This window comes from Juglans microcarpa x Juglans regia, chromosome 7S, assembly GCF_004785595.1.
Source record: "Juglans microcarpa x Juglans regia isolate MS1-56 chromosome 7S, Jm3101_v1.0, whole genome shotgun sequence".
Classification (NCBI taxonomy): Eukaryota; Viridiplantae; Streptophyta; class Magnoliopsida; order Fagales; family Juglandaceae; genus Juglans; species Juglans microcarpa x Juglans regia.
Window position 1 is genome coordinate 6184232 of NC_054607.1, and position 71879 is coordinate 6256110.

Here is a 71879-nt window from a genome sequence, read left to right on the forward strand (position 1 = left end):
ATATTGGAAGAATAAGAAGCTAGGTTAATAATAAAACACTTGTTATTATATTATATGAGTTGTTGAACTGCTAGAGATAAGTTCTTCATATATCCAACAACCTAGACTTGAACTGCAATAGCCTTGACACTTGGGTAACCACCATGGTAGTTGCAATACATTGCACTTCCCCTTCTTTTTTTTTTTTTTTTTTTTTTAATGAACTTTAGGTTTTCTGGGTGAGGAGTGTTGAGAAAGACGTTTTTGTGGACTTGTTCGAACTGATAAATGGGGTCTTCCTTATATTAGACGCTAGCTTTTGTATTTGTGGCATTCCCCCGCCTGAGTGGGGTTCTTTTTAATAAAAATGGGGCTATTGCCTCTTTCATTAAAAAATAAAAATAAAAAATAAAAATAAAAATTCAAGGGACAAAAGAACTAGTTTAGAATTATTTATGCCAATATAAGTGATCTATTAAATTATAACTAAATGCCTCCACTAAGAAAAGTGTAACTAACTACTATTTCCCTAATGTAAATGGTAAAAATGACAGCCTTCTATTAACAGAACATGGTTATATTTATGAGTTTTTTTATGTATAAACAAGTTTGCGTATCAATCTGCGTATTAATATTGTTACTTTTATATTCTGAATTTAAATTAGCATTTCAATAAAATCTACTTTCTAACCAATCATATTGAATGAGTGCGCATATTAGTACGCAGAATCGCTTACAATTAGATTTTTCCTTTATTTATTAGATGAACTTTTGCAAATTGCAACTTTTCTTCCTAGTATTCACTATCCAAAGAAGATTCAGGTGTCTTTTTTTTTTTTTTTTTTTTTTTTTTGGTGTAAATGTAAAGAGGTTTACTGATCAATGTAACCATGAGATAAACTGGTTCCAGATAATAGGCTCTGATTTTCAGTAGAAAACTATAGACCATGATCAATTTAATGTTAACTAAGCTAATTTATACTAAAAAAGTTGAGGTAACACTGCATGATGTACTAGTACAGTTTTAGCAGTGGGGTGCCTGCTGAGAGACTAAAGTTAAGGGGTAAATTAGGAAATTAATCTATCAAACTGGTGCTAGCTGCTGACATACAGTACACAAAGTAGGTGCTCAGTACATATACACAGCAGAAAGTTGGGGACTTCAGTTTTGCATGAGATCAGTTCCTCTCGCCTGCTCTGGTGCTGAGGAAAGTTTGAAGCTTTTCATCTCCACATTCTCGACAGCTACTTGGTATAAGGAGACAGATTTCCACCATAGTAGAAAAGGTTCAAAGTCTTGAACCCAGTGAAGGTAAAAAATATTATATTCCTGCTGGTAGGAAAAGGTTGGTTGGTGCAACTATCGTGCTACCTTCCACAATTATTTTTTTTTTTTATTTATTTAATTTTTTTTTTTTTGAGATACATGCAGCAATTTCTCCTACTGGTCTGGGAGAAAGTTGCCTTTTCTTTTTTAAAGTTCAGTTTCCTGGGATGTATTCGGGACTTGCATGTGGAAATTATATAGGCTACCTAGGCTGTGGGAAAAACATATTGGAGTAGAGAGTGATATGCTTGAGTAAAATAAAAACTCTGTAAAGCCAGGGCAGGTTTGTTTTTCAAGATTGCAAAGCACTGCACCCACTACACTTAGGAAAGTATAGGATCAGTTACCCTTGCGCTGCAACAAAAGCCCAGCCTTTGTAAAACAGATTTGAGTTACATTTTTGTATATTTCAGAGTAAAATATGCTTATCCCACCGTGATATTAGCAAATGACAGGTATCATCTTTATTGTTGCTGGGAGTATTATAATATCGATGCCTTATCCCAGCGAAATTTGATGAATGACAATTATTGGGCAGGTGATTCTATGCCCAGTAACCTGCCAAAGAGTCATAGGAGACAGTCAAATTGCCTATCACTTGGATTACCAACGGCAGTGGGGTGTCAAAGCAGCAGCATTACACTGCATGGTAGGTCATGATTTCTTGTGCCACCAAAATTACAGTGAGGAAATGCACATGTTGGGCTTGATGCATCGTGAAATGGGTCATTATTCTATGTACATGCTGTAAATTAATATGCATGGAAGCTGCAATTATGTTTAGTTTTCAAATAATAGTCACTTATATATAAACGAAGAAGGTTAAGGACAATGGTGGAATACGTGGTATAACATTAAAGGCTGTTGGTGAAGAGACCCCTGTTAACTAATTATAGTAATTCAGGGCAAACATGGTTAGGAATGGGCAACTATTAATTTCGGATTCTAGATATGTGAGTAGAAGAATATGTAAGGGGTGATCCATCTGTTTTAGTTGTACATGTTCTGTGTAGGAGGAAGAGAAAAACATGATTAGCAATGCTGTCCAGATTTTGTACCGTTGAAGTTTTCAGTGTCGTTTAAATTCGAAGATGAGTTGTGATGAGTTGTGAATAGTAGTGAGATAGGCTGTGAATAGTAGTGAGATTTGTGAATTAAAGTTAATGAATAGTAGTGAGATGAGTTGAGATGAGTTGCGAATACAAACCTCTCAACCAGTTAATATATTATACTAGTAAGTTTTTACCTTGTGCTGTGTGATATTGCAGAAAACTAAAAATAAATACTGGAGAGTTATGTCTAATAGAATCAGTTATGCTTCAAGCGTTCTAATGTAATACGGCTGTTTCCAGTAAATCATTTACCGACTTGTTTGTCAACTAATGTGGAGATAAAGTCGAGTAACCAAAACAACAGCACAATAAAGTGTTATGAAGTATCAGGGAAGCCAACAATAGCACAATGAAGTGTTATGGCCCCTTCCGAACTAGAAGCCCTATTAACATCAGCACGACCAGTTACAAGTATGTACTTTAACATGTTAGGTTGCATGTGGAGCCTAATTTTTTAGCAGAAAAGGCACGGACAGAAAGTTCGCTCAACTGTTGCTCGAGTGAAACTCAATCTATAAGTTCGCTTAAGGTACACTCGACAATGGACTGGAGTGAAGGAAAAACAAAGAGATTGTCGCTCAACTTTGGCTCGAGTGAAGCTTAACCCGTGAGTTCGCTTGAAGTGCGTTCGAAAGTGGGCTCGAGTGAAGCACTAATCCTAGTATTCACTTGCTTGACAAACCGCTCGAGCCAATATTCAATTGGCTGTTCACTTGAGGCGTGTTCGACACCCGCTCGAGCAAATAACCCAGCTTTGCCATTTAGTATTTCCAGCGTCGTTTTCGCTATATATATGTAATACTTGTTCTCTTGTGTGTACAATTCAGTAAATCAGAGTAAACAGAGAGAGCCAAAAGTGTGAGAGCATATTGAGAGAGAAAAAGCCCTAGAGAGAGACCCCTGCAGCTCTGTGGATGTAGCTACGTTGCCAAATCACGTTAAATTTTGTTTTGTGTGTGTGCTTAATTCCTGTATTTATGCATTTATTTCACTATTCATCTCGATATTGCTGTGTGTGGATGTGGTGACTTTGGTGTTTATACCACAACATGACACACTGTGGCTTCCAAACATGGCAGCAATCATGAGGGGTGTTCTCTCCTCAATTGTACTCTAACACACTCAAGGGATTTTTTATAGTGTTATCAGATGATGCCATTTAAGTAGTTAAATTCTTGAAAGAGCACAAAACCAGAGTAGGTGTAGATATAGACAATTGATCGAAGACTCCAAATATGGGAATGTAAAACGTTTTTAAAAGGAGATAAAGATAATGGAGCTGCACATATTCTAACTACTGAAGCTATACGATGTCACGATGTTTCTCGAACAATAGGATTTGAATGACTGATTGAAAAAAAAAAAAAACAGATAATATCGTCAAAAAAATTTTATAAGGACAATATTAAATAGTACAAGGCTCGTGTCGTGTCTAACCCTTTATCTATTTAGAAATTTTAAAAAAATAAATTTATAAAATAATATATTAGATCTAATTTACAATAAAAATATTTTATAATATAACATATCACATCAAACAACATCATTTATAGATTTATTAAATTTGGAAAAGAGAGAAAAGTTGAACCGACTTGAAGCGATATCATATGGGCCGGCCGAAAGAACCAAGTTGGTTTGATAATTATCATTTTCAAAAGAAAAGAATGATGGACCAAAGGGATTGTTTGGAGAACAGGTAGAAAATTATACATTATATTTGCTGATAGCATACATGACGCTTTACAACACAATGGTTGCCCAAAAAAATTACTAGGATTTTAGCTGTAGCCAAACAAAGCTTTACAGAAGCCGGAAGATATATGCTAAGAGCTACAGTATACATATACTTACAAGAAGCATGGTGAGCAAAAAATCACTTCAAATTAATTCTTGCAGGAAGGCACATTGCAGGAGGCTTCCCTTCCACAAAACAGCCTTCACAAGTGACTAGTTTCATAACAGACCGAGCAGAGAGGTTGTACTTCTGCCGGGCCTCAGCAAAGCTCCGGCAGAGAACCTGCTCAACCCATTCCTCCACTGCTTTATTCCTGTCTGATAACCAAGCAGCTGCAAGTAATTGTACCATGACTTCATAATCAATCTCCAGCATAGCATCGGATCGAAACATTCTCTGAAATTGTAGGCTTATATCCTTCACTATTTTCCCAGCATGTGCATCAAAATTAAACGGTTTGAAGACCACCTTTTCAGTTACTTGTTCAAGGAACTCCTCTAACCAAGCTTCCGAGTTTTCAGGGATAGAGTCACTGTCAGAGTCTCCATTATCAACGTCCTCCCCCAGATCATCTACAGGCAGATTCAAATCCAAATAGGATCTGGAGATGTGCACCCGTTTCTGCATCTCAAAGGTTTCTTCCTGATTCACAGAGTCACAGGTCTCAGTGAGCTTCCTTTTATTATTTACAGACGAGGGACTTGACATTCCTTTTTGTGCGGTTACTCTTACATTCATGCCATTGCTTCTACTGGCATCCCCGGCAGCATATTCAGTCAAAATTTGCATTTGATATCTCTTGGCTTTGAGTATTCTTTCCTCTGGAAATTCCACAGGTTCCTTACTTGAAAGGGAAGTTCTATTGTGCTTTGTTAACATTGAGGTTACCACAAAGATCATATTGTTGATGCTGATTTCTCTCCCATAGGAGTCTGTAAATTTACCTATCCTGATTGCCTGAGACAAGCTCCTTTGCACCAAATTATTAGCCTTATCTACATTTTGAAGGAAGACAACCGAGTGAGGTTTCTTTCTTAACTCCCCAGCAATGTAATCAACAACAGTCTTTCCTCTAAACTCCATATCAGAACGCTCTAGTTCTTGCTGTTCAAATACTGAGTTTGATTTGTGAACCGACTCTTGGAAACCCAAATCCACAGAGATTAGGCTTTCCCTGGTGCCAAATGCTATCTCAGCTAGTGCTGAAGCAATTCTCTTCTTTCCAACTTTGTCCGGTCCAAGGAAAGTAAGCCAAATGTCTCCTCTGAGACTTGAGCTACAATGCCTTCCATTACCAGATCTGCAGCGGGATATAGCTTTACTAATAGAGCATATGGCATCATCTTGCCAGCAAACCTTTTCTGCAAGAAACCTCCAAAGCAACTTAAAATCTCTTAGATCAGACTGCCCTCCCATATTAGGACAAGAGTAGGAAGAGGAATAGGCAATCTGATGCAAAGTACTTTCCCTCACTGCATCAACCCTGGTAGAAATGGAACCCGAAATGTGCTGAAGACATTCTTTGTGAGCTGATAACTCTGGACTGTCTGGCTCAGAACTTGTTGATGCATAAAGTGTTCCCAGCCCCAAGTCTGTGGTCACAGAAGTGACTGATGAAGATGATGTGCAGTTGAGGGGCAGATTTATATTGGGTATAGAGTACGTAGAAAACTGAAAATTACAATTTTCAGCATCAGAAGCCACAGGTAATTGAATGTTCTGTTCTAATGGAAAAACTTTTTGCAATTCTGTTGGCATACAGGGGCTTGGGCTTGCATATTGGTTTTCACTTGTAGAAGAATCTTTACTGCTTCCTTCCTTCCTATTTGCAGCATAATGGAAGCCCTGAGTAGATGGGACTTGGGTGCTGGCATGGGAAATATCCAATTTAGGTTGTCCTTGATGGAGACGCTGACAGATATCATTCCATTTCTTTTGCAGCCCTAAAATATTGGCATTCAATGTTGCTGGATCATCTTTGGTCTGCACTGAATGAACATACTCTAATATAAACATTGTCTTAATTTAATTGATGAAATACAGCCATCCAAGAATTTTTAAACCAGTAGCAACACAAGCATTAAACTGTCCATGTGGTTGTGAGAGCACATACATGTGAATTCCTGCATCATAGAAATCAAACTTTGAAGAGTTACACACCTTTGTCACATCCACTCCCTTTCCTGTGTCAAGTTCAGCCATTCTCAACCAAGGAACACTTTCTGAGCACTGATCAACAACAGAAATAGTCGATCCTCCCTTCCGAGCAATGGCAGCTTCTCGCTCATAATTTTCAGTGCATAGTTTACAACGTGTAAAAGATTGATTTATGCGGCTTAATGGAAGTTGGAAATCAGATGTTGTAGAAAAGAACCCACCAAATGGAACAAAGGATCCCATCAAGCTGTAATTATATCATGGGGATAAAACTGTTAGATCCAACGGGCACAGAAAAGTCATAAGCTAGAGTACATATACTAGCTAATACATGCACAAATATTCATTTGATTTGGAATAACACAAGCCACGAATATAATAGCTAATACATGCACAAATAAACTCTCGATTATTATTGCTCTAAGCATTGCATAAGGTGACCTCACCTAGGTGCCCCATTGGCTTGGCAACTAAAGTACTAGACACTTATCTCTAGCTAGAGCAAAGAATAAGCAAACACAATAGTATTGTAACCGAACCACGTTAGCCCACACAAGATTAAAACAAGTACTCATGGAACTTTAGACAGAAACCCACCTTCTAGGGCTGAAAATGTTGAGCACAATCATCACAAGCAAGAACAAATATAAAAGTATGGCCAAGCTTTGATACTCAATCACAATCCACAGTGCAAAAATATTAGGGATAACTCCATCCAAATTAACATTATAAAGCATACCGTGCGGTCATGCTCTCTTTTCTTCTTCTTCTTCCTGTCCTTATTTTATTTTTATCTTTTATCTTTTATTTTGTTTTTCTCCTCTTTTGTTTGTTCTGAGGGAGAGGTGGTTGGTATCCCTTTCCATCAACAGATGTAATATCTTCTATCGTGTCAAGCATTGTTTTAAGTTCAGGGGGAAACCATTGTTCTAAAAAATAAAACAAAAAGAGAAAACGAAGGCTGATTATCTAAAGTATTAAAACTAGGCACGAATCTCATCATTAAAAAGTTTTGAAGTTAAAGAAATATCTATTATTTACAAAATTTATCTACAAGGAGCAAGGAAGAACAACCCCAAATGCAATTTAAAAAAAAAAAAAACAACAATCCAAAGGGTAAGGAAAGAGCAGGAACATGATGTCTTTATTTCCTTGCATGACGCATCTAATATACGTAAGAGGAAATTTCATAACACGGACATCACAGGAAAAAACTTGCCTTCAGCTGTTTCAATCGCAAGTCGTGAATCCAAAAACCGACTGCAATATTAGTCAGGTCTCTAAGTTTCCACAAAACCTATATTTTTCTAAGCAAACATCCAATTATGCATAATCAACTCATCGTCTATTATTTCCCTCCTAATAAAAATCCATCAATCCAAGTATTTTAAAACACGTGAGGAAGAAAACAGAGGAACAAAGGACTACTCACCCAGACTTTAAAGGCAACGAAGTGATGGGTAAGGGATGCAAATCCCAGTCTTTCTCTATGCTCGGAAACCGATCCAGAAGCTTAAGGTAAGTCTCGTACGTCCCCGCCGCACCCATCAACCACAATTTTTCACAGTTAAGCACCAAAAGCCTCGTCAATTGCGAAACCACAAAGCCCACAGCTTCACCCGACGCACCGTCTTCGATCAACTCCTTCAAATCGCCGAAATTCACGATGATTCCGGGCCCCGAGGATTGCTCAACAGCATTACCCAACTCCTTAAACTTCGACCCCATCTTGTCCTCGCTCACACCTCCATTGACGAAGCCGGAAATCTCCTTCTCTGCGCTGATTACACACAACCCAGCTAGTTCAGATGGCAAAGCACTCCCTTTACCTTTGTTTATGCACTCGGTAAAGCTCCGAAGCGCGTCGTTAGCACAAACTCCGACAAGTAACGGGTTTTTCCCACTCTTTTTCAGTAATACCTGGCCGATCCTTTTGGAATTCTCGTCCCCAGAAACCTCCAAGCTGAAACTACGCCTTCCCGGGTCCGAGTTGGTCCAGTTACAGAGGAAAACGGGCGGGAACCGCGTCCGGGAAAACCTGGAGACCGGCGGGTGGATAATTGCTAACTTGAGATCACAGCTCCGGAAACCCGCTTCCCCCAAAACCCGACTTACGATCGGGTCATCGAGAATGGAGAGTATAAAGTGCTTGAGTTCGACTTTCAAAAGCGACGTTGTTTGCTGCTGGCCATGAACGATTTGGTGATGCAAGTGAAAGCTCTCGGGGTGGCGCCTCTGGTTCGCCTGGGACCGCTTGATCGCGGCCATGAGGGAGTTTGAGACCGGGGGCTCGTCCAGGGCTTTCGATGAAGAGGGCAAGCGGTCCAGGGAGACCCCAACGGAAAGCTCCAGCGCTCGATACTGTAGCCGTGGAGAATACGCGCCGGTACGTGTTCGTGCGCAGGCCTCCCGGAGAGTTGAGGAGGGAAGAGCCAGCAAGGCCGAGACGGCATGGAGCGACGTCGTCTGCGCGTGGCTACGCCGACGCGCTACGGCCACCGCGTCTTCCAGAGCACGCGCGCCCTCCTCCGTTAAACATTGTCTCGCCGCGCTGACCGGCGTCGGCATCGCCGGCGAGCATATACTATGCTTTACACCCCCTTTTTATATACCCGTAGTCGCAAGGGAAAAAATTGAATGCCTATTTGAGAGATTACGATCTGTAATAAAAAATTTCCAAAGAAGGGTTTACTTCAGAACCTTTTGGGTATAATTTATTGAGGTAGGCCAAGACAAATAGCAAGGCAGTTGAGTTGTTCAATAAAAAAATAGAAAGAAAAGAAAAGCACACACCCAAAAAAATACTTTAGAACTCAACTAGAAAAAGAGATATAAGAGAGAGATTGTTAATGCTGTGGCTGTTTGTGGTCGCTAATTTGATTTGTCTGTGTGTGCGTGTGGGTCCAGTCTCATTGGCAACAGAACAAACACATGGCGAGCAAGCATAGATTCTCTGATCTTCCCAGACTAATAAAGAAAGATCTCCCTGCGTATTTGGGTCTTTTTACTTTCATTGCTCCACTTGGGAACAACTCTTTTTTTCGAATATAGAAAGAGAAAGGGCGAGACAAAGAGAGAGAGGGATAGATGCCGCGCCCACTGAAGCAAAATGGGCCAAACATGCTGCTACTCGGATCAGTGTCATGCTGCGAGAAGGATGCGCTCATGTGACAAAGTCCAAGGTGTGTGTGAAATCAGGAACCCAGTAGTATCTATCGTTAAGAGAGGGCTGACGCTGCCCCCCGTGCACCCACCACCACACGTACAGCAATAGCTAGCGTTATCAGAAACTTTTTGTCATCCCTTGCTTTCTCGCGCGAGCACCATTCAACCTCCCTCCGCACTTCTAAATATCCGACCGCATCACATTATTAACCCAACATCTTCTTCTTCTCTGCACTGTTTTTGTGGCTCCTATTGCTGTCTTTTTATGTCATGTTAATAATAGTAATTGGACACGTTTCTCAATCTCAATCCATTTATTTCTAATTTTACTTCTACAGTCCTCCTTATTCGGAAAGATAATTTTATAACGTGACATACTACATTAAGATTAGTTTTGAATAGTAAATTGAGATGAAAATTAAAAATTAAATAAAATATTATTAGAATATTATTTTTTAATATTATTATTATTTTGATATTTAAAAAAGTTAGAATCATTTATTGTATTTTATATAGAAATTTATAAAAATTATAATGATGAGATAAGATGAATTGAAAGTATTTATCAATCCAAATTAAGCCTAAATTAGGTCAATTTATAAATTTACTTTTATTAAACATCTTTTTAGCTAAAGCATTTTCCTTAAATATTTGAGAGATATGCATCCACAACTTGAAAAATAGTAGTGGTGGGTTTGAAAAGACATCAACAAGTGTATATTAGTGGTGGGTTTATAATATCTAATTCTATCAAATGAAAAGTATAACTAGATTGGGATATTTAGATTTGTTATATATTAAAAGAGAAAAGATATTTGTAACCGTGAATTCTGCAACCGTCGAATAATCACTTTAAAAAAAATAAATAAAAATGAGATCCACATGAAAAAAATTAATTTTTTAATAGTAGATTCTATTATTTTTTAAAGTAATTATACAATATTTTTGCATTTCGCAGTTGTATGTAGAATTATTTATATAAATATTCAAGGTTATAAAAATCATATTCATCACCTTATTGTCTTCGCTATTTAATTTTTTTTTTTTTTTTTATAGAATACCTCAATTTGTTATTGCCTTGAAAAAGGAAAAATATAGACAGTTTAAAATAGAGTAATGATTTGTAAAGTCTTACATAGACAAATTTCGCACATTCCCTTACCGCATCATTAAAAAATGTAAAATATATATATATATATTTAATTAAACTCTCTCTTTTTTACAAAGAATCTATGTAAAGTTAATCTATTTGAAACTTGTACGTAGCACTACTCTTTCTAATATACACATGAATTCTAAAACAACAATTTGATATAAAAAAAAAAAAAAAAAAAAAAAAAACAATTTGATATTACCACGTAGTTGAAGATTGGGTTGAATCTGGATAATTCATCTTGTAATATTAGGATAACTAAGGAAATAAGCCTAACAATCCATCATTTGCCGACTCAAATGGCATTCCTATAGATTTGGCCTGCCTTTTCGTTTTGTCTCATTGTCTCTATTCCCCTCCTCCCCCAAAAAAGCCCTTTACGCTATCGTTATCTTTTGCATTATCAATCATAAAGATAGATATTGTAGAATATATTAATAATAATGATAGAATATAATGTCATTTGAAACTTGACATTAGATTTGCATATCTATAAGTTAATTAAAAGCACTATTTTTTTAAATATATCTTTTAACATTGACCCCAAATTTAAAACAAGAATATTTTGTTTCAAGTCAAGTGATAATGAAAAATAAATAATATATTGTATTCTTTAGCACTTGTCTTTGGTTGTTCCATCCTTTTAATTAAAGAAAACTTTTATTTACAAATCGGTATAGATAACACACTTAACAAAGCGCTTACATAATATGATTATTTAGTTTTGAAAATAAATTTTAAAATTTAAGTTATACAAATCAAATATTATCATATAAGTGATGTAAATAGTATATTCTACTTAACGATTTGCAAATAAAACAACTCTTTGACTTGACAAATAATGCTAAGTACAAGTTTTAGTTACATAAGTGTCGCACAAACCCTTTATAAAAATAAATAAATAAAAGTGAACCCACCAGGATAAAATGGATTTTTTTATACTTTTTCATAGTGGCCAAGGTACTTCACTTTTTTAACAAATTGTATGTGCTAGGCTTTTATATATATATATATATATACATATATATATATATATATGAGATTTGTACAAATTATTACTCTTAATTAAACTTTTTGCAAATCCAACTCTTTTGAAAGTGTTGAATCCTTGGACTTATCTTAAAATAAGGAGTAAACTTTAAAAAATTAAAATCATTAATAAGATATAACCTATTTGCATCCATGTTAAAAAGATATAAGGAAATTCTCACAAAATATATATTATAACTATCGATTTTTTATTATAATTTTTGTTGGCTTTTTTTTTTTTTTTTTTTTTGACCTTATTGGGATCATTATTTGTATTATCAATTTATTCAAATTTAATTTCATTTGTTGATGAACAAACCTTGTCAAAAAAAAAAAAAAAAAAAAAAGAGAGTAAGATGTATTAGATATATATGGTGTCAAATCTATCAATAAAAGAATATTAAAAGCAAACTAATACTCTTTTTTTTTTTTTTTCACTTGAGTGGGGGAGCTAAGGGGTAGAAGAACGTCTTTCTTATGGACTATGGTCCGGAGAAGAACTATTTCAAAGTTTAATTATCAAAGAAGCATAATCGTGGTCCTATGAGATGTTGGCTTAATTTATGCTCAAAAGCAAAATCATGATTCCCAAGCTTTATGTGAATACGATTGGAGGTGGAAAAAAAAAACAAAGCAAAAAAAGTTGACCACGTACCCCTCTCTCTCTCTCTCTCTCTCTCTCTCTCTCATAATGTCTAGTTTTGATGGCTATGGAACTTGGATCCTATCTTCCATCACTTTCATGCAAGAGTACCTTCTCAAAACCCTTAAGGGTCAAATGTAAATGCACTCTCCAAAAAGCTCTTTGCTCTTGATAGCTTCCTTTGGACTTGCATGAAGCAACTTGCAAACTAAGCACTCAATAATGGAGATATGGGTCCGAGATGTGTATCTGCCTCGTGTATGAATCTCACTTTCTATAAATAAATAAATAAAATAAAATAGCCTATATTTATATATATATATATATGTGAGATTTATTATACATCAGCCACTATTTATTTTCACACTTTATATGTATAATTTTTTTACAAAGTATAAGGATATTTTTTATAAGATGTGAGGTGTGAGGTGGTAAATAGTGACTGATCAGAAGATTTTATATATATATATATATATATATATATATATATATATTAAATTTGTCATTCATGGGAATTCTTCCAATCTAATTATAGCTCCTCCCCTGGTCTAGTATTCTTCTCCTTTAAGCTCATACCAAAGGGGTCATGCTTTGGGACAATGTTATTGCGCCTTTTCCTTTCCTCGTGGAGATCAATTTTATGATTAATTGCAAAATAGTACTTATAGTTTTTACATTTTAAAGATCAAAGCCACAATTTTTAATTTTTGCAATATTGAAACTTGAAATTTAAAAAGTTGGCAAGTAGATACATTCATCAATCTCCCATTTATAAATTAAAGCATGGCACGTGCCAGTCTTTAATCAGTTAACATATGACATCGGGATACAATGTGGCAATCCTACACAGAGATTAATAAAACATAAATTCTATGGACAACCGCATACGTTCCCGCCACGGCCCAGTGGCTGACGTGACATACGATCACGCCAGCTGCCTTATTTAAAAAAAGAAACAAAATCAAAAGCGAGAAATGAAAATAAATGCCGTCAGCTCCATCTTCGAGTTACAGAATCCCGAGATTCGTCTTCTCCTTGTCTTGGCCCGAAGATCATCTTCTCCCGAGCTTCATCGAGTTCCAGAGTTTGCTTTCTGTCATGGGTTCAATTATGTTCTGTGTGGGAGTGGGTGGGAGCGAAACAAACACTCCCTCGTCCACCTCTCTCTCCATCACATATTTTTCTCTCTAATCGCTCAACCCAAAACCCAAAAGGAAAATTCAAAACACCCATAGAGAGATTTTTTTTTTTAATGGGTGTTCGAACCCTGATTCTTCTTGGTGTAGTACTTGTTTATTTTCTCATGTTGATTCGGGTGCTTTTATTCAAACAACTTATGTCGTGAAGAAATGGTGGAGATGGATCGAAGATTACTTTCATGTTCACCAGTTCCTCAAAGTCCCCGAATTCAATGAAAGTATGCAAGAGAATCAGCTTTATCGAAGAGTTTAGCTCTACCTTAACTCCTTGTCTGGTCTCGAAGACTCCGATTTCACCAACCTTGTCACTGGCAAGAAGCCTAACGACATCGCTCTTTGCCTCGACCCCAACCAGACTGTCGAGGGCAACTTTCTCAATGTCGTATTAACATGGACCAACGCTAACAAGATGCTACGAAACGATTGCAGAAGCTTCGTGCTGAAGGTCTGAAAGGCAGACAAGCACAAAATCCTCCGACCATATCTCCAGCACATCCACTTTGTGGCTAACAACATTAAGCTAAGAAAACAACGAGACTTGAAGCTGTACATGAATATCAAGCGTGGTGAGGACGACAACGATCATCACCATCATCATCATCGCAGCAGGGGTGGTGACGAAAGGTGGAGATCCGCTCCCTTTATGCACCCTTCCACCTTTGATACCATCGCTATGGAAGACGACCTCAAAAACAAGGTGAAGTCTGATCTCGAATCCTTCGTCAAATCCAAGCAATATTATCACCTTCTTGGCCGCGTTTGGAAGCAAAGCTTTCTCTTATACGGTCCATCCAAAATTGGGAAATCAAGCTTTGGGACTGTCATGGAGAATTTTATATCCTATAATGTTTACATTATTGATCTCTCCAAGGTTTTGAATTATTCGGATCTGAATTTGCTTTTGTTACAAACAACGAGCAAGTCCATCATCATCATGGAGGACCTCAATCGGTTTTTGATGAAGAACTCGACGGGTGTGAGCTTGTTAGGAGTATTGAACTTCATGGATGAGATATTAAACTCGTGCTACGCCAAAGAGAGAGTGATGGTTTTCACAATGATAAACAGTAAAGATTGCATCGAAGGGAATTTGGGGAGAAGAATGACTCAGAAGAGGAAACAAATGGGGTTTGGAAAAAAAAAAAATATATATATATATATATATATATATATTAAATTTGTCATTCATGGGAATACTTCCAATCTAATTATAGCTCCCCCCTAGTCTACTATTCTTCTCCTTTAAGCTCATACCGAAAGGGTCATGCTTTGAGACAATGTTATTGTTCCTTTTCCTTTCCTCGCGGAGATCAATTTTATGATTAATTGCAAAATTAGTACTTCTAGTTTTTATATTTTAAAGATCAAAGCCATAATTTTTAATTTTTACAATATTGAAACTTGAAATTTAAAAAGTTGGCAAGTAGATACATTCATCAATCTCCCATTTATAAATTAAAGGCATAGCACGTGCCAGTCTTTAATTAGTATTTTTTTTCTTTAATTGACATATGACATCGGGATGCAATGTGGCAATCCTACATAGAGATTAATGAAATTATCTAATTAAGAACAATAAAATCTATAATAAATAATAGTGTTCCTCTTTATAAATTATCCTTTATAATTCATTTTATATACTTAATACTTTTTTATAATTTACTTTTTTTTTAAATTTTATTTAAATAAACTTATATAATATAATATACATATCTTAATATAATACGAACATGATTCGTTATCACGATTTTATACCAAAGTTATAAACTGCGGAGAGAGTTAGGTAGCAAGTTGGTATTTTTGTGGTGTTTGATTGGATGAGGGTGACAAAGATCTAACTTGGATTGTCATTTTGACTCGTCTTCTTCTAATACGAATTAGTGAATTGATTGGTTGATTAGAGAAAATAATAGTGATTTGATTGGTTGCAATTTGCATAGTGATGATGTTGACTCCATGAAAGAAGTGGAGGGAGGAGAATGGATGGAGATGGAGATGGAGATGGAGATAGTGATGGCCACATATTCTTCTCTCTCTTCCAAATATATATATAATACTACTATTATTATTATCTTTATTAGTACTGATAGCTACATGTTCATACGATGTTGTTACATTAAATAACAACACTTCAGTCCATTGTTTTAACTCTATTTAAATAGGGCAGTTTAGATCAAAGATTTTTCTTAGAGTTTTTTTCTCTTTTTTTTCCTAAAAGGGAAAATTTATTTATAAATCTTATTTTTTACACACTCAATACACTGTTGATGTGAAAGGTTTTTACATCAAGTAAACTAAAAAAATATTTAGTGTTTTGATTTTTTTTAAGTTATAAAGGATATAGTTATAAGTGGTGTGTTAACACACTGATTTATGTATAACAAAACTCTTTTTTAAAACTAGTTTTATTAAATATAAATATTTTAGCTATAAAACAATTATACAAAAATAAATCCACAAGCTAACGTGACTTAATATAGTATATTAGATTGTAAAGTTACTTTTATTATAAAATAGATATAACATATCATATAAAGCAATATCAGTTCATGAATTTATTTTTATAAAATCTTTTTATACTCGTAGCACTTCTCTTTATTAAGTTTTGTAAAATTGATATATGATGCATTAAAAATACATTCATATTGACAAGTATTTGAAGAGATGCTTTTATTGAGAGTTTGGAAAAGTAGTGAGACTCAATAAAAATATGAAAAATAGTGTTATATGATTATTTATTACAGAAACTTAATGGATAGAAAAAGATATATATTTAATTAATTATATTATGTTATTAAAATTTTTCTTAATAAATTAATAGGAGTGATGTAGAGTTATGATTCAAATTCAGAATTTCTATTCTAATACTATGTTAAATCACTAATCATAAAAATTTAAACCCATAAGAATAGATAAATTTAAATATGTATATTATATTATATATAAGTTTTAAATGTGTAAGTTTGTATAAGTGATTTGTTAAAATTTAAAATTCATCAAAAAAATTGATTTTTTACATTTTTATGATAGAGTTTGCTTTTTTTATTAAAGATTATCAATATAATTTTTTATGACCTTAGTTTAGGTTCCATTTAGAATTTAGAGTTCAGTTTAATTTTAATTTGAGTCTAAAATTTTAACACTCAAATCTTAAATTTTTAAATCCATCTTAACTAAAAAACTCTTTATATGCAGAATCTATAATTTTTTTTAACTCAACACTTTTTTACATATGAGATTCATAATATTTTTTAACTTTTTATAAATATATTTAAACTCATCTTAATATCTAAATATATTTAAACTCATTTTTAATAGGTTTTACAAAATTTATTATATCATTTTAATTTATTATTATTTATAAAAAAATTAATTAATCTTAAATATAATATATATATATATATATATAATAATAAAATTAAAATAATTGGACGGTAACCATTAAAGGAGAGGCAAATGTTTGTGGGTTTATTCCATCACAGGTTTAGAAACTTTATGGAACGATAAGACAGGGCAGTTGATGATGACATTGATGTGACACCATTCCACGTATAAAAAAGTGAATGGTGTGATGAAAGTGATAGAAAAGGACATAGAAATGATCAAAATGAAAAGTGGGCCGGGTCGGCCTGTAGGGGACCGATTGCCATTTAATAATTTCATTGATGTTTCAATTCCGATTTTCTAAAAGATTCTCGTTAACATATTCAACCTTCCACTCACTTTTATTTCTGAAAACTACTTTACCACTTTGCCTTTTCTAATCATTTCAATACCATCTTTCCGTTCTAACTATAAATAAATTTAAAATAATATTAGATATAATTTTAAAATATGTAAATTATTTATATTTTTTTTTTAAAAATAAGATTATTTTTGTTAAACAAAATGTGAAAAATTTACCCATTCTAAAATTATAAATATCATTTTTCATAAATTTATCAATATGCTTTGTTATGGACATAACAACCATAATATAGAAGTCCACCACTTCAATACATAACAAAATATTACTATTTTTATTTTATTTTTATAAACATAATGAGTCTTACAATAAGTGATATTTTATACAGTTAATTTTTAAGGTCTTGAGGCCCAAGAGGCCAAATTGAGCCCGGCCCAAAGCAGAAAGCTATTTACTCGGCCCACTAGGAGGCTCATCTGTACATGACATGTAGGAAGGATGAGACTCGTCGATTTAAAGACCTCTCGGGGAGTGTCCAGTGTTGCCGGATAGTCGGATATGCCGTACTTTGATTTTGATGAGATTAGGAACCATTTGCTGTTATCGGCATTACTCATTATTAGGAAGCGCATTCTCGTTTATCAATTTTAAGGTTAGAGTGACACGTTGTCGCTTCCGCTTTAATAATGAATGATATGGAGTCACGAAGTTCCCACCCGCACAACATGCATAATAAACGAGGAACCGTTGATCTACTAACAAATAAAGCATGAACGGACTAGAAGGAATGCAGACTGAAAGAAGGAGATTGGAAAACCACACCACCTCAATGGTTCTGCCACCCGGACAACACGTCACATTAATGACGTCGTCCCAGAGCCACGCTGCATTTAAAGATTCTAACAAAAAAAAAACAGTACAGAGAGTGCGAACTTCATGAAAAAAGGCACAATCTGCTCCTTAGCCTTGTAGTATAAATAGCAAATCACAGATATAAGAATATCTCTCTAATCTATAAATTCTCTTATTTATTTACTACACTCCAAAAATATTTACTAACTTTAGCATCGGAGGTTCGAAAACCTGAATTGTCGGAATTTGGTCCACATGTGTGTGAAACACAACGTTAACAGTGATGCCATCTTTGGGATCGTAATAGATCTTGAATATCTTTCTCATGCCTGAGACAACCCATTCCGAACAACTTAAGAGAAATATGAGAGACTCCATGGAAGCAAGGTTGAAAATCATGGAAGAGTGGGTGACGAAACTAATTGGCGAAGTGGAAACACTCTGCAAAGAGAACACAAAACTCAAAAAACCCCAATGGGAGCAAGATGGCAGGGCAAGATCCAGCGACACTGAGCACATGGGATCCCGAAACACACAAGCGGGACTTAAGTAGGGAGATGAGCAGAAAAACATACAGGACGAGCTCCGCATCCCCAAAGGGAAGTATGAGAAAATAATAAGGAAAGTGGGCACGTCGTCAAAGGTAGACCAGTTGCTCACAAGCACGGGTCTACCCTATACTGGAGAAGTAATGACGGTTCCTTTGCCACCAAAATTTAGAGTTCCTGCCATAGAGATGTATGATGGAGGAAGGGGCCTCCTTGAGCACTTGAAAACTTTTAGGGTTCACATGACGCTGCATGGCTTCCTCGGCAAAATAGCTTGCAGGGTGTTTCCGTTGATCCTGAAAGGGTCAATACGTGTATGATTTAGGTCACTAGCACCTAAATCGATGGACGACTTCGGCGAGCTAGCCAGACTGTTCCTAACCCAGTTCATGTCTAGTCGGAGCGGCATCAGGTTGCTTATGTCCTCACTATCAAATAAATGGAGGACGAAAGCCTGAAGTCTTACTTGGCCTGATTCAACAAAGAGCGCATGACCACCGACGACCAAGACGAGAAGATAACCTTGGAGGCTGGGGGGCATCTGGCCACGCTCCCAGTTTATGGTAGAGCTAGACAGATGGACTCCCGCGGCATTACGAGAATTCATGGACAAGGCCGACAACTTCATCAATGCGGAAGACACTCTCCAAGCGTTGACAAAGCCACGAAAGAAGGAAATAAACCGTGTGGAGAGGAAATAGAAGACCCAACCAAGGCCAAGCTCCATGGGAAATGGGAGAAGGGCTCTCAGGAGAAGCGGTGGGAGGAAGTCCCGAGAAAGGGACCCAGACCACGGTACGACTGGCCCATGTTCACCATTCAAAATGAGGACGATTGGGGAACATTGCGCCTCTACTGCACATTGAGAATGAGAGAATGAGAAGATCGAGAGAAAGAAGTCAGGACCCAAGTGACCAGCACAGACTGGCGAACAGCCCTCAAGGACTGGCAATAAGAGGGCCACCACCAGGTCGCCCTTATTCGCCACCAAGGCAGCAACCCCTTGGGAAAATTCAAACCATAGCTGGAGGGTTCGCAGGCGGGGGCATCACCTCGTCGAGCAAGAAAGCACATGCCAGGCAGGCATGATACTATGAGGTATCCTCGGTTGAGTATCATCCCACCAAACAAAGAAGGGGTGACCTTACTCCTGTAATCTCGTTCACGGAGGCCGAAAAAGAAGGGGTCCTGTACCCATACGACGACACCCTAGTGGTCACGATGCTTGTCGCCATCTTTACCATCCACAGAATCCTCATTGACAACGAGAGCTCCACGGATATCCTATTCTAGGAGGCCTTCGTCAAGATGGGTATTGAGGCCTCCCGGCTAAAGCCCACCCCTATGGCTTTAAAAGGTTTCTCCGAAAGCATTGTCTTGCCAGCGCCCTATCTGTCCTGGTGGGGAGTGTCCCCTGCACGGCCTCTGCTATGGTTGTCTTTCTGGTGGTGAAAACTCTATCAGCATACAACGTCATCATCAGGAGGACTACCCTCAACAGCTTAAAGGCCGTCACGTCGGCCTACCAACTCAAAATAAAGTTTCCAACTCCCTAGGGAGTAGGGGAAGTCTGTGGTGAGTAGGTATCGGTGAGAGAATGCTACGTCTAGGAGCTGAAGCAGAAAGATGAAGGGCCCGCCTTGAATGACAACAATAGAACAAGGTAGGCCGGACACCATTAAAGAAATTACGGTAGGCCGGACGCCATTAAAGAAACTACGGTACCCCTCCAACTACACCTCGCCCTGCCAGTTTTGTGTGGGGAAAGGATGGTGCACGGTTTTGGAGAGAATGGTGGACGACAACCTCCCCAAAGCAGGATTCTGTATCCCTTAATTTTGTAACATCTCTTCACATAGCTTGTACTTTTCTTTTTATTTAAAAAGACGTGACCTTTCAGGAATATGCAGAACACCTACTCCACGATTTCATATTACCAATAAGGCGCCAACAATAAAATAAGCGGCCAACAAAATCTGCGGCAACAAGATCATCAACAAATTACCTCCCCGCAAGGCACCATAGGCAGAGGTAGGCCTAAGGGTTGTCTTATCCCTCCCACGACGAAGTGCGAGTTAGCCTTTGGCGGCCCAAAAATGAAAATGTACCTTCTTTGCTGATGTCAACATGCGGGTGCGGGTCTAGTCACAAACTGTTCAAAAAAATTACCTCCTTGCAGAATATTATAGGGAAATGTCGGTCTAAAGGTGGCCTTATCCCTCCCGTGAAGGAGAGCAGGATCGGTCTCACGGCCCCCGAAATAAACTATCCCAACCTCCACCACAACGAAGAGTGAGATCAGCACCAGCCTGACCTAACACTTACATTTCCTGTGATATCAATGAGCGGGAACGGGTCCAGTAATAGACTGTCCGAACAACTTATCTCCCTATGGGACTCAACAGAGAAATGTCGGCCTAAAGGCGACCCTATCCCTCCAGCAGAAGAGAGCGGGTCTTACCTTCAACGTGGCCCAAAGAACTTACCCCGTCTCCTATCACTGTGAAGAGCGGTCAGCTGTCCAAACTTACCTCACTGCGAGATACCACAAGAAAATGTAGGCCTTAGGGTTGCCTTGTCTCTCCAGCGACGGAGTGCGGGTTAGTCTTCAACTACCCAAAATCAGAAAATGTACATTCCTTGTAAGTGTCAACAGGCAGGAGCGAGTACAATAACAAACTGCCCGAATAACTTACCTCCCCGAAGAATATAAGGAGAAAGGTCGGCCTAAGGGAGGCTTTATCCCCCCGCGGAGGAGAGTGAGATTGGCCCTTGCGAAAACTTGAAAACTTATCCCGACCTCCACTATGAGTGAAGAGTGGGTCTAGCACCAGTTTGGCTCAAAATGTTACATTTTCCCGTGATATCAACGAGTAGGAGCGGGTCTAGTAACAGACTCTCCGAACGACTTACCTCCCTGCAGAACTCAATAGGGAAAGACCGGTCTAAAGGCGACCTTATCACTCCCGCAGAAGAGCGAGTCCTGCCCTCAAGGTGGCCTAAAGAACTTACCCCGACTCCTATAATGGCGAAAGAGTGGATTGCCCCAATTGTAATCAAAAGAAATTACCTCCTTGGGGAACCAAAAGGGACTAGCTAATTTGAGGTAGCCTAACCTCTCCCTAATGGAGTGGGGTTTTAGTTTTATGACTACCCGAAATAAGAAAATTCTACATAAAAGAAGCAAAGTATCACAAAAAGGCTGCACAAGCATCAACAAGCAAGAAACAGATCGAGGTTATAAACTATCCAAATACCAAGACAAAAGATGCAAGCAAGAGCAACATCGGCACATAACAGAAGGAAATAAAAGCAAAAAAAAATAATAATAAAGGGAGAGAAAAAGTATGAAAAGAAATACAGCAAGTGAATGCAGAAAAAAATATAGAAAGGAAAATACGAAAACAGTACAACCGGATACACAGAACCATTTTATTAATTATGCAAGACTACAAGGAACAAATTACATCATGGAGTCGCAAAACTAGAAGGAACAAATTACATCATGAAGTCGCAAAACTACAAGAAACAAATTACAACATAAGGCCGTAGGACTACAAGGAACAAGTTACTCCATAAAAGCCAGGGAACCTAGACCGTAAAATGGCCAGGGATACTCCAAATGAGCCAGAAGACCTCACTGTTCTCAGACCCATCTGAAATGGGACAAGTAGTTCTTGAAGCAACGATGAAGATAACGCCAAGAATCTATTAATTTCGGAGTTAATTTCAACGTTAAGAACCACTTACTGGACAAAAGCCCTTCTCCATTGCAACCAAGCAGGTAGGGAGTTTGGTGTAGGCAATGAGTGAGGAGAAGAGTTTTGAAGTCAAAACCCATAAGAAAAGGGCGAGAACAAGTGAGGCACAATAAGCAAAATGGCAAGAACGAGAACAAAGGGTCTTGGACCCAAACAACAAAGGATTGGCGATTCCACCCTCAGACCCTCCAGCAGTGGCATGAGCGCCACCAAAGGACTTGTCGCCCATTAGGATGTAAAGGATCCATCAGAACCATGAAAGATAGAAGAAAATACAAAGGAACTCTGGAATGAAAGAATAGGAGAACAAAGGAATTGGGAACTCAGGCAGTAAAGCAAGAGTAACAGAACAGAAGAAAAAGACAGAAGTGAGTATAATGAAATTTCTAACGGGGAGAAGGGCCAGCGAGGACGCTTGGCCTGCTAAGGCGTCATAACACCACAAATCACCATGAGGCGCCATGCGTCCCCCCTAGAGAACCAGAATCCCTTGATTATTGCAAATGTTGCAAAGCATATCTACTGATATGATGTTCATAATTAATGACAGTAAAGAAAGAAGCCATAACATAGAAATCGAATGGACGTCATTTAATGCGGAAACATAACTGACGCTGAGTTGCCACGTACGTAAAATGCAAACGGTCATTCAACATACGACTTGGCAAGCCGGGAACTTGATATGGCATAAATGAAGGAGTTAAGAAGAATTCTTCCCGGATACATCCAGAAAGAATTAGCGGGATAATTATAAGGGATTTATTTCCATTACTCAGAACCCGTTGGGTTTTTAACCATTACCCGGCTCGAGGGTGCTGAATAGTCAACAAAATAGGTTAGCCTAACAATTCGCAGCCGCTTTCATAACCCAGAAATTTGCACAAAAATAATAGAAGTGGAAATAAAAGAGTAAGGAAGGAAGGAAAAAATCAAACAATAGCGGGAAAAAAATCAGTCGCAACAGTTAAACGCTCTATTTTGTCTTCTTAAAAACTTGTGTGAATTTTGTTTTACTAACGCAATTATTTTCTGTGGAGCGAAAATCGACTAGTTTCAATCAGCAAAGTCAACTCCACTAAACGGGAACTCCATCAACAACTTACTTCCTAGCGAGGCAAAAATGGAAAGGTAGGTCTAAAATATTGTCTTATCTCTCTCGTGAAAGAGTGCAGGTCGGCCCTTGGCCACCTGGAGATAAAATCTTCATCAGTGAAACCTCCACCAACGAAATCTTTAACAACAAAATCTCCATCTGAGGAATCTTCACCAACAGAAACTAACACTCAGACTATGCAGGAAAAATAACGGAAAGAAAAGAAAAAAGAAAAAAGAAACGAAGGAAGCTAGCGGGGTGGGCCGAGAAACTTCAAAAGCTAAGCAGCTGGTGGGGTCGAAAAGGTCAGACCAGATGCTAGCGGGGTAAGCTGGGAAAACTTCGAAGGTACGGCTAGACACGACCGCCCAAATAAAGATTAAAACGGTGGTCGTACTCCGAGAACAACTATCCATAGAGGATAAGCAAGCACAGCATGACTGACCAGCGGGGTAGGTAGGAGCTCTATGGACCCCTTTACCACAGTTCCCTAGGTCGGCCACACAAAAACAAAAGAAGAAAGGAAAAGGAGGTAAAGACGAGCCATGATGAACAAGATATGTACACTAGTCAGTGCGCATGTATATACAAATTGCTGAGCAATAAAATGCGGATACATGTATAAAAAAGAAAAAAACAAAAAGAAGGGGGTATAGCGAAACAAATAAAATCTAAGTCTCAACGCCATGAGCATCGGTCTCTGCGGCAACAAGAGTAAGGTTGGCCGACTCAGCGGTAGCGGGAACAAGGTCGGCCTATTCCACTAACACCGGCTCTACGGTAGCGGGAACGAGGTCGGCCAGCTCCACTAATGTCGGCACAGGCAAGCGGGACTAGGGAAAGCATTCGGCATCTCTTTCTTTCCCAGTTCACGGTTGGCTTCAAAGGATGCCTCATCGGTGGGAATTTTGGCAAGAGTGAGCTGTTGAATGTACTTGGTGAAAGAACTTAAACGCAGCTCTGGACTCTCCAGAAGGAATGCCCGCATTGATCTATGAGCTTCAACGATCCCACATCCTCACGCCTTGTTGCAAAACTTCGGGAACCACCTTAGCTGTCCTTGTAAGGAGAGAGAGGCACCCTGAAGACTTTGGTTCAGCTGCTCCAATTGTTCCCTCTCCTCCCGTGTTTGGGATAAGTCGCCTTGGAGACTTGGTTCAGCTGCTCCAATCAGTCCCTCTCTTCCCGTGCTCGAGATAACTCACCTTGGAGACTTTAATTGAGCCGCTCCAGTCGAGATCTCTCCTTTTCGCATTTCTGCTTGTGCTTCCTCTGGCGTCTCTCAAACTTCTTCACTCTCTTGCGCACACTCGATAGGTCGAGTCTCGTCCTCTCGAGTTCACGCTTCAACTTTTCTCTTTCCTCCAAGCTTTCCTGAAAGACTGCCTTGTGATCATCCACAATGGAGGGCGCAAGATGAGAGGTGCCTTGGCGACATAAAGAAATGGCTAAGAAAAAGGAAAAAAGAAGAAAGTAAAGGGCGAGAAAGAAGCTGTCAAACCTTGTGAAAAAAGCCAGATAAGTACTCAACAACCCGACCAATGGCTTCCTCTAGGCTTCCCTCCAGGGCAAGCTGAAACAGAAAAGGAAGGGCCTTTGCAAGGCCTGTAGACTCAGGTGGGTCACCGATCGCAACATCCAGAAGAAAGTCATCCCCCGCTGGACATTCGACCTGGGCGAGGGTTTCGTCACTTAGACCCTCACTAGCTACATCACCTACGGAACCAACACCTTCAGAGAACTCCACCTGGATGGGTAGGTCGATGACTGGGCTCCTTGAACTCCCCCTCTCAGGGAATATGGCCTGGACAGAAGAATCCACAGCAGGACTCTTCGAGATCCCAAGGATGGCAATGTTTGGGGGAGACTTACTTCCTGTATGATCTCCTGCCTCTGCGCGGTTGCTAGAAGTAACCTCTACCCCTTCATTAGCCACCTCAAGAGAATAACTCTCGACAACCGAGCAGGATGAAGAGGGAAGGGAGATCCATGAAGAAGAATGTTGTCTCTCATTAGGAGTAGTAGATTCAAAAATGCTTTGAAGGAAGGCGTCCATCCCGACCTCGCCCTCGGACGCCTCAATAGTGACCACCAGTAGCTGCACCACGGGAAAATTGCTCCCCCGCCGTAACCGGTGCTAGGACCGCCATTGTAAGGGGATCTTGTCTCCAAAGCAGCCGATCCTCGCATTAAAGGGTCCTATACCCCGGGAAGAGGCCCATCATCGGCCTGAACACTCTCCCGACGAGCTTTCTTCCCCTTATCCTGCAAAGGAAGGTCTAAGGAACACTTCTGGAGCGCGCAACTTGGGGTCGCGTAACAATCGGCCTGTCATAAGAAGGAAGGTGTCCCAAGGGAGGCAGAGAGCTCCTCAGACTCTCCTAAGAAATGAGAACCTCAGAAAAAACACTGTCGTGATGGTTTTGCACCCTTTTTCGCACAATTGCAAGACGTATCACTTCATAAGGAGTGGCTGTCGGACGCACAACCTTATATTCCGAAATTTCCCTCCAATCTATCCTTATGAGAAACTCCTAGCGATTCACCTATCCCACCAGAAACTCCCATCAGCAACCAAATACAAAGAAAAACTTGGGAGACTAGTCCTTCACCTTGTTGTATCGCAGCTCCAATGTGACTAAAGCATGAGATACCTTGAAGCTGCATACATTCCTCTTTAGGTGTAGCACCCTATGGGCATGAAGAAACTCACGGCTAATAAGCTCTACGTCGTCCGAAAAGGATTCCAACAAAGCCCATCGCCAAATAATGCTACAGCAAATCAATAATCTCCGAGCATTTGGATGAAGTTGGGAAGGGGCCAAGTTGAGGCGGTCTAGAAGATCACGAATAAGGCAGGGGAATAGCAATCTCAAGCCGCATGAAAACATGGAAGGGTATATGGCTACCTTACTGGAATGGCCCTTTGCATCGACGGCGTCCTGCTCAAAGCCAGGAACTTCGAAGGAAACGGACTCTGGTACTTGGAAGGTAAGAGCTAAGGAGGTCAGCGTTGATTTGTTGGTACTCGAGTGCCATCCGCTACCCAAAACAATGACCCAGTGTCGGCACAGCCCTCGCCGGACATGTTAGGATGAACAGATTTTTTAGAAACCATCACCACCAGAACACGAAGTAGCAAAGAAGACTGGTTGAAGAGAAGAAAAATCAAAGGAACTAGAATGGCAGGACAATCACAGCGTAGTGGACGAAAATCAGGTCTCACTCCCACTTTTTATAAAAGAAGGTGATGGTTAGACTCCCATGAATCATAGCGACGAGGACACTCGCCGTTTCGATTTTAGAGAATGTGGTTTACAAAACGACACCGACGTGAACACCTACACCTCTTCATTAATGAGGTTGAAAAGATGTTATGAAATGGTGAGTCCATCACGGAAGACAGGAACGTCACCAGAAATGCCAACCAACAAAAGCCTCTCAGACCTTAGAAAACCTAAGTAAGGTCTCGGCCTTTGTAAGAAGGCGGGATCAAATCATGATAAATTCCCACTGTACTTGTCCGGTGAGAATTAGCAGGGTAACTATAAGGAATTTTCCCCTCGAGGCCCAAGAGGCCCAATTGAACCCGGCCAGGAGTAGAAAGCCATTTACTCAGCCCACTAGGAGGCTCCTTTATACATGACTTGTAGGAAGGATGTTGCTGCAGAAGATGAGACTCGTCGATTTGAGAACCCCTCGAGGAGTGTCCAGTCCTCAAGTTGCCACCCGCACAACAGGCATAATAAACGGGGAACCGTTGATCTACTGACAAATAAGGCATGAACGAACCAAAAAGAAGGCAAACTGAAAGAAGGAGGTTGGAGAACCACACTGCATTAATGGTTCTGCCACCCAGACAACAGGTCACATTAGCAGAGCCACACCGCATTTAAAGATTCTGACAAATGGAACAATACGGGGAACGCGGACTTCATGAAAGAATGTATGGTCTACATCTCAGCCCTGTAGTATAAATAGCATATCCCAAGTACAAGAATATATCTCTGGTCCCTAGACTCTCTTATTTATTTACTACACTCCAAGAATATTTATTAAATTTGGCATCAGACGTTCCCCGGCCCCAAGGCCACCCTCTCAAGGATGCAGTATTTTCTACGTTGTGCAGGACCCGTTTTCGAAAACCTAAGTTGTCAGAATTTAGCCCAAAGGTTTGCGAAACACAACGTTAACAAGTACAACTTTATAAGTATATAACCAAAATAAAAACGTGTAATGCTGCTGACATAATAAACTGTTGAAAAACTATATATTATGTTATATAATAATATGAATATGGATAAAAGTCATAGTTTTCTTTAATTTGAAAAATAAGATACATGTTTTAACAAAAATAAGATATTTTACATTCATAGTCTCTCGTTAGACACCGACCAATATTACAGATTTGGATTTCTTATAGTTTAAACTTTAACATCTAGACTAAGATAAATATAGACATGTAAATAAGACCTACAATATTTATGACTACCCAAGTGAGTGTTATATGGCACGAGAAGTGGACCCAAAAAATTGCACTTCAATAGTTTTTTTTTTTTTAATTATTATTGGCACCAGATGTCTGAAAACAAAGTTTCGACTAATCTTAAAGCACATGTCCTTGATAAAGAATTTATCGCAAACGCATTTCGGATAATTCAACAAAAATTCCTTAATCCGATGAATCCTAAAAATTATTTGTAGCCAGATTTTCGAACCTTTAACTTGAAAGAAAGCATGTCACCAACACAAGCACTCTTACCATTTGTGTCAACCCATAGAGATTTAAAAAAATTATAAATAATATAGAGTTTCTCTCAAGTCTCATGCCTTATAATTCCAATAAAAATTCTAGAAACTTTAGTATCCTTTTTCTATTTGGGCCATATAAGACTCAATGTATAACAAGAGTAGGCCTTAAAAGAAAGGTCCAAAATATGCATTAAGCCTGACGAGCAACGTATGCACAGTGCTTCCCCCTCCCAAAACCCTAAAATTCATTTCATTTCCTAATACTATATCCAAATACTATATTTGTGACTTGAGAGCACACTTCAAAAGAGATGAAAATAGTTTTAAAAAAAAAAAAAGAAAAAAAAAAAAGAGATGAAAATCGTTCATTTCACAGTTCATTCCTGTCGAAATGGCTTGTCGTTTCGATTGCCACGACACTATATTGCTCTAACACTCTCTACAAATGCGACGTCAAGTATTTTTTATGTATTCTAATTGGAAAATTTTATACACTAGAACACTATCTCATTTTCATCTATTATATAAGATGTGTCATATTTATTACTATTAGATAATTCTTACATCTTATATTATGGGATGAGAGTATGGTATAATATTACTCATTCCAATTACTGTATCGGTATATTGCTTGCTACTGTTTCTTTTTCTTTTGGGTGTAGAATTTTATAAATTAGTGTTATGTGTTAACGAGGAAACTGGAAAGTCGTAGCTTTTCGTGATGGGTTATGGTGTTCCAAGGTGTATGATAATTGGTTCTAAGTTTTGCCGTTTCTATTAGATTGCTTTCTAGCTTTTCGTGATGAGGTTACGTTGTTACGAGGTTTACCCTTGTTGGTTATATTCTGTGGTCCTCGAGTTTTCTTGGTACAACCTTTGAGCTTCTCAGTTTGTTATTTTGGTGTCTTGGACCGTTTGAACTGGTGGTGGGATTGATTATAGTAAGCAATAAAATTCATTTGATTTGAGTCGTTGATGTAACGTACTAATAGAATGTCCTAACTACATAGTTTATATTTTAAAAAGACTAATCAATTATACAATTAGAACTCTATTGAAACATTATAAAGAGTAATAACTTCTCCCTCACAAGTAATGTAGAATCTCATACACCACCTACCCTTATCATTATTATATGGGTTATCACAATCATTAGTAATGCTCTAATAAAAGGCCTAAACTACATGGTCTATATTTCAAAAAAATTAATCATTGATACAATTGAAACCAAATTGGAATATTATGAAAAACAAAAATTTATCATTTTCAAGCAATGTGAGATCTCATACACCACCTACTCTTATCCTTATCATATGGAGTATCACAATCTATCTCCCTTAAAAATTCTTAACGTCCTAGTCGAGCCTGTCCGTTGTAAGTGGCACAGCTCAAGTGCTACATTTCTAATCGGGATAGACTTTAATAGAATTGGAAGGCCTAGTCAATGAAAGGCCAAAATCATATGGCCTATTTTTTAAAAGGACTAGTTAATGATACAATTAGAACCCAATTTGAATATTATAAAGAGCAAGAACTTATCATTCTCAAACAATGTGTGATCTCATATATCACTTATCCTTATTCTTATCATATTGTTACACGACATCGGTATATCTACAAGGATGGACTGAAATCTTTGTAGGCTTTGGTTTGGGGCAATAAAGAATTAGAGGGTTGGGCTCAATGGCTTCAATGGGCTTGTATAGCTAATGTCTTTTGCTTAGTTTTATTGGGCTAGGTTTGTGTTAGTTAAGCCCAATTGCTTATATTCTCACTTATGTTTAATTGTAGTTTGTTTGAACTTAAAGGGCCCATAGCCTTTTATTGGCTTTCTATAAGGTTTTCATGGGAGTATATATACACTCAGTTGGATAGGGTAAGAAATTAATCTAGAATGATAAAGAAATTTCTGTCTTTTTTTCATTATCTCTCATTTTTTTGGAGGAGCTCCCTCGAAGAGACTCGAGAGCAAATCAATGTTATCTTATTTTAATTATTATGGTGTGTTACACATATGGGTTATCATAGTTGATGAGTTTGAGCAATGGATTTTCAGGGACTTTTCTAGGGGCATTACTCGATTTGGATTCAAGAATCACTCCAACTCATCTTATTTTATTTTATCTCATCATTACAATTTTTCTAAATTTTTATACAAAATATAATAAATATTCAATTTTTTCAAATACTAAAATAATAATAATATTAAAAAATAATATTCTAACAATATTTTATTCAAATTTTAACTTTTATCTAAAATTATTTCATCTCATCTCACTATCCAAATCTCACCTCAAGCCGATACTTTTTTTGAGAAGCTTAATAGACTTGGAAAGGGTCGCGACAGATTGAACTGTAGAGTGACAGAAGGAAGTAATTCTCATATATTGGATGAGAGCTTCAACACATTATCTGATGGGATGGATGGGAAGTTGAAGAAGGCAGCCACATATTTTCAGTTCGATGAGGATGAAATAACAAAAGATGATTATAAGTTTAGACCAGATATGAATTTTAAAGAGGGAATGACTGATGAAATCAAGGTATTCTAGCATGCCCAGCCGTGGCCTCTGTTATTTAACCAGTCCGTTTTTCCGTATGGTTTGACATTAGTTGGAAAAGATAAAGCATACTTTTGATCGGATACTGTTTGTTCAGAGTGTATATTGTATTCTATGAAGTCATGTGGAGGAATAATTCCATATTATTTGTAGACAAGGTCTTAGACATGTTTATAAAGAATAAGCAATCATCTCTTGTAAAAATCGATTTTATGAGATGAGATAGGCCCATAAATTTCTTCATAATATCAGAGTCTGTCACAGGACAAATAGGGGCCACACTACTTACTCCATGAAAAGGATTAGGAAAAATACTAGCATTTACATGAAGAAGAGTGTTGAGGAATAATCTCACATTATCAGTAAACAAGGTCTTTGGCATGTTTATAAAGAATGAACAATTCTTTCTTGTAACACCGATTTTATGAGATGAGTTAAACTTATGATTTTCTTCAAAACATAAGTTCGAATTAGGATTTATGAACCGCATATCTTTTTGGTTCACTTGTTTTTCTTTATTTTTTTAAGTGCTTTTGGATGATTAATTGAGAGGTTAGGACATCAAATTCTGTTGTTATTTATTTAATTTTTTTTGTTTTGCAATGATAATTCTCTGAAATATATAACAGGGCATCACCGTAGGGAATTTTCTATAATTTCCTTTGCTATATGCTATAAAATATGACAATTGCATTCCTTGTTTTGATAAGTACAAATGCATTCGGCGTATTTGTTTTTAGTTTCAGTTTACAGTGTTGCTATACTGGTTTTCTCTGTATTTATCCCTCTTAGATTTGTCTCTCTTTTAAGCACTGCATGGATTTGTGCAGGATCTTGATCTTAGAAAGCCAGGAGTATGGAAACCTGCCAAAAGGCCTGAGTTTCAAGTTACTACTGAGGAAGTTCTAAGAAAAGCTGATATTAGGGTGAGCTTTTCTGGATTTAATAAATTGCATCTGCTACGATGTGATTGCATTATATAAAATTCATGTTTTTTCTAACGCAATCGTGGAAGTTGGATGACTATTGCTTTACACTGCTAGGTCTAATTTTTGTAGAGCAAAGTTACACCCTCCACAATCTTTACACACCATATATTTTTTAAATTTTTAAATTTTTTAATTTTTTTTTAAATTTTTTTTTGAATTTATTCTTTTTAAACTACTTTAATTTTTCTATTTATTATTCATACATTAAATATTTGATAAAAGAAAAAAATAATAAAAATTAAAAAAATGTGTGGTGTGTGGAGGTTGTGTGAATAGTAAGAGATTGTGTAAATTTTTTCATTTTTGTATGATCAGTAAAACAAGTATTTTATTGATGATATGAATAAGAATAGCCCCACGGATAGGTCTAATCGGATTCCATGCTCATCTTACTTGTCGAAAAGAGAATAACTACGTTCCATACTTACCGATAGGGGTGTGCATTTCACCCGAGCACCTGCTGGACCAGATTAGATTGACCCGACCCTACCTGTATTTTATCGGGCATTATTTGAGCGGGTTGGAGACCCGACTAAACAACGGGTTTATTAATGGGTGTCAACCCGTCCGACAATGTAAAACCATACTGATCCTCAAAGCCTAATCAACCAGTAGCCGCCCACTCAGTCTCAGCCCACACGCAGGCTCACCAAACAAAAGATTTGCAAGACAAAAATTAGAGATGAATTGGGAGAAAAAAAAGAAATTAATTAGAGAGACCGAGAACTCCAGCACCACACACAGCCCACATTGAGATTTAAAAAAAAAAAATTGCAAGAGACTAAAATTGTCTTCACCGTACCTCAAATGGTGTAACAACCCCCCAATACCAAAACCCGGAGAGTAGCCGCCCACAGTTGCTGAGCTTTCCCGTCTAGAAGTCCTTAAACGCGAACTAAAGCACAGCATTAGAGCCCATCCGAAGCGCATACTTAAGGGTCAGGTGAGTGGCGATTGCACCTCCATCGGGATTGCAAAACCGTCACAATTGAAATCTCCGTCAAGATTGTCACTCTGGGAATGCTCCCCGCGCTTGCATTCTTCCTCTATTGGCACAGTGCCGAAACCCCGGCGAATCTTCCACAAAGCTCATAGGAGGACGCATTGGAATGCCTCTCCTTTAGTCCCAAGACCACTTCTCTGTCTTTCGTTTGTAAATGAGTTCTATTTTCATTTCTGGAAGCATGAAAACGATCATGTTTTTAAAGGTCGGGTCATACGGGTTCAACCCGATTTTATTTTGTTCGGGTCGAGTCGGTTCGGATCGCACTCTTCCATGAGGTCTATCAGGTCGAATCGATCCCAGACCGGATTTTATGAGGGCGGGTTACAAGCCTACTTACCAATGATATTGATCAATATCTAAATAATAGTGACGAATTTCTGATTTTTGGGTTTCCCATGTTTGATTATGTAGGAAACCCTTAGGGGTTGGCTCAAGTGGTAAAAGCCTTGGGCTTGAGGGTATACTCCCCCAGGTCTAAGGTTCAAATTCCCTTGGATTCAAACAATTTATAGGGACCATCAGACTAAGAGATTTTCTCCTTGAATTAACCGATGTATATTTGTGGAAAACTCATTGCTGAGGGCTTGTATACCTCCGAGATTAGTGGGGATGCTGTTCCCAGATACTTTGTGCCAATAAAAAAAAAATCATGTAAGAGTTATTCACTAGCAACGATGATCACTGAATTGGAGTGATAGACTGAGTCATGAATTTACCGATGCAAATCTATCTGATAGCATCCAATTTTTCCATTGTCGGCTAACTTTTCTGTAACAGTTATAATTTTCATTGCCACTTTTATTTTATCAAATTATAGTGTATACTTCTGTCTTTCGAATGTTTAATTAAGCTATGTCTAGCCATTGTGTTCTTTGTTATGCAGAATGTCAGATTCCTTGCAAACTTCATTACAGAGGTTGGAATTATTATCAAGAGAATCGAAGCAAGGTAATATTGAAAGCAAGTACAAGTATTGTAAACTTCACGTAGCTTTAAATATCTAGTTTGGTTGGGCTTTTCTTGACAAGTGAGAAATTTCCTTTTATTTTCGTTGTTTCATTTTGCAGACTGGTGTTAGTTCCAAGGCCCACATCAGGAAGGTTGCTAGGCAGATCAAAACAGCTCGAGCTTTTGGTTTAATGATATCATATCATATCATCTTATTTAATTATTATAAAATTTTACAATTTATTTTTTCTTATCTAATCATTATAATTTTTTTAAATTCTCACATAAAATAAAATAAATAATTTAACTTTTTTAAATCTCAAAACACAAATAATATTAAAAAATATATTCTAACAATATTTTATTCAATTTTTAACTTTTATACTAATTCATCCCATCTTATCTACAAAAATAAACGAAGAATTTTCTCACTAAAATATGCACTGAAAAGTGCTCTAGAATATATGTAGATTTGAATATCTACAGATCCTAACCAATAGGATCCCTTAAATAAACAATTTAAAAATTAATTCCAATTACAGTAGGATTATGTTGATGGAACAAATCTAATAGGAGTTTGATCTATAGTAAGATTCTGCTGACGGGAACGTGCAAGACAGTACTAAAATCTTAGATAGTATTATTTTCAACCAAACCAAGCTACAATTTTTTCGTTTAATAATATACCACTGTGATTCACAATATAGGCATGCAGTACGTGCATGAATTTTTATGGCAATAATATTTTACCAATTTAAAATGCACTCCTTTACCTATACCTACATAGTATATATGTATATTCAAATTTTAAAAAGTGTTAGATTTGGCAACCTTTTAGTTTGTACCGTTAGAAAGGAAAATGATAGTATGCCTACCAAATATGTCCCGCCATTAAATATGCCTATTTATATTTTTTTTTATTATTTTTTTTAAACGGTTAAGGAAGTGACTATTAGTTAATATATATTTTTTATTTTTTAAATAATTACGGATGTTTAAAAAATTCTTTAAAAAAAAAAATTTGTACTAACATGCACATTTGGTAGACACCCAGCATTGTCCATCTAGAAATAATGGTTGAGATTTATCAAAATCTTCTTCATCGAGTACGTTAAAAATTCTAAAACATCTTGGTAAGCTGACAAGTCTTGTCCATTGTGCTGGGAAATTTTCCATGGGGTTTCACAGTTTTTAGCCGTTCTACCTTGGGTCCCGCCTGTTAATTAAATAATTACCAATTAAATTTATCATTTTAAGGACAGGTTATTAAAGAAAATCTATCATTAATTAGTCAATATCACAGCCCATCTGATCAAGTTAGGTAACGAAATCCATATAGGAAAAATACGTCCACAAAAATCCATTTGAAACCAAATGACCTAACGCTCAAAACAAGGAATTAGAGATTTCCCGTGATTTAACAGACCTACTCCTAAAATGCGTTGGCAATAGATACGAAAACAGCACATGACCCTTTTTTCAAATTTTCATCAAATCTAGAGAAGGAAATAGAAACCAAATAGAACTTTATTTGCAAACTTGCTTATTGACACATCTTTTTGGATTCCGCACCGGATTTCTAAAACAAAGTCTCGATTAATTCTAGAGATGCATAGACTCTCGACAAGAAATTTTCTGCAACTGCACCTCAAGTAATTTAAGAAAAAATTCCTCAAATCCGATTGTCCCTAAAAATTATGCACCCAAAAGAGTTGCAACCTTATACCTCAAGACTTCCAAACGTAATGCTTAGAAGACTTCCACACGTAAGATGTGTCAATAAACCCCGAGGGTTACGGACAGCTGACGAGATAAAAAGAAGTCCGGATTTGAGCATTTGCATATCCTCAAACTTCCTAATCATCCAATATATATAAACAGGGTTGGTCTCCAACGAGGTTTCTGCATTTTTCATGCAGCAGCTTCATAACCCTAATAGAACATTGACTAATTCCACTGGCATTTTACTGGCTAACACTAAAGACTTAGCCAACAACCAGTTTTAAGCTCTAGAAAACAACAAGGACATAAAAGTTTAAAGCCACCACCTCTCACTGTCTGTCTGTTAATTAATTTATAGGTATACTTTTATTTTGTATATTGTCTATGAACATTTTCTTCTCTCTGCATTATTATTATATACATAAGTTAATATCACGTCTTTAACTTCCATTCAAAAATTTATCCATCACTTTTGCCATTCCCTCTTCTCTCTCTCTCTCTCTCTCTCTCTCTCTCTCTCGATGAAGAAGAAGAAGAAGCCACAAGTGTGTCAATCTTTCAAATGACAATTCCATCTTCTTTTCTCGCCATCACCGTCACTCTCATTCTCATATACCCCATATCTCTTTTGCATCCAACTGTCGTTAACGGCCTTGGGTCGGCGTCCACCACTGCTGTCACCTACGGCACTGCCACAGTCTGCGGTATCGTGGCCGCCGAGCCCGCCCAGGGAATCCAATGCTATCAAAACGGCCAAATCATTTCAGTCGAACCAAATACCTCCTTTGAAGCCATCTCAGGTGGCGGCAGCTTCTTCTGCGGCCTCAAGTCCGGTGGCCTCAGCCTCCTCTGCTGGGACACTGCTTCATCCAACTCGAGCTTTAAACCAAAACGTATATATAATAGTGACACGGTCAGATTGACTGATCTAACGGTTGGTGATGATCAGGTTTGTGCCAGAGAGGTCAACTCCGGCATGGCCAAGTGCTGGAGAGGAAATAAGAATGGTGAGTCTAAATTTCCACCACCTTGGGAAGCATTGAGGTTTCAGGCAATCACATCGGGGATTGGGTTTTCATGTGGGATTTTGAAGAACAATAGCAGAGTTTATGTTGGGGCAGTGATTATCTCGGAGACGATATTCAGAAACAGTTTGCCAATTTGTCATTGTTAACCTTAGTTGCTGGAGAGTCCCATGCCTGTGGTTTGACAACAACTGGGAGGGTGGTTTGCAAAGGTAACAACACTTCGGGTCAACTGGATGTTCCTTTTAGCTCTGCTCATAACGAGTTTTCTGGTTTGGCATTGGGAGCAAATTTTACATGTGCCATTAGGGTAAGAAATGGAATGGTGGATTGTTGGGGAGGAAATAAAAGGTTTGAATTTGGGAGCAATGTGATTGACAATATTTCATTTGAGTCTATTGTTGCGGGTTTGGATTTTGTATGCGGGTTGACATCAAGAAATCTATCCATGATTTGTTGGGGACCAGGGTGGTTTAACATGCCAAGGGTGCTTCCATTGAAAATGATGATTCCGGGTCCGTGTGTTCAGGCTTCTTGCAGCACTTGTGGCATATATCCAGATTCTGAGACTCTGTGTTATGGTTCTGGAAATATATGCAGGTCTTGCCAGATTGAACTTCCAGTTGCAGTGCCAGTGCCACCAGTAGCATCATCTCCAGTTTCTCCACAAACCAAAGCCTGGAACAAGGTTTCATTAGCGTCTGTGATTGTTGGATCAGTTGGATCTTTTGCAGGCATTTGTGCAATTGTCTTTTGCTTTTGGGCTGGTTTATGTGGCCTACTGCTCAAGAATGTTCGGAATTCTTTGCAACCAACAAGTACTGATGCCAATGTTGATACTGCCGCTATGCCTCAGATTGGTTCTAGTGACCCAACTTCGAGATCATATTCTATCAAGCGCGAAGGCTCCTTGAGACCAAAGATGCAGAGAAGTGGATCATCAACATCATCCAAACATGCGGACAAGACCCAGATGTTTTCTTTCTCTGAGCTTTCCACTGCCACCAACAACTTCTCGTTGGAAAACAAAATTGGTGCTGGAAGCTTTGGCAGTGTTTACAAAGGCAGGCTCGTGGATGGACGCGAAGTGGCCATCAAAAGGGGAGAAGCTTCTGTTAAAACAAAGAAATTTCGGGAAAAAGAAATCGCATTTGATTCTGAATTGGCATTGTTATCTCGGCTCCACCACAGGCATTTGGTGGTGTTATTCGGATTCTGTGAAGAAAAGGACGAGAGGCTTTTGGTTTACGAGTATATGAACAATGGCGCTCTGCATGACCATTTGCATTACAAGAACAATGTTGAAAAAAGTAGCAGCATTTTGAATTCTTGGAAAATGAGGATCAAAATAGCATTAGATGCCGCGAGGGGAATCGAGTATCTGCACAATTATGCAATGCCACCAATAATTCATAGAGACATCAAGTCCTCAAACATACTTCTAGATGCAAATTGGGTTGCGAGAGTGTCTGATTTTGGGTTGTCATTGATATTGGAGCCAGAATCTGAACATGAAACCATGTCAAGCAAGGCTGTTGGAACAGTTGGCTACATAGATCCTGAATACTATGTGTTAAACGTCTTGACAGCAAAGAGTGATGTCTATGGTTTTGGGGTGGTCTTGTTTGAGCTTTTGACAGGGAAGAAAGCTGTGTTCAGGAATGATCAAGATAATGGGACAGGTCCAATTAGCCTGGTGGAGCATGCCGGGCCACTAATATTGGCGGGGCAGCTGCAAAAGGTGTTGGATAGAAGGGTTGGGCTGCCTGAAATGAACGAGTCCGAGGCAGTTCAGCTGTTGGCTTACACTGCTAATTGCTGTGTGAAGTTGGAGGGAAAGGAGAGGCCTACCATGAGTGACATTGTTGCCAATTTGGAGAGGGCACTGTCTCTCTGTGAGGACAACCTCGGTAGCATTTCTCCAGCTACATTGTGCATTCATTCAGACTGAAATTACTGACCCAAAAAAAAGAACTTGATTGAAATTATTTCTTCTTTATACAATTATTCTTGTAAGGCTATTTGGTCTGGACTCTGCACTCATATCTTCCATGTCCTACACAATTCTTGTACATGATGATTCCTACTGCATTTTGGACCTTGGTGGTCACTAACGCATTCATTTGTCCCCATTATCTTGTTTTTGGCATGAAAAAAGGTATTCTTCTTTTGAACCTAAAAGTTATATTATCTTGTTTGTTGGTCTGGGAAACCTGGGGGCCATGATGATTTCTTGGAGATTCCAAGCACACCCATCAATATTATAGCTGTTTCATTGGATCTATTGGCCTCAAATATCACGTTCATCCAAATCAGATCTATCAGATTTACAGTAAAACAGCTTGAGTCATGTTGTTTAGCTACAAAATAAAACTCCATGAAATATTATTGCTCAAAGTGGATCAAAGATCTGACCTTGGTTGGCGCACATTGAGGAATTTACAATTCTTTTTGAAGATGAGCATGTGGGTGGGATGACTTGAAATCTTGTGTGTAGGTCAATTACAGGCTGTTAGATTAGCTGTTGGGTGTAGTTAACACTGTGGTGAACGTGGGGATTTAAAATAGTTGCCTACTAAGCATGAAAATAAAGTTTCAACCATAGGTTTTTGCGCGGCGTCCTTGGATTGACTCTAGTTCACTTCACAATTCAAAATCTTTGGTGCGCGAGTCATCTGCGCCCCTTTAAAGTATGCGCTGATCTCATCCCCCACTATTGAATACAATAAATTTACAACCTGACTTTATTTCCTGTCTCTTATTTTTTTTTGGGAACTTTCATGCTTCATCTACCATTAGCCTAACTATAGCTTGAACTAAGGCGCAAGTCTTTCTAGTCATCATGAGCCAAGATTTCATTGAAATCACCCATCACACACCAACCATAGAGGCAAGCATGCTTCTTCCCTCCTACTAGTGTCAGGTAACCCATAGAAACCCGTCAGCAACCATTTCTCATTCCCCTCCTCATTTGTAATCCAAACACTAATATGTCTCTGTGAATAATTCAGCATCTCTGCTTTAATCGACTAGTCCCACAACAGTATTAAACCCCCCTTCTTTCGGCTGGTTCAACCACGAAGCACCCTTCACATTTAAGCCTCTTCTTTAATCTGTCACATTTTTCACTCTTCATCTTAGTCTCTCCATCAGGAAGATTACATAGGGCTTCTTATCCTTTACCATTTGGCAAAGGTCTGGAATTGTTCGAGAGTTTCCAAACTCTCGGCAATTCCAACTAAGTATTTTCATTGTGATTGGTAGGATTGTTTAACAGTCTCCACAAATTTATCTGTTTGTGCCTCCACCACATCACTGCCATTCCTTTTAACCTTTCAACACTCAATATTCTTTTTGATGGAATTAACATAGTTGATAATTCATCCAACTTTCCTATCAACTTCCACATAATATGCACACTTTTAATTGAGAATAGTCCCTTCCTAGATGGACCCCACACAATTTTATCTTTTACATCCATTTTGCTCAAAAGTATGCTAAAAATCTGGTCTGCTTCCTCCTCATTGAATATTCTTCTAATCAGTTCCTCATTCCACTTCCCAGTATGCTACATTATAAGCTCTCTAACCTTTGCCTCTCTTCGGTATCGACACTAGTGATTGTACACTAAAAGTTGTTGGAGGTAGAAAGCCACTTGTGACCCCAAATCTTTATGCTTTTTCAATTACCAACCCTCCATCTTAGACCCTCTTTTAATAAATCCACTACATTCCACACACCCCTCCATATTAGAGAATGTTTGTAACCCAATTTAGCCTCCAGTAGGGACGTTGATCTGAAATATTTCTCTTTATAAATTATGGCTACCAAGCTACTCGATTATTGAATAATCTCCACCTCTGCTTGGCCAACAAGGCCAAATTAAAACTTTCTAGATCCCAAAACCATGCCCTCCTTTCCCTTTTTGCTTTCTCATATTTTTCCAACTTCTCCACTGCACATTGCTTTTTTTTTTTTTTTATTTGTTGATTTCCCCACCAGAATTTTGCAAACATTACACTCATCTCTTTACATAAATTTTTAGGGAGCTTGAACACACTCATGGTGTAGGTTGAAATTGCTTGAAGTACAGCATTTATCAAGATTTCCTTACCTAATGAGGACATAAATGTATTTTTCTAATTGTTAACTTTTTGTCATACTCTCTCCTTTATATATCTAAAATCCTAGCCATGTGATCAGAACAACAAGAGATGAATTACAAGAGCTTCAGTTGGCTCAACAATCTTTAATGAAGAACCAAGGAAGCAATGCAGAAAGAAGTATCCTGAAGTGGAAAAAGCCAAGAGAGAACTATGTAAAGATCAATTGGGATACAACATTGGACCAAAAAGACACGAAGATAGGGTTAGGGATTATCATCAGAGATGAGGAATGGGAAGTATTGGCAGCAATCTATGATCAAAGAAGCAATGTATATCAACTAGCCTTGGCAGAAAGTTATGCCTTTTGGAGAGCAATGGAAGTATGTAGGGATCCCAACTTCAATAAGGTAATATTCGGAGGTGATGCTCAAGCCATTATTAATGCAGTCAATGATGAGAAATAAGAACTCTCCTATTATGGGAGTGTTGTAGAAGATGCAAAGAAACTTTTGAAGAGAAGAAGTGATTGGCAGGTGCAATTTGTATATAGAAGCGTAAATGAGGTAGCACACATTTTAGCAAAGGCAGCTTTATAGGAGTTAGAATCGAGATAGTTCGGATAGAAGAGGCTCCATACTGCATAAAATTTCATCTGGAGAAGGATAAGAATTGTAACGAGTGATATGGTTATAATGAATACAAAGTCTTTTATTAAAAAAAAAAAAATACAAGTATTTTTCGATATTCTCATATATTTCATTTTCAAAAATCGCTCAAATGTAAAACACTTTTCAATTTCAAATATTCAATTTTTTTATATAATCATTACGATTTTTCTAAACTTTTAAACAAAATATAAAAAATAATACAAGTTACAACATTTTCAAATTTAAAAAATATATATTTAAAAATAATTAATTTTATAATATTTTTATTTAACTTTTTATCTTTCATTTCTTGAAATCTAATAAAATATCTTAACTCATACAAATTTATTACTATTTATATACAAATTTATTACTATTTACAGATATTATATTCAAATGAGACCTAAGTCAGTGCACTTCGTTCTACTATGGCTTCCCAGTTTTGTAGCAATCATAGTATAACCTCAGTTTGGTTTTGGAAGTATTCTGATCCCACAATTTGTATTCTGATCGATGTGAATTATTGGGAACAAAACCTGCTTTAAACAAGACATATACAGTAATCAACGAAAGAAGAGACAATGACATCTTCTACAGATCATCCGACCAACTAATCATCATCGAGTTCAAAAATGACATAAATATCAATAAATTATAATTCATAATTTAAAAAATTTATATAAAAAAATAATAATTACATTCATTAATATGCAAGCACCATATAATCATTTTAAAAAAATAAATATATACAGAATCCACATGAAAAAAAATAAAAATAATAATAAATTTTATTATTTTTCAAAATGATTGTACAACACTTATATACTCTACAATTATACGTAATATTACTCTTTTATATATATTTAACATTTTTAAACTACTAAAAAGTCATATAGTGCATTTTATAAGACTCGAAATCTCCCAAATTCCTTACCCAAGAAACTTATAAAATAGATAATTTTTTTTGAATATTTCAAATCTCAAAAAGAGTGCACATAATTTATTTATTTTTTAATAATTTAAGAATATAAAAAGTCATGTGATGGTCAGAAGTATATATAAAGAATAATTTTCTCAAACTATACGTTGGAATAGTTGTTAGTTTAATTGAAAATAAGGTAATTTATATAACAAACTGACCAGTTCCAATATATATGTTACATTATTTTGAAACATATGAATAATAGCTATGAAAATTGACCAACACATAATAATATTAATACAAAGTTATAACAACCCTCTATATACATATTTTTTAAGCTCCTAACATTCCATATATGCTTGTTTCTCATGCTATGACAATGACTAAATTGTTATTTAAACTAATTACAAAAGAAATATAATAAATAAAAATATATTTTGAGAACGAAATTCGAAATTGGTCAGCTTTGAACTATTCAAAGTAAATTACTGTAGTTTTCTCTTCTAGCTATCTAGCAAAGAAATAAATAATGGTATTTTCCCCCCATTTTCTATATTTTCTGCTTAGCAGTCTCAGTAGTGCAATATAAATCATAATATAATCGAGCTCTGGGTTGTTGCTCGAATTTGAAAACTTTAAGTGAGAGAAAAATAGACATATTTAAGTATACCATATCATATAAATATTGTTCATATTCGTACAAATATTACAGACAACATAAAATAAGTATATTCATTTTAAAAAAAAATAAATGAATATAAAATTTATAAAAAAAAAATTTAAATTTTTAATAATAAATTTTATATTTTTTAAAGCGACTATATTATATTTATACACTTTATGAATACACATACTTTTGTTTTAATATTTATGATGACGCAGCACGTCAACGTACACACATATCCTCTTTTGAGTGGTTATGAGTCATGACATGACAATTAATACTATTATGAAAAATAATTTTCCCATCTTTTATTTTAAGGAATTAAGCCTACTGTAGATCTAGACTTTCGTTGGACTGCACCTAGCAAATTAGGCCCATTAACTTGAGAATGTAAATACTGAGTGCAAGGAGTTTCAATTGTGACATATTTTGTTTGGAATTATTAAGCCTGCGTTTGAACGTTGAATTTAGTTAAATTAAGTTAAATTTTTTATAAATAGTGAATTAAGATGGTATTATGAGTTTTGTATAGTCCATCTGAGATAAATTTAAATATGTTTAAATGTTAAGATAAGTTTAGATGTATTTATGAGAAATTGAAAAAAAGTTGTGGATCCCACGTATCCTACGTATAAAGAAGTATTGAATTGAAAAAAGTTATGTATCCCATGTGTAAAGAGGTTTTGAGTTGATATGAGTTTAATAATTTGAGAGTTGGGTGTTTGAATGTTAGATTTTGTTTAAAATTAGACTGAACTGAATTGAACTCAGATGAATTTAACAACCAAACGGAGCCTAAGAGGTATCTGGTTATATTTGAAGGCAAACAGAAGTGAATGCTTGAATCCATGAATCACATAGACCATATAAGAATAACAGCTTGATAAGCATGGAAAACAAAAGAACCAAAAGATCAGAGGAAGAAAGAATAGGATTGTAATATATCTGTACGTGGCAATAGCAGACATTAGATCGATGGAAAAACTCGACCAATACAGTTTTACAGAAGCAGAAAACCATTTTCTTACACAAACTCAAACCGCATAAGAAGCCTTACTGAGTTGTATTTCTCTCCTCTACGGTTAAAAAGGGGGACTGCACGGATCCCTGGCCTTAATTCCCACACTGGCAAACAAGTTTGGCCGCCGAAATCACCCTTTCCGGACATGTCATACTCATGCACTACAACTCTAAGCAAGGCCAGTTCAGGAACAGTCAATGGAAATGTAAACTCTTCATCCCAAACTGGAGTCCAGTCGTCCTCTATTTTCTTTGTTTCCTTCATTAGGGTATCAGCTGGGACTCCTGCTATGCCAACCTGCACTAGAAATCGAGGGATAAATCTACACAACAACTTAGAAAAAAAAAAATCCTCAGGGCTCATATCTTATTGTGCAATGTGCGTGCTTGGCTGTTAACTGCAAGTTGCAGAGTAAGGGGGACCAGGCTTTGCAGGCATAATGTTTGTCATGGTCAGAAACACTGATATACATCCCACAAAATATGAGAGGTTGAGCCTTGGGTGATAAAGCAGTAGGTTGTTTGAAGACAATAGGAACTAGGAAGCATGAGATGAATATTCTATGATGCAGCTAATGCACACAAACTTACCTTGGTGTAAAAATCTGGGGGTGAAAACTGATCGAAGTGTGTCTGTTTAAAATCCAAATGCCATCCATCTCCCATATATACTTTCACCTGTGGGGGATGATGAGTCTTGAGAAAAAAGGAAGAAGTTATCAAGAAAGTGCAGAACTGATTTTAGTCTAACAGGAGCCCACCTTGAAAGTCTTCTTCACTTGCAAATTTGCTTTAGGATCAAACACTTCATTGTTGGGGCCTACTTTCATTAGAAGATCAGGCTTTCTCACATAACCACAACCCCCATTGGATCTAAACATCCCATGCATCAACCATAGATATTTGCCACATCCCTGCAATTGTAGTTGATTTATGACATGACAACTAGTCTACACTGATACTCAGGTAACAAGAATACTGAAGAAGAATTTTGTCCCCCTTGCACTAATCTTACTCGTTTGCTCTAATGCAACTCTGCTGACCAGAAAACATTTGACACCAGGAGAATTGAGGAAAACCTTTACCAAAGCACTAGATGTCTCAATGACCATAAAATTTTAGATTTTTATACAACGATGTCAAAAGGAACAGAAAATCTCTAAAATGAATACCAGTTCAAGAAAATACTCGATGTCTTGCTCTCAATCTAATCACAGGCAATCTTTTGATATTTCCTTTTTTTTTTATAATTATTCCTTTTAGAGATTTTCTGTTCCTTTAGACATCATTGTATTCAAATCGTTGTATTCAAATCACAGGCAATCTTTTGATATTTCAAATATGCTCATTATAGGATAGCACAGATTAGCTAGCAAAGAAGTGAGGACAAAAATTGAAACCTCGAGACATTGAAAGAAAAGTAAACAAGTAATATGATGTGTGCAATTAGAGAAAGAAGAACAATTAACCAAACCTGCATATTAAATGCTACCATTTGAGCCCCATGCGTCCAACCAATTAATGGGTTGTAGTTGGAGGAGTTAAACCGAGTACCCTTGGGGTACACTCTCAGGAAATTGCTCTGGGTAAATCTAAATATCCAGGGGAATTGCTAGCATCAATTTATAAAAACTTCGTGGAAACAACAACAAACAAAAAAAAAAAGTACGAGAGAATTGTTTCGACAGCTTATCCTAGAAATTTGTTTAGTACCTAACAACATCCATTCCATTAGATGAAACAGCCTTTTCAAGTGCTTGTTCACTCAAACTAAGGCGTCTAACTTTGTTGAGTTCAACTTTTAACGCCTCCTTTAGACCACCCTTTGGTTTTCCAGCATGAATAGCAATTAGACACTTGTATGAACATGGACCTGGTGGACGTGAATCATGATCAGAGTCATCATGATCCTCATCATCCTGATTGTGCTGACTTGAATCACTATCACTCTGCAATCGAATTGAGCAAGATTTATATAACTAAAAACCTAATAGGCAGGAAACCAGATAGGAATGAAGTTCTTATGTGGTGAATTTTCTTTCTCAGCGCACCGTATCGTCATCTTGTTCATCAGAATCCTTTCCCTTGAGTGACTTCTCCTTCTTTTCCTTGCTAATCTTAGCTTGAAGAAACTCCTTTGGAGGTTTGGTTGAGATAATAAACCGATACTTCAATTCGTCTGGTGAAGGGAGCTCTTTTAAACATTCAGATTCAGGATAAAACAACATATCTTCAAATGTTTGAGTGATCAACTAAAAAATAAACAATGCAACCATTAGACTATTACTCCAAAAAAGAAAGGTGGTCCTAACTAATAGAAGGAACTGAAAAATACCTGGGCTACTTTAGCCTGAAGATCTACTGTAAGATGGTCCTCAAGAGTTATTATGACAGGGTATGGTGATGAAGAAAATGCATGCTCTCTAATGGATTTCAGGCATTCAATAAGTTCCACCGGAGTTGTCAGGGTCCTACATTTATGAGCGCACACTTTTAAACAAATTAGAAGTGTTATTTGAAAGCATTTTAGAAAAGAAAAACAAAGATCCATGAAAAGGAATGATAAATGCAGTTCCCTCAAATTTCCAATAACTAAAGTTTACTAATTGACTCTCTTCTGCACATCAAGGTAACAAGTATTTACAGCCCATTTCCAAAAAACATAGAAGATTCCCATTAATGCACACAGGCTCAGTCCACTCGAACCCCTTTCAATGAAAATAAGGCAGTCACCTTCCATTTGAAGGTTGACAAGTTACCCCTTTCTGAATCTTTGATCACAAGAAAAAGTATCCCTACATCTACTTTCAAAGCTTCCCCCAAGCTGAAATGCCGGGGGATTATAACCTTCAACCACCATAGAGGCTTTAAAAGACTTAAGGCAGTCACATTCCATTTGAACGTTGACAAGTTACCCCTTTCTGAATCCTTTGATCACAAGAAAAGCATCCCTACATCTACTTTAAAGGCTTCCCCCAAGCTGAAATGCCGGGGATTATAATCCTCAACCACCACAGAGGCTTTAAAAGACTGCCTGCACTTTAATTGGCTTAGACTGCTGAAAGAGCAAGCCGTGAAAATTGAAATTGGAAAAAACCACATCAAATTGAATCTCCAATGATAATGGACATCCAAAGATACAAAAAGAGCGTTAAATTTTCAAACACACCAATGACAGAGCAACTGTGGGAGAATTACAGTGACTTTAAGGAAACTCTGGAACTGCAAGAGAGATTATCAACTCCCACAATCTAATATATTCAGAGTTAGATGTGATTTTCATACCATCCATGATAAACATGAACACCACCGTTTGCATCATTATTCGGCCAAAGATCAAGCTCTACTACTCGTACACCTCTCTTCAATGCCTTTATAATTGGAAGAACACTGCAGTCACTATTGAGTTGGTTACCAGTCAGATATGAATTATGACCAGTATAGATGAAATAATTAGACACTGGAGCTGTCATATCCTGGTGAACCTGAAACGAAAATGAATATATATTTAGTGTCGAACAGCAATGGACTCGATGATAAATTGAAGTTGCTCTTGGTCTCCTAGTAAATAACAAGTCTAAAATCTTAAATGAATGAAGCTTCTTTAGATGTCAAATTTGCAACTAAATTCATCAAGAGAAGTAAATCTTAAAAATATCGAATCTGCTTTTCTAATTATTAACTGGCTCTAGTCGATGTCTTATGACACATTCAAAGACGAAAATTGACTACACACTAAACAACTAATTTAGACCCAATTTCATAATTGGCCTAACTGAACTCTTCTAATTTCTCTCGAGCTCTTACACCAACAGTTCCCTCCTATTTGGTTGCTGAGAAAACACAGGAAACTGCTGCACTTTTGTTCAAAATAAAAAAATAAAAAATAAAAAAAGGTTAGATTTCTTTTTTACAAAATGGAAAACTCCACTAACCCACATGATCACATGATTACACTGATCCCATTTGGAGCAAACAAACTAAACGTCAAAATCCATGTCCTTGTTCCTCGACATCTCCGACCCAAGCTCCCAAACAAACCCCACAGGAAACAAAAGCAGACAAAATAAGAAGTACCTCATCTCCAATAGGCGGATTAAGCTCCATTGAGAACAAGTAATGGTGAAAATCATCAAGGCTGAGAGTGTGTTTCCTGGTGTACTTGGAAATATGGTGCCGTTTCTGCAAGACCTGCTCCACAACCCGCACCGCGTCTGAGATCGACGCGCCGGTCTCACCCTGAACCTCCACCAAGAATCGGTGCAGCTGCTCCTCCGTCATGTAGTTCCCACCCTCGGCGTACTTATTGAACGCTTCCTTCACGTCCGGTGGTGGCTCCGACTCCTTGATCTTAAACTTCCTTGTAAAGCACACGCACATCCTATACGTCCCCATATTGCAGGAAATGAAATCTCTGCCGCGTCCCTCTCAGAAACTCAAAGGCTTTGGATACTTTGCTGGGTGGATCAAAGTCAAAGCTCGAGATACGCAGAGAAAGAGGGAGATGTCGAGGGAGAATGTAAAGGGTCAGGGGTGTGAGATAGTGGGAGAAGATTCTCTTATCTGGGTGGTGTATATATATAAAGAAAGAAAGACCTTTAGGTTCAAATGAAGTTGGTTCAGCTCCCTCTGCGTTGCTGGTGCTTTTGGTTTCTCAGTTTAATCCTTCGACGACTTTCATGTTTCATCTCATTGATCTTTCACACTTCAAGCTTTTTCTTCAACTCAGCGACATTCCACTCTGTCACCCACGCTAGATAACGAGGACGATCTCTGTTGCAGCTCAGCGACATTGATGGAGTCAATCTTCGGGCCAGTTTGCACCTCAAGCTTATCTTAATTCATTTTATCTAATCATTTTAATTTTTTAAAATTTTAATATAAAAATATAATAAATAATCTTAAAATAATAATAATCAAATAATATTATTTTAATTAAAAAATAATATTCTAACAATATTTTATTTAATTTTCAATTTTCATCTCAATTTAATATTCAAACACAACTTTCTTTTTTTTTATTTATTTTTTTTTTGACAAGTTAAGATAACATAGATAAACTAAACGACTATAATGATACAAGATTCAGTAAGATAAGAGTCCCTAACAACCTTTTCAAAATAAACAAAAAGTAACACCAAAATAAAAATAAAAATAAAAATAAAGATAAAACAAAAAGGGGTAAGTCAAAGGGTTGACAACCCAGTCCCACAAGCAGATGCCGCTCAAAAGCGATTTTGACATAGCCTTCATTTTGATATAAATAAAGAAATACTTTAACCATAAAAGAGTATTACAAGAAACTAAATTCATAAATTGATGTGACTTGATACAATAAGTTAAATTGTAAAATTATTTTTAACGTAAAATAAATCTAACAAATCACATAAAATTATATAATCAATTTATAGATTTACTTTTATATAATATAAAAATTCTCATGCAAATATGTTATTGTTGGCTTCCTCGCAAAGAATTTAAAAAAAAAAAATACAAATATTTTTAAGAAACTAGTCAAGTAATTTGGAGCGAGGGAAATATATTTTCACTTTTATGGTATTTAATTTTTACACATTTTTTAAGAAATAATTAGATAAATTTAGACTTTACATTAAAAAATTATTTTTTAATAATGAACTATATTTTTTTAATAGAGTACACAAAGTTTACAGATCTTAAAATTATATCTAGCATTACTTTTTGAAAAGCACCATTAATATTTCTTATGTTTACGAATTAAAAATAGAGATAAACACATAAAATTAGTGTTTAATGATATTTAAAAATTCATTTAAACAATTATAAATTATGTTAGATTTATTTTATATATATATATAGATTTATATCCATTTATATTTCATTTAAGTCTTAAAATTTGATAAAAACTTTAATTCTGATAAAAGAAAAATCAGAGAAAGCTCTAAAGGATGTGGATTAGCATAAAGGAGTCCAACTTTAAGGCTAATTTTGCATCAGAAAGTGACACTATTTTTACGGTAGATTTTTTTTTTTTCTTTTTCTTCTTTTTTATGAAGAAACCCCTGACAAAGTTGAAAATGACATGGCACTACAGCTCCCATCCAATTAATAATTTGCTATTGCTTATGTGGCCTCTCTTGCATCTATATTTGACTACAATTCTTGTGCTTGTCTTTTTTTTTTTGTTTTGGAGAATACGTGGGGTATGGTATCTAAATCATTCATGTTGCTTTCGAAGGGTAACACAATGTGTAAAAGCAATAATACCCTTATAACAGCAAATAATTTGTTAAGATCTTTGATCTCAACACGAACATTACACGAAAAAAAATAAACATAAATAATATTCGTATTCATATACCATTTAATGTTGGTATTGACCACATTTTGGATTTAGTAATTTGATGAATATTATTGACCACAAAAACAAAGGAGTAAGAAAGACTATTCGTCCTTACAATGCAATTAATTCAACACCTAATTGCATGGTAGAGAATAGTGACATGAGAAATGATATTTGCAGTGCTTAGTTTAAGTATATTTACATACGAAATTTATATAGTATAAAACTATACCAGATATTAAACAAGTTGCATTGCATCGGGTTTGTAGATGGCAGATGCAGCACGAGATTCACGTGGAGTACTTTACCAAACAAACAAACAAAAAATGCATTAAAAGGAGACCACAGTCGCAAGTCTTTTATTACACAATTTAAAAGCTCCACATGGGATCTTCCATCCTTATATATCTTTCTTTTATTGAAAATAATTTACATATAATATTTTTTACAATATTTTATACAACTATATTTTAAATTATGAATATTTTTATCTAACATCTTATAAAAACAATATCATTTTACAAAAATATTTTTATTTTATAATATTATTATACAATATGTTATATAATATATTATGAATATATCATTATTCTTCTTTTATTCGTTGATTCCAAAGTCAAATGCACTTGCTTTAGACAACTACAGCAGGAATTACTCTATCATAAGTAATCATGGATTAAAAACTTGGAAATGCTTGAACCACCATGAGAGGTGGTCGCCAGACATTTTTTTTTTTTATTTTTTATATTTTTTTATTTAATGATTAAAAAAGTATTTTTTTTAATGATATTATAAATTTTTTTAAAAAAAAGATATTTAAGGATATAAAAAAATTATTAAAAAAAAAAGACAAATGGCCTTATCGGGAGACTCTCTCGGGCTACACTCTCGGTGGGTGTAACACTATCTTAAAAACTTCTACAGTTTTGTTACACCAAAGCCAATCAGCACACTATTTAAATTTAAAGTGGAACTATTATAATTAAAAAATAATAATTTTTTAATATTATTGATGTGGAAAATTTTTACATCAGCGATGTACTGAAGAGAAATGATCTTTACAGTCATAGAGTGTGCAAGCGTTCTCCACTCCTTTTGGAAAAACTAGGAAAATATGAGATCAACATAAAAAAACTAATTTTTTAATGGCGGACTCTACTCTTTTTCAAAAGGAGTGCACGGCGCTTACACAACACATGATTGTATCTAGCATTACTCTATCCATTTGTGCTAATGTGTTAGCTATTGAAAATGATGAAAATTTTAAAATTCAAACTAAAAAAGAAAATACTGAGAAAATAGAACTACCACTCAATAAATATAATATTGTGCGTAAAATTGTACGTATGTGTAGCACATTAGGGCTTTAATCAAGCCGAGCTGAGCCGGTTTTTGGATTGCCAAGCTTGACACGACTCAAAAAACTCAAGCTCGATATTTTTATCCAATCTTTGTTCAAGTTCGGCTCGGTAAGCTAAGTTTTCAACTCAAGCTCAATCTCGATCCAAAAACGAGTTCGAATCGAGCCAAGCTGGAATTGTTTATTTTTTAATTTTTGATAAAATTTAATAATTAAGAAATTACATAAAAAAATCTAAATTTAATAAAAATTTTACAACTAACAAGTAACAAGTAGCTTTGTTGAATTAGAGAATTGTAAAAACTAATAAATAATTAATATTTAACTAGTTGATATTTATCCATAATAACTATATATTATATGCCTACACACATTACCAATACATATAGATAATATGATAATATATATCAACATTTCATATATGATTTCTACATACTAATATTAAATCTTATGTATTTGGATTGTCATTCCGTATGTATAATATGCATGGCTACGTATAACATTACTCTTTTATTTTAGAGCATTCTCATCTGGTTCCCTATATTTCCCAAATCTCTAAATTTTAGAGAATCAACTTAACTTTATGACACAATAAGCACTCCATCCGGTTCCCTATTTTAAGGTATAAGTTTAGGATGTGAACAGTGACTCCCTATATTTGGAGAGTCACTATTCATCCCTTAAATCAGTTTTTATATATATTTTATAGGGAATAGTTAAAGATGTAGAAATAAAATAGTAGAAATAATAATAAAGAAAGAATAGAAAAATATTATTTTAATAGAATAGAGAAAGAATAAAGAATGTGATGTAGGAGATTTTTTAAAGATGAGTACAATTTAGGAGAAAATTATAGGAAGTATGATTTCTAGCTAAAATTTAGGAAAAATTATAGGAAACTGGATGTGAATGCTCTTAGATTACTATTGCATTGAATTTTACCCTATCTTTCATGAGACTAGAGGTTCCATTTGGATTCAGAGATGAGTTGAGATGATTTATGAATATTAGAATAATATATTGTTAAAATATTATTTTTTGATATTATTATTATTTTGATATTTGAAAAAGTTGAATTGTTTATTATATTTTGTGTAAAAATTTAAAAAAATTGTAATGATGAGATGAGATGAGTTGAGTTAAGGTGGATTTTAAATTCAAACGAGGCCACAATCGGGCCAACCACACCTTTGGTTCAATTTATAACCAATGATAATAAGGGCCCAAGAGATAAAAGCCCATAAGGCAGTCAGTCCTAGAAAGATGTCGAGGGTGTAAATTGCATCTCCATTCAGTTCATGGGTTTAGTTTTCTGCGAAGTTGGATGGGTATCTCTGTATTTGGCCATTTTCCTTTCTTTCGGGCTGAATGAAACTTGGATGGAGGAGGAGTAAGGCAGTTTGGGAACAAAAGGGCAGGGCTTTGTGAAGCACAAGTCTGCAATTTTGCTAGCATCTTCGCTTCGGATGTTAAAAAACAAAAATGGCTGGCTCCGGATTTGGGCATAATTGAAAATTGAAAACCATTTTTCCGATGGTGATTCGAGGCAGGTGCTGCTGAACAATTTTCAATGGTCGATACATTTTTTTATGTCCGGGAACCCTGCACAGTAAACTCCGATCTTATGTATACTTTTAGAAATTTTTCTACACAAAACTGGTTAAATCGCTGAATTTTCACCGGGAGGCATAGTCCCAAAGAATTATTTGCACCTGTAGTTGAACCTTGAACCTTATACCCCAGACCAAGGCATTCACGACTTGGGCCAACCCTTATTTTTAATGGTTGATACATAATCGAATGATATTGCTTACATAATTTTTATGATCTTGTATCCCATTTTTTCGATGGCTATTTTACATAATTTAGTAAATATGGCAGGTCTGGCCAAAGCCTCTCTCTTTTTTATTTAAAGAAAGAGGAAGATATCTCATTTTTTATGGACACGTAATTTCTATCAGTAGATGGTATGTTGAATAACATAGCATCATCCTCTAATTAGACAAGAGTACCAACACACCAAGCCATCTATACCATGAGGAAGGGCAGGGCGAGGCAGATTAGTCATGACATCTAATTAGCTTTGGATTAATCATGACACTGACGACACAGACCAACTAATAGATTCTCTATGCATATTAAAAACTTGGTCATTGTCGTCTAAAGCCAAGAAAAAAGAAAAACAAAGATCTCATCCGAGCCTAGCATGCCAGTCCCCCCCACCCCCATGACGATTTTCAACATCATGACTCTTTCACTTCCTAGCGTCATGAGTTTTCCTCAAAAAAGTATTCAAAAGCAAGCCCCACCAAAATGAAAAGATGACCAAATTCTACAACATGGTATTTCCAACCAGAATTACATGAAAATAAAACAACATCAGAGCAAAAACTAGTACAAATGGGCATTGAAATTGTGAGACTTTTCCAGAGAAGCCTTTATATTTCTCGTCCTTATTACCCATTGTTTTTTTTTTTTTTTTTTTTTTTTTTTTTTTTTTTTTTTTTTTTTTTTTTTTTTTTTTTCCCTACTCGGACCTGTTTGCGTACCTCTCCACCTTTGCATCATTGAGATTAATCCCCACCATAGCCTCGCCCAAGCCGCAGCTCACATCCGCCAGCACATCTGGGTCGCTGTAATGAGTCACCGCCTGCACGATGGCCCGGGCTCGCCTCGCCGGGTCCCCGCTCTTGAACACCCCGGAGCCCACGAACACGCCGTCGCAGCCCAGCTGCATCATCAGTGCGGCGTCGGCTGGGGTCGCCACCCCGCCCGCTGCGAATTGAACGACGGGCAGCCTCCCGAGTTGCTTGGTCTGCATCACCAGGTCGTACGGCGCGGCGATCTTCTTGGCGAAGGTGAAGACCTCGTCGTCGTCCATGTTCCTCAGCACCCTGATGTCGCCCATTACCGAGCGCACGTGCCTGACTGCCTCGATAATGTTTCCGGTTCCGGCCTCACCCTTCGTGCGAATCATCGCCGCGCCCTCTCGGATCCTCCGTAGGGCCTCGCCGAGGTTCCGGCAGCCACACACGAAGGGGATGCGGAAGTTGTGCTTGTTGATGTGGTTTTCCTCGTCGGCCAGTGTCAGCACCTCGGACTCGTCCACATAGTCAATCCCAATAGCCTCCAGGATCTGGGCCTCCACGAAATGCCCGATGCGAGCCTTGGCCATAACCGGGATGGTCACAGCCTGCTTAATCTCCTTGATCAACTGGGGGTCGCTCATGCGAGCCACCCCACCCTGGGCTCTGATATCTGCCGGAACACGCTCCAGTGCCATGACTGCGCAAGCGCCGGCCTCCTCGGCAATCCGGGCCTGCTCAGCGTTCACAACGTCCATGATGACCCCGCCGCGGAGCATTTGGGCCAGACCCACCTTGACAGAGAAGGGAGATGATTTCTTCGCCGTCTCGTATATTGCTCCATTACCGTAAACGGTGACAACTCCGGTGTCAGCCATGCGGATGAATAGAAAGAAATTAGTATGTGGAGGGAAAGAGAGGATTGAAAGAATGAGGCGGTGGGAAGAGAGAAGGTGGGTAGGAGTATATATTGTTGAGGAAGGGCTCAGAGGAGGAGGAGGAGGGAGGCTAGGGATTTTTTGAGCTTTTATTTATTTATGTATGGTTAAGGAATAATAGTGCTTTTATGGTTTGGAAGGAAAGACGTGTCTGACACATACTCCTTTGCTTTCTTATTTTTTTCTTTTATTTTCAGCAGATGAGGAAAACGATTTGACTGAACATGAGAAAGTTTGGATCATTCCTGTCATTTTCTGTTTAGATTTATTCTTTAACTCGAACTAAAAGTTATGAAATATACGTGCAAGCTTTGATTTAGGAATGAGATATTTTGAAGTAGTAAAAAATTAATAAAAAAATATTGAATAGTCAGAAAAAGTAGGTAAAAAATAATAAAAAAATAATGAATAATAGTAAGTTATTTTCATAAAATCTGAATATCCAAATTAAGCCTTAAGTCTGTATTTAGATGTTGAATTGAGTTGAGTTGAGAAGATAAAATATTGTTAGAATATTATTATTATTTTAATATTTGAAAAAGTTGAATTGTTTATTATATTTTGTGTTAGAATTTGAAAAAATTAAAATGATGAGTTGAGATGGGTTGATGATCTAAACTTACCTAATTGATTCTTTATTAGATAAGTTAAGTGCTCGTTTGGATACTTATATTTTAAAATTTTATAAATAATAAAGAAATAATTTGAATTAAAATATTTTATTGAATTTTGAAAAAATGAGAAATAAAATATTGAATAAAAATATTATAAAATTAAAATTTTATTTTAATATAATTTTTTAATATTACTTTTTTTATAAAGTTTGAAAAAGTTGTATTGATTTTTGTATTTGGATAATAATTATGTAATGATTAGATAAAAAATTGAATATTTGAAATTGAACAATATTTTATATTTAAATAATGTTTGAGAAAATAAAATTATAAGAAATTTTAATAATTCTATATCTCATCTCTACGTACATCCAAACTTCCCCTAATTTCACTAAGAAAATCCAAGTATATAATATAAGGAGTGATCGCTTGAATATAGCCGTACAAATGCAATACAAAAAGTCTTAACAAAAGCTAAACTAACAACATTACCACCATCTCAGAGTCAGAGTGAGTCTAGCAAAAAAATTGACACAAGAAGTTATCCAAGAGTCCCCATGTCTTTGTCATGTTAGTGTCTACAAGATACTTTGAGTTAGCATCTGTATACCTTTGATTTAATTGATTTCGAAGACCACAACCACAGAAACTTGGTACGAATTGGAGTATGTAAAATAAGGGATATAGGTTAGAGTAATGCTATACACCGCACTCTCATTCCACTATGTAAAATGATAAAAAAATATCCAATAATGATAAAGATGTCATATCTTACGTGGTAGGATGAAAATAAGATGATAGTATTGTGTATAGAATTTTTCTCTAAGTCGTGTTATCCATTCTTTAGAGTTTAGTGCAAGGCGGAGCACCAAAAAGAAAGGAAGAAAAGAATAGAAGGAGAAAGACAATTTGCCATGTGAATAAGAAAAGCTTAGACAATTCTATGTGCGAAGGAAGTCGGAAGCAGAGAGGAAAGCCGCTCGTTTCAGATCTCCCGATTGGCTTGTGCAACTTCCAACCCAATAGGTGCTCAGCAAGAAATGAAAAAGAAAAATCAACCCACTAGGCTGAGACTTATTTTCTGTTTGTCCACTGAGAATGGTTCCTTGTGTGTATTTTCCACTTCCATCGTCTCCTAAACCATTTTGCTTTCTTATATCAAGTAGTATACATTATATAATACACAAAAAGAGGAACGAGGCCCAACAGTCATGAATCATTCCATTGCCATCAAAATAGTGCAAAGACAAAAGGTAAAAGGAAAGTGAAAAAATGGAATTTCATTGGGACCACAAGAGTACTGGTCTTGATCCCATAACTTTTTGGCTTTGAATTATCATATGCATTATCAAGAAATTAGAAGGTCGTTTCTACAAAGAATCTTCACTACGTCTTTGCTAACAAAAGTATATGAGAACTTCATTTTATTTACCAAAAAAAACAGGGAATATGGCCTTGATTCTATGAAATTTGGACCTGGAGAGGTTGGATTTGGACCTACAACTATAAGAGACTACAAAATTTAATTTTCCTTCATGACCAGAATGCCAGCCGTCCTAGTTTGAACGTCTCTGTGCTTTCACCTTCTCCATGTCTTTCACATCCTTGATAATTTTCTTTTTCTGTTGTATCAAGCTTTTGATGAGATTACTATTGGCAGGCTGAAGGGTGCATGGTGGTTCTTTTGAAGGCAAGACAGTTGATTGTTCCAGGGATTCCCTCTGCTTGCCATCCGCAATGCAAATCAGGGACTCCGGACACAGTTCATGAGCAGAAGATGGTGGGACTGGCCTGAACTGCTGCAGCTTTGAGTACTCCGTAATGAGGTGAAACATGTAATCATAGACCCTATCCATACTTAAGGTTTCCATCAGATTCTGCCCTTCTTTTCCTATTGCCTTAGCCTGATCAGCCATGTTTATATACATAATACCAAACAATTTTTTTGATAAGTACATATACCAAACAATTATGAAGCATTAGAAACCTCTCTGTCATTAACCTTCAAATCTCAAGTTATTAGCAGAAATAATAGGAATAGAACATAAATACGTACGCCAATCTAAACTAACTAATGAAAAAATATTAATAATATGCAATTAGAGTTCATACAGCACTTGAGTTGCTATAGGATCGTTACTTTTTCATTAAATAAACCTAACAGGAGTTGCATTTTCTACTTACAAAAAAATAGAAGTTTTCTTCTTTTTTTTTTTTTTTGGTTTTTCTTTGTGGTACACTCTGAAGCTTGAGATAACTGCATTCTTAAGACACAAGCAGCACTAACAACTTCTACTATACAATAACTACTACTACTGGTATTGCTGTTAGTACTGTCAACCTACTGGGAAATATGAGCTGGAATCCAAATAAAATCAGAAATATACACAAGCAACCTCCCTGAACACTCAGATATGGCGAAACCAGCTTTTATGGAAGCAAATTGAATGACAAGAACATAATAGAATATTTTGCGAAAACATACCTCAGATGGGTGTTTATTACCCCAATCAACAGCATGCTTTAATGAGGGGCATAAATCATTTAGAGAGACAGGCCAATAGTTTTTCTTGGGAATGAGACCACGACTGAAGAAATCTTCATAATCTGGGGATATTATTAGTGCAAGAGAACCACATGATAGAATGTACTTCAAGCTCACGGACCAAGCGTAGCCTTCTGCATAAATTTTATACCTGCAGAAGAAGGGAAAGGGAAAAGGGGAACATAAATGATCGGCTGCAAGATGATACACATCCTATCGGAGTAAAATTTGACAACAGAACAGATTATCCTAAGCGAGCACCCCCAAAGACAATCCTAGCCTAACCCTTAACACCCCAAATGAGGAATTTCTTTAATGGAAAAAACTCCATGGAGCTTAGGATGAAGCTAATCAAGGTCCAAGCATCATTAAGGTGTTCTGTGATAAACATAATCCATCCAACATAAGGATGGTTAGTGTTCTTTGCGAGTTTATAGTGGCTTCAAAATGTATAAGGCTTGGTGGCTTATCATCAAGATGTCAATCTTGGTCGTGTACGATGTTCATAGAGAAAAACAAGGTATTTCGGAAGCCATCCTTCGTAATTCACCAGACCATTGTGTCTGGCTTTGTTATGTCCTGTTAGAATAAGTTCACAAAGAGCTCTATTTTCTTCAACCACCTAGATCAGTCTATGCACGTGTGACTTTACTACGAGAAGTACTTACTGGTAATTACACTGATTTGATAGTTTGGATTGCTCATAACCAATGCGTGCTTCTTCTTCCCAATCCTGAAATGCATGGTAACAAGACAACATCAAGAAAATAAAATAGAATAAACTTTTAGGTACGAAAAGATCAACACGGTAACTCCAACTCCACCTGACGCATGATTTGCACTCCCCACTTCGTAGAGTGATTACAATTCTGTAATTCTACACGGACAGGAGACCCAACATCAGGATTTCCTTTCCAATATGCTCGGGGCGACTTCTTCGACCAACTTGTACGTTGAGAACCTTGTTTAATGTCTCGGAACTCCTCATCCCAGGGCCTTAAATTTGTCTCTGGCCTGTACAAGAACTATTCCCATGTAAAACATTCATAGCAAATCCAATCACGCCCACATATTAAGGTAATTTTAAAATGGATAAGGCAACGATAGCAAGAAGATTCATAGGCTCGGGCATAACAAGAAAATTAAACTAGTGGGCATACATGTTTCATATTTTGACGTTGAAGAATAAATAAAAACAGCAGGAATAATGCAAATGAGTTAAACCAAAATAATAAAAGAAGCAAAAGTTAATCCTTTTCCATTTTCTTTCAAATACTTACCAACCCCAGAAAGACCAATCAGGAAACGGGATGTCGTAGTGATCCTCATTGGTGCAATAACGAAAAAGCGGCAGCGGCATGGATTTGTGCTCAGTCATGTTGATACGAGGCTTATCCATGCAATCAAACATCATATCGACATCTGGTACCATCCCAGGATACCTCTTGAGTAGCTGCAACAACCCCCATATCGTAAACATCATTCGGCTCTGCACGCAAGTATAATACAAATCCACGTACAGCTTCCCCGAAACGATCACGATTCGAAAAGCCGCAAATTTCTGGGACTCCGCCAAATGGGCCAAAGAAATCCCCGTCCGAGCCCAGGGTTCCAGATCGTGGTGGATCCACCGAAAAAAAGCCGGGCATTTCTTGCTCGGTTGAGAGGGATGAGTCCGGTTTCGTCGTTCGGGGATGGTGTTGGTGTTGGTGTCGGTGCCCGAGTGGCAAGCAAGGTAAGAGCAGTGGATGATTTTGTAAGCTCGGGCTTGCCGAGATTGTTCGCTGAAGGTCTTGGGTGGGAAGAGGTGCCACGGCGTGGGCTCTAAATTGTGGCCCGCGACGGTTTTCGTTTGGGAAGCGAAGTCGTCCACCTATTTGATCAAGTCACAGGAACATGAATCGGAATCAGCAAATATAAAACAAAAAGTAAAGAACGTGTTTAATGAAATGCCGCGAAGATGAAAAAAAAAAAAAAAAAGGTGACCTTATAGAGGAGAAGGGCGGTGATGGAGAAGGCGGCCAAGGCAATGACGCAAGGGAGGAGTTGGGAGGGCTTGCGAGCTTTGTTCTTCGGAGACAAACCCATGGCTACGGCTGAGATACCATCTGCATTTGCGTCTCCTCGTCTCTTTCTATAATGTTTCCGTCATTCACACTTGCATACCTCGATCTCCTCCGGAAATGCGGGGTGGTTTGGATTCAAAACTGAATTCAGCTTATCTCGATTCTCTTTTTTTATTATTATAATTTTTTAAATTTTTATATAAAATATAATAAATAATTTAATTTTTAAAATTTTTAAAATAATAATTATATTAAAAAATAATATTATAATAATATTTTATTTTACTATTTACAAACTATTTCAATTCGAACCGTATTATCTATAAACTTCACACCATGTATACTCATTTAAAAATATAAAATAATATATTTTTAAATTTGCATGATGTGAGACTTCTCTCGATTCATTTTCGAATTCAAACTATCCCGAATCACAACTTGGTCAAAACAATTGTCCAAGATGCTATGTGGCCCCCACTTTTATATGACATGGAATTTTTCTTAAAAGATAATAAAAATATCATAACTTAACTTTAAAAAATGGCCACATTAGTTATTACTGTATAAATTATAGAATTGCTCGTAATCAAGTGTTTAATGTGCAATATTTTTAATCTTATCTTAATTTCATTTATTATTTGATATATTTATTTTTTATAACTTGAAAAAATAAGAAATTTTAAAACATTCTCCAATCGAATGGAGTCAAGTTTGATTAAATACTCTGACTCAATTACAACTCAAGTTTCAAGCCAAGTTCTAGCTGAATTTTCTATAAATCAAGTCGAGCTCGAGCGGAACATTAGAGCTCCACTCATATTAGCTGAGCTCGAGTTGAAACTATTTAATATTCGAGTCAAGTTTGGACAATCTCAACTCAACTCACCCGAACTCGGCTCAAATACGGTCCAACATAGAGATTTGGGATTGGAAATTATAGATCCTTACTACCAAATGCCGTAAAGTTGTAACAAGAAGATTTGTTTCATGTGTTTAGGCGCCTCATTCAGAAGATATTATGAAATGTAGGTTGGATAATAATAATAATAATAATAAATAATGTGTCTTTTTGGTTCAATCTGTTGAGAAGAACATTACAGGTGGGACCACGTCATCAGTATAAAACCACATCGATTTAATGATCTCTCATCTAATACCAGATAATTGCAACATTAAGAGCTACTTATGAAAAAAAAAAAAAAAATCCTTGTCAAATGATGACAGGTAGACAGAAAACAAGGAGATAATAGTCAATAAACCAATAGAGGAAAGAGTACAAGAAGCTTCTCAATCACTTGAAACAGCTTCTGTTTATGAACACTTTTCATGCAAATGGTCACATATCTTGAATCAAAGCAAAGGTACAATGCTGCATATAGAAAGCCATAACTGAAAAGTGTATGAGAATATTTGCAGCTTGACAAAAGAGGTCGCAAGGAGATGACAAACAATGCAAAGTTGTTTATTCAACCTGTTCTGAAACCTAAGAGACTCATTTTCTGAAAAAGAGAGAATTACAAGCCTGATTTAACTGTTACTTTGTACAAGTATATATCAAATCCATCCACATTAAGAGTGAAAAAGATTCTACAGTAGGCCATTAAGCTTCGTTTGGAACATGGAAGCAACTGAGCTCATCTGAGTTGAGTCCAAATTTAAATCTAGCCCAACATCCAAACACACAACTCCTAAATTACTAAACATCACTCAATTCAAGACTTCTTTACACGTGGGCCCCACAACCTTTTTCAACTCAACACCTATTTACACGCGGGAGCCACAACCTTTTTCAATTTTCTATAAATACAGTGGACCCCCACAAAACTCACTCTACCATCTCAACTCACTACCATTCATAAAGAACTCAACTCAGCTCAACATCCAAAATAGCAGTTGAGAGTTGCACTAAGAGAGTCCCTCCATAATATTTACTCATGCATGTATATCAAACTGAAAAAATCTTCCTCACTTTCTTCATCTTCCTTTGGGATATGGGACAAGTACCAGCCTCTTCTGCAATCCTGCAGAGTATACAGATTTGAACGTCTAAATTTCGACTTGATTTTGACAAGTTGGAAATGGTTGGAAACAATATCAACAATGATCATAGAAAGCATGCACACAACAGTTTACATATATAGTATTGAAGGACACGATAATTTACCTAGTACTGCTTTGTAGATTCATTGAATATTGTTGGCAACTGTGATGTGAAAGTTTAAGCACTAGATGAACTCAAGTACTTTTCACTTAATTAAGGCTTATGGCTGCAACTCAAATCAATCCTAATCCCAGCGTTTTGGGGTTGGCTTTATGATTTTTTTTCTTCTACTAACTGGGTTTGGCTAACAAAATTGTGTTGTTTCTAAGAGCATCATAATCCAAAGCCACAAGTTTTTCCATCAAGATTTCTTCAAATAGTGTGAGGTATATTTACCTTGTTCCGCATGTGAAACAGGCAGCACAATGCCCACATGGAAGAAAGAAGCAGTCTCTGGGGCATTGGCACAAATGACACAAAGATGCCAGGGATTGTTGGTGTTATCTTTTTTTGTTATTTGCTGTCCTTCAATACCACTCATTGTGGGCTGATCCTCCGGATCTTCCTCATCTCGTGAAATATCATCGTCTATGTGCAAAAGTAATGGGGCTCGTTCAGGTCTCAGCTTCCCCGCTTGAAATCCTGTTATATTTTCATCTGTTGTTTGGAATATTTTGAAGAATCTGAAGGCAAGTAAGATTAGGACGATCATTATACCTGCATGAAGGAAAGCAGTGAATATGCATATGAACATTCCCGTTTTGCTCTCATGAGAAGGATATTAATGCAGGCAAAATTACTGATCCAACAAAATATGTGATCCACCTAGGTCCATAAGACAGTTTGACATACCAACCATTATCAGCATCCTGAAAAAATGACAATGTCACCAAATTCAAGTGCATGGAAGTTTTATGGTTCTCATATAGATCGAAGGAGGAAGTCTTTTACCTCTTTAAGATGTGGAGAAGTTAAGACAACAACATTTACTCCTAGAAGAACAAGCTTCAGACTACATAAATGGCTACCTAGGGCACACTTATAATATGCTTGAGTTGTGTTATAGAGGAAAGCGCTTATGGTCAACTTCAATTCTACTTGTACAATGCAGCATTCATAGCTGATAAATTATCTAACATTCTAATGGTGTATGCATGTGCATATAAAGGATTATATCATAATCATTACTAAGGTGCTAATGAAAGAGAGAGAATCAATTGATTTTCTGTATTAAACTTCAGAAGGATTACCAGCAGCAGGTGGTGAGTTTCATTGGCGCAGGTTGCAGCATTCTAACCTGTCCTATATATGTCTTTTAAACAAAGATGCAAAGACTGCATGGGGAATGTATTTGTTGTTTGGGAGTATATGCATGGGAAATCCCTCCAGGGAGTTTCAGATTTATGGTTGAGGCCAAATATATATTCTCCAAGTCATTGTGCAATATGCAAACTCCTTTTGGATGGATTATTGGCACAACCCAAAGTCTTAGAGAGGCTCTTACCATTTTAGCTATATAAATCACGATGTTCAACATGCTGAACACAGTGGCCAGAATTTCTGATTACAAACCTAAAGCCTCCGATAAATGTACATGATGAAATAAATCACAAAGCTTCCCTGTTCTCTGCTTTCTTATGGCTGTATTTCCTTGTAATGCGGAAATTGTTTGACAGCAAGGTTGGCCAAATCAAGCTAGTCTTCAGGAAATATTAGGTCAAGAAAGGGTTTTAATTTTCCACACTATTATCAGTTGGCACAGATGGAAATGACCAAATCAGTTGAGGCAACTCAACGGGATGATACTGACTGAAGCAGCAGTTAGTCCTTTTTACCAGAGGAGAGACTGGGAGTGGGGGAGCGAGGACTGAGGATCAACCTTCTCTCAGTATCCATCTTATCCTTGACATTAGTTTCTTCTGGTTATCAACTGGATGGGAGATTTTGTAATAAAGTTTCACAGAAATCTTTTTAGTACACTACATTCTTGTTTGGTCTCATCTTTCAATGAACTAACATTACAACTCATGTGCCCTGGACTACAATACAATCTTGATAAATAAAAGAAATCATAGGCGCATACCTCAACCTTCTCAGAGTGCAAGTTCCCCACTGCAATGTAGTAATTGGAGGACTCTGAAATTTTCAGTTGGATCTTACCACTCCCTGTGATGTAGATGGGTTTTAAACATCTCACTTATACAAAGTGGGGAATAAAAACTCGTATTAATGGAATTTACCATAAATGATATTCCAAGACAAAGTTGTGTCATGATATGATGGATCCTCTATCCACTCAACAAGGCTTTCTCTACCTGCAGATTTAGACAAGAATCAAGACAAGAGATACATGAGCTAAATAACATCTTATTAACAAAGTTTCTGTTTAGCTCTGCATTCAATTAAGAGTCAGAAATAAAGCCAAAGCTTGATTGATCATCTCATTGTAGGCTATTTCCAGCTTATTGTGTACTTATCAAAGTACAGTTAGTTGATGTTCCACTTATGAACTACTTGGATCCCATCCCCCGTGTAACTATCAATATAAAGTTACCTGATATTCCACTTACAAACCAATGCTATTATCTTGAGCACTTGCTATATAGCACAGGAATGTACTAGATGCAATGATAGGTCTAGACTTAATGTGGCTCTTCAAACTTAATCAAATTCTAAGCTGTCCCTGAACTAATTTTCCCATTGTTCTAGCTATTTGATTTTACATAAGCATAGATTCTTGATGCCATTTAAGAGTCTACTGACTTTAAACTGGTATATAAATCTAAGTTAATATTCCATTTTAAACAAACAAAGCTAACAATACCATCAAATTTAATGATGAAGAAGTTGGAATTTGGAAAATACCTTGTGCAATCACAAGGGATAAAGGTGAGGGAGTTGGAGATTTTACATTGTATAAGATATCCACTCTAGATCCTTTGTTTAGGAAGTATATCCACTCCTACAACATGAGAAGTCCAAATTTAGCCGATAAATCCTAACATCTAGAATGCTCTAGGTGGTGCACAGCTCATTCATATCTATTACTTTCAAGTAGGAAAAAGGAATGTGAGCAAATCCCTGAGATTCAAAGAACATAAATGCAGAGAAAAAAGATCAACAATAGCAGGAAATGTGCCTTGTGGAAATTGGCAGGTACAAATGCATTATGTGTTTCATTCCAGGTGAATTCGACATCCAGGGGTGGAGGTTTAGAAAACCCATATAACACTGGCCCTGGTTTTTGCTCATTGACTTCCTCTGCTTGTTTGTAAACAGAATGAGATTAGTGCATCGAGACAACCACAGCAGAAGCAAGAAAAAAAATGGGAATGCAGTAGAGATGCAACAAATTATCTTAATCTCTTCCAAAAAGTGAAAGCAAACTATCTTAATAGACTGCACAAAGAATGGGTTAGCTTGTATTAAGCGTGAGCAATTTGGTCCCAATTGTGTATTCACAGATCCATAAAAACCAAGAATCATAGTCATGGATGCTGCTGTTGAGGAATACGGAAACCAAAATCAAACGACATCATTAAGATTAAAGTTATGAGCAAATGAATTGATCAAGTAATATGCGACAGAAATATTCAAAGTTAATGTTCTGCATGGTTTCCTTGAAATGTAGATAAACCAATAATATCATCGAATCTTATATATAAGGCCACTTTTTTTAGTAATACAAGCAAATTACAACATCTGCTCTTGTACACCCAATACAATTACGTATTCATAAACTTTGTATTCATACACTTCGAATATTTTTGCAGGCAAAAACCCTTTTCTCAACACTTCATATTCATACAGACTTGCCTCATTTTCTCTCTAGGCAACCAACTTGAGGTCCATTTTACTCTTGGAACAGTATAGGAAAGCGAGAAAGAAAAAGAAGAAGAAATAGAAATAGAAAATTCCAACCACTGAAGCATTCATAATTTGCTTAGCTAGCTAGCATACCTAATTAAGCATTTTACTTTCACTTTTCCGTTCTTCTGGTGTAAAAGAAGAAAAAATAAAAAGTAAAACAGAACAAAACAAAAGGGGGAATTTTTCTTTTCTAAAAACAGGAAAGCTTGAATGAGGATGAAACTGACTAAGGAACCAAAACGTGACGAGCAGAACAAGGTAAGACCACAAAGTCTCTGTCATCTCCATAGACGCCACATCAGATATCAATATGTTCAGGCGGTAGGGAAAATTAGAAGGTTGTTGTTGTCGCCATTGTTGGTGACGGTTGAGAAGGATATGGTGGTGGTGGTGGTGATGGAGATTGTCTCCATTCTCGAGCCGTTCAATACGAATACAAATACAAATACAAATACGAAAATGGATAGAAAAGCAGGTTGAACCCATTTCTCTGGTTTCCCGCTTCTGAGGGTGCGAGACCAAAATCTTCCGAGGGTGCACGAGAACTGAAACTCGTCAGTCCAACTCCCACGGGCTTCTTCCTCGTGTGGGTGTAGAAGATTGGGGTGGGCATCTGCGTTGGGTGGGTCAACGCAAGACCGATCTGCGTTGGTGTGGGTCAGCTTGGTGGGCTTGGTTTGGGTCAACTTCGTGGACCAGCATTTCGGATCAGAGATGTGGGTCAGCTTCATGGGTCAGTTTCGTGGGCCATCTTCATCCCATACCGATACCAATACGTACCATCATTTGTGCTTTAATCTGCAATTTTAATATTTACTTAAATATTTTGGTCACTGATAAACAATCAAGCATGTTCTAATTTAGTTCTTTTTTTTCTTCCACAGCATGTTGTGATTTAGTTATTATTACATACAATATTTTGCATTGTATAGAGTTAGATATGTAGAAATTTCTTGGCTGAAAATATTAATTTTTTGGTTAAACATTGTGGTTTAATTATTGTGGTTTAGTTATTGTTAAATATATGTTTCTAGTTGGATGAATAGAGGATGGCATGTGGAAAGTTGGTTTAGTCATCACTATTGATGGGTTTGGTACATGTCTGGCAGGAGCATACTAAAAATTTGAAACCTAAGAACCTAAAAATTTATAGAAAGATGAAATCAAAATCAAATTCAAATAAAAGTACAGAAAAGCACATCTAATTCGAGTATTTAGTTCTGTAATATATCTGTCATGTTTATTCATTCTTTGTCAAGAAGACCAATTTTTCTTTAAAACAATTTATTGATGTATAATAAATATATAGATATATATGTATATGTTTCTCTACTTTGTATTATAATACGAATCAGATCTTAATCCAATCAAATATCCAAGTTTATCTTCAATCTGATAATGGCCAAATCTTAAGAAGTACCATATTTGAACTTGAACTGTTATTGTAAATCTTATTTGATGCTAATCAAATTTTGATAAGTTTTTTTTTTTCTTGGAAGAAGTATGTACAATATTAGTCTTCACTCTCTCTCTTGGTCGATAGAATTAATTTTCCTGAAAACTTATCAAAGACTAATCTTGAATATTGAACAACTTGTTCAGGGTATGGAAAAAGGAAAAGAACACCCATCTCCGCTAACACCATCTATCTCAAATCCTCTAAACTCAGTATGTTATGTCATAATTAAAAAACTTATTGCAACTCAATGTTTAGCATCCTAATTATTATTATTATTTTTATGTTAGGACATCCCTTAAACTAGTCTACTAAACTTTCCAAATTACATGCATGGTCACCAGCTTTCCTGCCATATCCAGATGGCAACAAAAATTCAAGCAACATTCAGGTGGTTTTTCAACTTCGTTCTTGTCTTTTAGTTATAAGTTAATTATTTTGGAAGCAATTTAAATATTTTTATTTTTTTGTTTTAAGCAAAACGTTGGTTACCCATTTCAATATGGGATGGGACCTCCGAGGCTATTTGTCGCTACAAGCTCCGCAACAAGCACAAGAGTTGGTTAAGAAGATAGACCCTATTGTCTGGAAATTGAAGCGCAATGTACTTTCGCTAGAGTTGATGAAGAAATTATGTTGGATAGACCAGATGAACGGGAAATTGATAATGGCACTACCAGTATACCATAGGTAGTGCCATCGTCGGACGTTGATGATATCATTGAGGAGCCAAAGTCAGGGATGGAGTTCAATTCATTTGAAGATTTGTTGAGTTATTGTAAGTATTATGCTAAAAAATGCAAGTTTGGGGTGATGACACAAAAGAGTGAGAAGTCAGAGAATCAAAGTGTCAGATATGTCACCCTTAATTGTTCACATGGAGGGAAGTTTTGGAATGTGAGTTTCAATGTCGCCAACCCACGTCCGACTAGAAAGACGGATTGTAAGGCAATAATTAATGCCTTAAAAGTCGAGGGAAAGATGCGATTGACAGTAGCTCATAATACACATAATCACGGCCTCAGCCTACAGAAATCTCGCTTCTTTCGATATAACAAAGAAGTGAGTGAGACCGTTAAAATAATCCTAGACACAAACGACTTAGTTGGCACCCGACTAAATAAGAGTTACGGATCTCTTGCCGTTGGCGTAGGTGGCTTCGAGAACCTCCAATTTTTGGATAAGGATTGTCGCAATTACATCAATAAAGCACGATATCTACGACTTGGTGTAGGTGGTGCTGGAGCACTTCGAGATTATTTTATGAGGATGCAATACAAGAATAACGAGTTTTTTGCATTGATGGATTTACATGATGACGGGAGGTTAAATAATGTTTTTGGGCAAATCCATATAGTCGAGCAGCCTACCAGTATTTTGGTGATGTGGTCACATTCGACACCACATACCTGACGAGTAGGTATAGGATGCCCTTTGCACCATTTGTTGGTGTAAACCACCACGGGCAGTCGATTCTTTTGGGAGCTGGGTTGATTTCTAATGAGGACACAAAGACCTTTACATGGTAATTCCAAACTTAGTTGCAGTGTCTGGATGGTATAGCTCTAAAAACTATTATTATTGATCAAGACAAAGCAATGAAAAATGCAATTGCTATTGTCTTTCCAGAAACTCGACATAGATTTTGCCTGTGGCATATACTGAAGAAAGATCCTGAGAAGCTTGGGTCATATGCTGCCTACAGAAGTGGGTTGAAAACTCAACTGATGAAATGTGTGTACAACACACAAACTATTGAGGAGTTTGAGAAATGTTGGGCCAGGTTTATTAACACATACGACTTACATGAGAATACGTGGTTGAAAAGTTTGTATGCAGAGCGTAAGCATTGGGTATCGGTATTCCTAAAAAAGCACTTTTGGGTTGGAATGAGTACAACCTAGATCAGCGAGAGTATGAATACCTTTTTTTATTGTTATGTTCATTCAAAGACAAACTTGAAGGAGTTTGTCAACCAATTTGACAATGCGCTAAGGAAAAAAAATTGAGAATGAAAATCATGCAGAATTCTAGTCATTTAGTGGCACCATTCCCTGCGTATCTAGATGTCTAATTGAAAAAAAAATCCAAGAGTTGTACACTAATGCTAAATTTAGGGAAGTTTAACAGCAAGTAATAAGTGTGCTCGAGTTGGATCTATCTCTACTTATATTAGATGGTATAATGAATAGTTATTTGGTAAAAGATGAAGTTTTTATTGAGGAGTTCGCTAAACTGGCTACATATTCAGCGGACTTTAATGAGAAAGATTGCAATGTTAAGTGTTCATATGGATTAGTTCAGATGAGGAGGATACTGTGTAGGCAGATTTTGGCCATATTCAAATCTAGTGGTATAAAATCATTGCCAGACTGGTACATTCTAGACCGATGGAGGAAGGATATCAAGAAGAGATACACATTAATCCATAGTAGCTATGACGCAGGGGATCGGAGGCCAAATGGTAATGGATATTCAATTCTGTTGAATATGTGTTATGGGATGATAACTTATGCGGCGGATTCTAATGAGCAATTTGAAGATGCAAAGAATAGGATACATGAGATGACTGAATGTTATCGCAAGCACACACGCAACAGGTTCGAAGGCGACGGATTTTAAAGTCTATTTAATCTTAAATAGTTCTTTATAACTACTTAATTTCTATAATTATATGATGTCTTATTTAACAGTTCTTTGCCCACAATAAGTCAAGAGTCCACTTGTTATCAGAGTCTATCGAATGCTGGTTTTATGACATTGTAGTTCACAATAAGTCAAAAGTCCACTTGTTGTCAGATGGAAAGGAAGACCCTCACATCTGAAGAAAGCATCTAGGATGGAGACAGACATGCGGAAGGTTAAAGCCAAACAGAAAAAGCACAAGTCAGAGGGAAACTTAAACAAGTGCATGGTTTAACATTGGGAGAATTAAAAATAAACAGGTGAATGTGTGTTAAATTTATAATGTAAACTTAGAAGAAAGAGTATTTTTACTTGTTAGTTTATTATTAGCGAGATGAAGGGGATATACAAGCCATGGACATGCACAAGAATTTATTTGGGCCATCAGAAGTAGATATCACTAATCCTGGACAAGTGCAGGTACAAAAAATAGATCTATTTATCAATCAAACAATGATTTCGTCCCCATCATGATTGGTCAATTTGAGTTTAATGGTTGATCCAAGAGATTTTTTGGTATTTGATGTAATTTCTAAAAATGTGGGATGATATTTTTCTGTAAATCATTGTAATTTCTTGTTGCATTTTAGATGAAATATTTGTGTATTTCATGTAATTCCCGAAAATGAAAAAAGGGAAATTTTTTGTGTAATATTTCTAAACTACATGATATTTTAATAGTCATATTGATGTCATATTAATAGGAATATTTGATATTTATTATCTACAGATGCAACTTGGGTTGGATGGATCACAATCGGTGCAATGATATGGTTGAATTTTAATTTTTACAAATATTTGTTGAAACTTTATAACTTATAGTTCAATTTTATGGTATGTGCATGAAAAGTATGTGTATGAAAATTGTCTATTAGATATGATTTCTCATTAAATGTTCTTAATTTAGCAAGATGCATGAGTATTGCCAGGGCTTGTGTTGCTTAATAGTGCTTATTTTTGTTGAATGCTTGGAAGAAGAAAGCTTGGCAACGCCCGGTTTTTGCTATTATTTTTGGAAGAAAACTTGGCAAGTGATAAGTTTTGTAATTATTTTTATACGAAGAAAGTTTGGTGGTTATAGTTTTTGTAATTATTTTGTGGGAATAAATCTTGCAAGTAATAAGTTTTGTAATTATTTTATAAGAAGAAAGCTTGGAAAGTGATAGTATTTCCAATTATTTTTGGAAGAAGAAAGATTTTGTAATTATTTTATATTCAGAAAGCTTGGAAAGTGATAGTACTTCCAATTATTTTATATTCCTAGTGATGCAATTATGCAGGAGTATTGAGGAAGTGGTTTGAGTAGGATGATTATGCATTGCTAGGAGTATAATAGGTTCATTTACGTGCCCTTCAAATCGCTCCAATACGGTCATCTTTGAGAAGAGATCCAAAAGTTTTTGACTTTTTCCTAGTTCCCATAAGTGACATTAATCTATATTGGTAGTCAAGTAAAATAACATGTGCAACCATTGTGAGGACCCAATGGTCTTCTCATAGTGTATTCTCCTTTTGTCACCATTAAAGATCAAACCGCAAAACTGGGTTGGAAATTCTTGTTAGTTTGATTAGTTCTCATGGAAGTTGGTTCTACAAA

The 71879-nt window shown here is 36.6% G+C and overlaps 7 protein-coding genes and 2 pseudogenes across 8 annotated transcripts; 4 read left to right on the plus strand and 5 right to left on the minus strand.

The window, feature by feature from the left end:
• Positions 1-4099: 4099 nt before the first annotated feature.
• On the minus strand, positions 4100-9579 carry LOC121240522 (protein SMAX1-LIKE 6-like). Its single transcript, XM_041137976.1, has 3 exons — positions 7743-9579; positions 6314-6557; positions 4100-6136 (listed from the first exon to the last, which is right to left on the minus strand). The coding sequence occupies exons 1-3, from the start codon at positions 8876-8878 to the stop codon at positions 4292-4294; spliced, it is 3225 nt and encodes a 1074-aa protein (XP_040993910.1). The 5' UTR covers positions 8879-9579; the 3' UTR covers positions 4100-4291.
• A 3840-nt stretch (positions 9580-13419) lies between these two features.
• LOC121240756 lies at positions 13420-19042 on the plus strand (annotated as a pseudogene).
• A 7314-nt stretch (positions 19043-26356) lies between these two features.
• On the plus strand, positions 26357-33882 carry LOC121240757 (the record flags this gene model as incomplete). Its single annotated transcript, XM_041138296.1, has 5 exons — positions 26357-26429; positions 30489-30733; positions 31582-31677; positions 33630-33689; positions 33814-33882. Coding segments are annotated over exons 1-5 (543 nt in total), but the record flags the coding sequence as incomplete, so codon positions are not given.
• A 1911-nt stretch (positions 33883-35793) lies between these two features.
• LOC121240524 (putative serine/threonine-protein kinase-like protein CCR3) lies at positions 35794-38469 on the plus strand. The gene is given in 2 exon segments (XM_041137977.1): positions 35794-36519; positions 36522-38469. Coding segments are annotated over 2 exon segments (2412 nt in total). The 5' UTR covers positions 35794-35978; the 3' UTR covers positions 38393-38469.
• Positions 38470-43693: 5224 nt separating this feature from the next.
• Positions 43694-48591, minus strand: LOC121240525 (phosphoinositide phospholipase C 4-like). 2 transcript variants are annotated; one of them, XM_041137978.1, is made up of 9 exons: positions 47878-48591; positions 47086-47285; positions 46136-46271; positions 45852-46052; positions 45514-45749; positions 45275-45392; positions 44562-44714; positions 44392-44478; positions 43694-44098 (listed from the first exon to the last, which is right to left on the minus strand). In XM_041137978.1, exons 1-9 carry the CDS (start codon positions 48193-48195, stop codon positions 43805-43807), a joined length of 1743 nt encoding a protein of 580 aa, XP_040993912.1. In that variant the 5' UTR covers positions 48196-48591; the 3' UTR covers positions 43694-43804. The 2 variants fall into 2 exon arrangements, with proteins under 2 accessions (XP_040993912.1, XP_040993913.1); XM_041137979.1 differs by having other exon boundaries at positions 45514-45779; positions 47878-48525.
• Positions 48592-53804: 5213 nt separating this feature from the next.
• LOC121240526 (probable pyridoxal 5'-phosphate synthase subunit PDX1) lies at positions 53805-55098 on the minus strand. Its single transcript, XM_041137980.1, has 2 exons — positions 54010-55098; positions 53805-53971 (listed from the first exon to the last, which is right to left on the minus strand). The coding sequence occupies exon 1, from the start codon at positions 54943-54945 to the stop codon at positions 54010-54012; it is 936 nt and encodes a 311-aa protein (XP_040993914.1). The 5' UTR covers positions 54946-55098; the 3' UTR covers positions 53805-53971.
• A 1720-nt stretch (positions 55099-56818) lies between these two features.
• LOC121240527 (protein O-glucosyltransferase 1-like) lies at positions 56819-60380 on the minus strand. Its single transcript, XM_041137981.1, has 6 exons — positions 60151-60380; positions 59445-60037; positions 58989-59178; positions 58833-58897; positions 58105-58315; positions 56819-57523 (listed from the first exon to the last, which is right to left on the minus strand). The coding sequence occupies exons 1-6, from the start codon at positions 60250-60252 to the stop codon at positions 57176-57178; spliced, it is 1509 nt and encodes a 502-aa protein (XP_040993915.1). The 5' UTR covers positions 60253-60380; the 3' UTR covers positions 56819-57175.
• A 1795-nt stretch (positions 60381-62175) lies between these two features.
• On the minus strand, positions 62176-66627 carry LOC121240759 (annotated as a pseudogene).
• A 1951-nt stretch (positions 66628-68578) lies between these two features.
• LOC121240760 (protein FAR1-RELATED SEQUENCE 1-like) lies at positions 68579-70219 on the plus strand. The gene is made up of 3 exons (XM_041138298.1): positions 68579-68969; positions 69227-69380; positions 69790-70219. Exons 1-3 carry the CDS (start codon positions 68579-68581, stop codon positions 70217-70219), a joined length of 975 nt encoding a protein of 324 aa, XP_040994232.1.
• Positions 70220-71879: the final 1660 nt, after the last annotated feature.

Coding starts and splice junctions, on each gene's coding strand:
- LOC121240760 (XM_041138298.1), top strand. CDS start 68,579: ATGCGATTGACAGTAGCTCATAATACACATAATCACGGCCTCAGCCTA. Junction 68,970..69,226: donor TATAGTCGAGCAGCCTACCA/GTATTTTGGTGA, acceptor TTGTCTTTCCAG/AAACTCGACATAGATTTTGC. Junction 69,381..69,789: donor TTTGAGAAATGTTGGGCCAG/GTTTATTAACAC, acceptor TATAATGAATAG/TTATTTGGTAAAAGATGAAG.
- LOC121240527 (XM_041137981.1), bottom strand. CDS start 60,252: ATGGGTTTGTCTCCGAAGAACAAAGCTCGCAAGCCCTCCCAACTCCTC. Junction 60,038..60,150: donor CCGCCCTTCTCCTCTATAAG/GTCACCTTTTTT, acceptor TTGATCAAATAG/GTGGACGACTTCGCTTCCCA. Junction 58,316..58,832: donor TCAAATCAGTGTAATTACCA/GTAAGTACTTCT, acceptor CTTCTTCTGCAG/GTATAAAATTTATGCAGAAG.
- LOC121240525 (XM_041137979.1), bottom strand. CDS start 48,195: ATGGGGACGTATAGGATGTGCGTGTGCTTTACAAGGAAGTTTAAGATC. Junction 45,780..45,851: donor ATGAACAAGATGACGATACG/GTGCGCTGAGAA, acceptor TTAGGTTTTTAG/TTATATAAATCTTGCTCAAT. Junction 45,393..45,513: donor AATGGAATGGATGTTGTTAG/GTACTAAACAAA, acceptor CTGGATATTTAG/ATTTACCCAGAGCAATTTCC.
- LOC121240526 (XM_041137980.1), bottom strand. CDS start 54,945: ATGGCTGACACCGGAGTTGTCACCGTTTACGGTAATGGAGCAATATAC.
- LOC121240522 (XM_041137976.1), bottom strand. CDS start 8,878: ATGCCGACGCCGGTCAGCGCGGCGAGACAATGTTTAACGGAGGAGGGC. Junction 6,558..7,742: donor TCGTTGCCTTTAAAGTCTGG/GTGAGTAGTCCT, acceptor ATATAATTACAG/CTTGATGGGATCCTTTGTTC. Junction 6,137..6,313: donor AGGGAGTGGATGTGACAAAG/GTGTGTAACTCT, acceptor CATTCAGTGCAG/ACCAAAGATGATCCAGCAAC.